Genomic DNA, 71,777 nt, shown 5'->3' with positions numbered 1-71,777 from the left:
TACCTGCTTTGGCGTTCCACTACATTTATGGAACAGGTCCAATTTTATTAAGATTGGAAGTTTATGGGGAGAAGTTTTGGAAGGAGAAGAAGGTATTCCTCAGTCTTTTGACTGCGGTAAGCTCAGGATCTTAACCAAATGCATGGAGCCTATTAATAAGGTCATCCATTTGGAGACTAATCAGTTTTCTTACCCAGTGCGAGTCTTGGAAGAGCAGTTAGTTGTGGCAAAAAATTTCAAGTAGTACTGCAGATGTTCGACACCTCAAGAAGTGGAGGAACATCACAGCTCTAATGAGGTTAGAGGTTCTGAGGAGATATTTGACTTCAACAGAGCTGCTGAGCCATCTCAGAACCATGTTGATGAGTTAACTCGGCACTTAGGAGGTGAGTCAGCTATGGGGATTGCTCAAACCAAGATGGAGGCCAGAGGAAAGAAGCCACGTGGGGATGTTAGTGTAGCAACGGCGGACAAAGGGGAACTTTCGAAAAGTGATACAGCAGTGGCAGAGACCTGCAGCAGGATGGGTAAGGAGCTCGAGATAGTAGCCTGCAAAGCAATGGTAGCTGTTAACTCAGCATTTAATGGCATAAGGGTTGCTGCTCAGGGACATGATGGGCAAGTCTACACGCCTGGCTTTATGAGAAGTTTGAGTGGTGCAAGTCTTAAGGGGCCTGGGATAAGTTTAGAAGTGGTTCTGGGCCATCATAAGTTGAATTATGAATTGGTTGAACCGTTTAAAGGGCCCAATGGGCCAGTGTTATATGATGCCCATATAAAAGACATGGCAATGGATGTTGGGCCTGTCACCAGAGAGTCCAGTGTTTCTGAGACTCAGACTCAGGTTGCTAATCAAACTCCCAAGTCTGCAGTCTTGAAAGGCAAAGGTAAGGAGCAGGCAAAAGGTAAACGGAAGACCAGCTACATTCGACCACAAAAGAGACTCTTAGGTCTGGAAAAGAGAGCCAGTCTAAAGGGTGCCTCAACAAGCAAATCAGCCCCTAAAAGATCCCTGTTTAGAGCATCTGTTGCTGAAGCTTCACTGTTAGCTTTAACTGAGAAAGGAGGGGAAGGTAGTCAGCGTCTATTGGATGAGGCGCAAGCATGTTTGCAGATGGGTAAGTTGCTGGGTGTGGATATGCTGGGAAAGGAAAAGGAGGTTCTCAATAAAATTGTGGAGCTTGAAGTCAAAGATATATGCAGGATGGATAGGGGTAATGGTGCAGTAGACTAACATGTATCCATTGAAGGAGTTTTTTCGGAGTTTGTTATGTTCTCATGAAGATGCTTTCTTGGAATATTAGAGGAACTGGTAGGCAGGAAAAGAGGGGGAAAATAAGAAATATTCTGAAGGAAAGAAATGTGGATGTATTTTTTTCAAGAAACTAAAAAATCTGTAGTAGCTGAAAAGGATGTGAGAGCAATGTGGGCTAGGAACAAAATGGAGTACACTGCTGTGGACTCCGACGGCCTAGCTGGAGGTCTTCTTTGCATATGGGATCCGGAGGTTTTTCAACTTAAGGACTGCTGTTGCACTAGAAGATTCATCCTCCTCTCTGGTACTCTCTTTAATTCTTTTGACTGTGTATTACTAAATATTTATGCTCCTAATGAGGTGGGAAATAGGGCCAAACTGTGGGATTGCTTATTAAAGCTAAAAAGGGAGTTTCCTAATCCTTGGTGTTTATGTGGAGATTTCAATGAGATAAAAAGTGTAGGTGAAAGGAAGGGTTGCTTTAGAAGAGATAAAGGCATGAGAGAGTTCAATGAATTTATCGAACAATGTGAAGTAATTGATATACCATTACTTGGCAGAAAATATACCTGGTGTAACTCAATAGCAGGGGATAAGTGGAGTAGAATTGATAGGGTGTTAGTGGATCCCAAATGGTTGGAGGTGTTCAATTTAAAGCTTTGGGGTCTTCCTAGGCTCATATCTGATCATTGTCCTCTGTTGCTGATGGAGGATGATAGAGACTGGGGTCCTAAGCCTTTCAGAATCACCAATGCTTGGAGTTTACACCCATGCTTTCCAGCCTTTGTGGAGAAGACCTGGAAAGAGGCTGCAGTTGAAGGTTGGGTTGGCTTTGTCCTTCTGAAAAAACTTAAAATCCTGAAGTTAGAGTTAAAGGCTTGGCATAAAGAGGTTTTTGGTAGTGTGACTGTGAAGTTGAAGGAAGCTGAAGAGGAACTGCACTTTCTGGACTTAGCTGCTGAATCCAGAGATTTGGATGAGGCAGAAAGAGCAAGAAGTAGATTACTCAGAGATCAGGTGTGGAGGCTTAGCAAAATGGTTGAATGGTTGTGGTTGCAAAAATCAAGACTCAATTGGAATTTGAAAGGAGATAGAAATACTAGATTTTTTCATGTAATTGCCAAGGGTAGGCAAAGTAGAAATGCGATCTCTTCCATGTCTGTTGGGGCTACCGTGTTGGAAGATCCTACTCAGATTAGGAAAGAAGTCTTTGACCACTTTAGCAAGCAGTACACAGAGGATTGGAGAGTTAGGCCTAAGCTAAGTGGCCATTTTAAATCTATCCAAGATTGCCCTAGCTTTGATGGGCTGGAAGCAAAATTTTCGGAGGAAGAAATTAGGGCTGCTGTGAAGGATTGTGATGGTAACAAGGCCCCCGGACCAGATGGCTTTAACTTGGCTTATTTTCAAAAATTTTGGTTATTGATGAAAGCTGATTTACTGAAGTTTTTTTAAGGAATTTCATAGGCATGGAAGGTTGGTGTTGGGTCTTAATAGCTCATTTATTTCACTAATCCCAAAGGTTGAAAATCCAGTGGGGCTAGGTGACTATAGACCTATCAGCCTAGTGGGTTCAGTATACAAAGTCCTTGCAAAAGTTTTGTCTAGTAGGCTAAAAAGAGTGCTTTCTCATATCATCAGCGATACCCAATCAGCCTTCACAGGTGGAAGAAACATCCTGGATGGTGTGCTAATTGCAAATGAGGTGGTTAATGGCTGGAGAAAAACCAAAAAGAGAGGTCTGATTATTAAGCTTGATTTTGAAAAGGCTTTTGACTCGGTTAATTGGTGCTTCTTATCATCCATGCTCTTTAATTTTGGGTTTGGTGCAAAATGGATTAGTTGGTTAAAAGAATGTGTTACTACAGCAAAACTCTCAGTGTTGGTTAATGGTTCACCAACTGAGGAATTTTGCCCTCAGAAGGGCCTAAGGCAAGGTGACCCCCTGTCCCCTTTTCTGTTTAATGTAGCAGTTGAGGGTCTTAATATTCTTATGTCAAGAGCACAGCAGTTGGGCTTGATTAAAGGAGTGACGATTGGTTCTAATGGGGTGCAGTTAACACATTTACAATTTGCAGATGATTCCATATTATTCTGTGAAGCTAAGGAGATGGAGGTGTGCAATATTAAGAGGGTCTTAAGGTGTTTTGAACTGATTTCAGGGCTGAAAATAAATTATCATAAGAGTCAGGTGTGCGGTATTAATGTTCCTGAAGAATCCTTATCTAGTTTTGCCTTCAAGCTGCATTGTAAATCTAAGGCACTTCCTCTTAAGTATTTGGGTTTGCCTTTAGGGGCCAATCCAAATAAGAAGGCAACTTGGAAACCAGTTCTTGATAAAATCAAAATCAGATTAGCATGTTGGAAAAGAAAGCTGCTATCATTTTCAGGAAGGCTCACTCTTATTAAGTCTGTAACCTCTGCCTTGCCTACGTATTATCTATCTCTTTTTAAAATGCCAGTGGGAGTTGCAAGAGAATTTGAGAAGCTTCAAGCTGCTTTTCTCTGGGGTGGGGCGGGGTCTAGAAAACCAATCCACCTGGTTAAATGGGATGATTTAGCAAAGAACATGAATCAAGGGGGCTTGGGCATCAGAAGAATAAGGCTGGTTAATGATTGCTTGTTATTAAAATGGTGGTGGAGACTTGCCAAAGAGAAAGATGCTTTGTGGAGACAAATCATTTGTAGCAAATATAAACTAGATGTTAAAAGCTGGTGTCCCTCTCCTATTTCAAACAATAGTTATTCTGGTGTGTGGAAAGGTATCATTTCCTTAGCAGAGAGGAGCGGTAATCTGATGTTGTTTTATCATAACAATTTTCTTGTTCAAGTAGGGGATGGGAAAGAATTCTCTTCTGGAAGGATAGATGGTGCTCCAATAGTTGCTTGAAAGATGAATTCCCTACTCTTTACAGATTAGTGATGGAGAAGGATGTAACTTTGTGTATAATGCACGATAGGAGGGTTGTAGTAGGGGATTGGAGCCTTCTTTTTAGAAGAAGGCTGTATGACTGGGAAGAGAGGGAAGTCAGTAGACTCAAGGAGCTTTTGATTTCTGGCTCAAATTGTTGTGATAATCTGGAGGACAAACCAGTCTGGTTGGCTGAAGGCTCTGGTATGTTTTCTGTCTCATCTGTCGATCGGAGTGAAGTTGTCTCCCTTGGCCCCTTCCTTATTACTAGCAAGTTAGTTTGGAACCATCTCGCTCCTCCAAAAGTCCAATTTTTTTGCTGGTTAGCATGGAAAAACAGAGTAAAGACAGCAGACTTTCTTCAGAAAATTGGAGTCCTTCAAGCCTCTTCACCAGCTCTTTGTGCTTTCTGCAAAACTGTGGCTGAGTCTAACTGCTATGTGCTGTTGCACTGCCATTTTTCCTGGAGGGTTTGGTCTGCAATATTGAATTGGTGGGAGGTGCAAGGAGCCCTTCCCGGATCTGTGGAAGCTGTTCTTCACTGGTGGGAAGGTGTGAAGCTTAGCAAGAAAGAAAAATTGCTTTGGAAAGTCATTCCCTCAGCTGTGTTTTGGTCTCTGTGGAAGCTGCGAAATGAGTGTATTTTTCAGGCTGCTAAACCTCACTTGGAGGACCTGTGTGAGTTGGTTAAAATCAGAGTTGCACTGTGGTTGAACCAGAGATTCAAGGCCTTTAACTTCACTGTCCAGGACTTCCTGTCCAATTTAAGACAAATCAGGTACTGTTTAGGGAGTAAATCTGTCCTATGTGGCTAATTTAGATATCAGTTTGCTTCTGGTTTTTCTTGGAGTACTTCCCTTGGTGTTTTTGTTCTGGTGGAGTTCTTCTTCTAGTCTGGTGTGATCTGCTCAATTCTCTTCGGGGCTGTTATGGACTGCTGTTTTGGCCTGCTGTTTTTAGCTTGAGCTTCTTCTCAACTTTGGGTCAGGTTGGGGTTGGTTCTGGTGTGTTCTGCGGAATCTCTTGCTGTTGCCCCTGGATGTGTTTGCTGGTCCTGTTTTGCATTTTGATTCTTCTGCTTTGTTCTTTTTTTTCTGTTTCGGTTTGGTTCCTCTCCAAACCCCCTTTCCTCTCCTTTTTTGATGTACTCTCATCTTGTATGGTTTGGTCATCAATAAAGGTTTCTTTGACTGCTTCAAAAAAAAAATGTTAACACAAACAAAACAACATATTAAAAAAAATATTCGTAAAATTTTTAAGTCAATTTTTTATCCATGAATCAACATTACAAATTAGGAAAATGTTTGAGACTCTCAAAAATCTTTTATAATTTAACTTATAATGATGTAATCTGACAGGTGTTAGTTTTTGATTGGTCATACATTCAATTATATGGAACCCAACCCACCATCTTTGCTATATCATTGTGGATATATTTGTAAGTGCAAAATATAGACCTCTAGCATTGTTGTACAAATTATACACATATATACAACAATACATAAATGTAATGTATATATCATGGCAGATAAGCATACACCAGGTCCTAAATTGTACCTGGATTTTACCCTCTAGTTATTTAAGAACAATTTACGGCTATGGCTGAGGCATACACAATGCTAGAAAATCACAAGAAAGTAAAATAAATTTTATCCTTAAATATATGTATAGGGATTAAATGATGTGTAGAAATAAAATTACACTTATATTCCACACATTTAACACCCTTTTAGGAGTGCATACCATATGCACCCTATCACAAATTGGCATAACTTTATCATAAAATTTCGTAATATTAACTACAAAATGTGCAACATTGCCACAAATTAACATAACAAAATATCTAAAATTTTGTAGTTGATGTTGCAAAAGTTTGTGACTTAGTTATGATATTTTTTGTTACATTAATTTGTGATAATATTACTCATTTTATTATGATTAATATTGTAAAATTTTATAATAAAATTACACTAATTTATAATAAAGTGCATACTACCATAAACTTTCGCATTTAGCAGAGCCAGGGCTATAAATGACACTCGTTAATGAGACTTCATCTTCTCTCTCCCTCCCTCTCATTTGCATTTGTATCACTAGTACTACTTTACGTTATATGTATGGAATGTGTTAGACAAAAAGGAACAATACTGAAATATGTGTGAACTGTGTTAGACAAAAAGGAACAACATTAAAAATAAAGTGGTACTTTACTTTCCCTGATAAAGATGAGCATCCCTCCCATGTAAGCAAAGGATGAAGTGAATGGGGATAACTCACTTGTCTTTTCTATTTCCCGATAAAGAATCATTTCTTTATTTTCGTTTTCATATAAAAAAATTCACCAATAGTTATGCTCAATATGCTTCTTGCCCAATACAAAAGAAGAAAAAAAAAAAAATAGAAAGATATTATTCTCTCTATATCAAAGTGTATGATATCATAAACATAAACAAATGGGTAGACTTTATTTTATTCCATATGGTATTCGTCCAAAGAATTATGTGAAAACATGTGTTTTCGGATAAAAAATAAATAAAATGGTTTAATTGCATACTAGATGCATTATGCACTTATAAATTCAATTTTTGAGTAGGTATGACTTTTGATCAATGTTTTATGCATGTGGATTCTGGAATTTTTTCTCGACAGTCTTTATACTTGTGGACTCTAGAATTTTTTTCTGATAGATTGAGTTGATATTGGTCACTACTACAAAAGTGGAAAGGGCTTTCTTTCTCATAGATTGAGTTGATGTTAGTCACTACTACAAAAATGGTAAGGGACCATGGTTTTTGGTTGTGATATTTTATTTCCAATCCGTCACTCCTCTCTTTTTTTGGCACATGAACCGTGATTTATTTGGTCGTAGCCTCCTCAAAATTTTTATAGTTGTGATATTTTCTTTCCAATCCCTCACTCCTCTCTTTCTTTGTCACATGAACTGTGATCTATTTGGTCGTACCCTCCTCAAAATTTTTAAGTAAGTATGAATTCTAAATAATATATGTTAGCCATTAGTGTTATGCTTATACATTATGGAGTTTCTTTCTGATAGATTGGGACAATGTAGTTGCACATTTGTAAGCTCTCTTAATATCCCAACAAGCGGTACCAGAGCTGATGATTGACGATTTATGGGCAAATTTAACTTTCCTAGTTAAACCAACGTTGGACTTGCTTAGAGACTCTCGTTTGAGCACAAAAAATTATGAATAACTCTCAATATAGTAAGGAAAATTCAATTGCACGTGGTTGACGAGTCCATAACATAGTGGCTTTCGAATTTATATTTGTGTAACCTATCCAATTTTTTTTTTTTTTATTAGCAAAAGGAAACAACTTTATTGATATCAGCAATTGGATTACATCAATAAAGCAAGGGCGAAGAGCAACGAGCATCATAGTGCTACTTTTCATTCCAACTAGGTTAGCACAAAGAGCAACACCCTATCATTTGCTAGCTCTGGCCAAAGGGTTGGTGAGAGACCAACACCACAGAAGAAAACAAAACAAATAAAACAAACAGGTCACAAAGACCAACCAGCAATACACGTATAACTTCCCCAGTTGCAACCCATATGATCAGCAGGACCATCTAGTACAACACTCCCCCTCGCAAGACTAGTCTGATACAAAAACCAACAGAAAACAACAACCAATCAAGCGCTTCAACAATGCACAACTCGGTAGTATCAGGACTTAAACGCATATCTGATCTGTTGCAAGTTACAAATGAAATCCTAGATTGAATATGGACACCCCTTTGATTGAGTTTTAACCCATATTGCAATTCTTACCACGATCAATTCATAGAACTCTTCCAAAAAAATCTACTTCCCACTAAACCTACTCAATAAGATCTATCAAGCAAGATTATAACTGAATATAAAATTACATAAAATGAACAAAAAAATATTAACACCATATGTCTAAATTTATAAATTTGTAAAATTTCTTTTTAGAAGTGTGAAATTTCACAGTTTCTAGAGTCAAGAAAGTGTGAAATTTAGCCCCCCCCCTTTTTTTTTTTTGATTAGCAAAAGAAAGTTTTATTAATTCATCAAACTGTGGGAAAATAGCAAAAGGAGATACAACAACAAAACAAAAGATGCAAATAGGGGAGTGGGAGGTATCAAAGCTTTGGGATGAATTCCAACTAAGTTGGCACCAAACAAAAAGCAAAATAATATGCGACCCAAAGCATGAATAGAAAATGCGTAGAAGGCAAGACACCAATCTAATCCCTTGAGAAAGAACTAAAGCAAAATTGAAAAGAAACAGTACAGAGAGAAATGATCTCTATTGAATATCTGATAACTAAAAAGAAGAAGAAGTTGTTAAACTTCATACTATTTTTCAATAAAAAAAATTGTGAGATTTCATAATTTTAAAAGTAATTTTTCTGTTCAAAATTCAATTTTTTTTTAGAATTTCAATTTCTAGTATTGTGAGATTTCACACTTTGAAATGTAAACCACCCCCCTCCCCCCCCCCAAAAAAAAAAAAAAAAAAAACTCAATTTCTTCATTTCATGTTTTAAAATTTGTTAAAAGTCTATGATTTCTAGACTCAAAAAAATGTAAAATCTATTTTTTCTTTTTCTTTTTACATAATTTTAGTGAGCTCTATTGAATGTAAAATTATGCTAAAGGAAAAAGGAAAAAAGAAAAAGAAAGCAAAAGTTAACATTTTTTTAGTTCAAAAGTGTGAAATTTCACAATATTAAAAACTTGCTGAAATTTCACACTTACTGCAACAGGAATTTCATCATGTTAAAGGGTATTATTCTCCCCAATTTTACTTGTACAATTTTTAATATTTATGTTCCTAACATTGTGGTTAAATAGGAAAAGGATTTGATATTCAATAATTTTCATGAAAGCTTGTTTTGCTTCTCTCTGGTATTAAGAGTAGATTTCACGCACCATTCGTTTGGGCGGAAAATATTTTCTAATGGAAAACTTTTCTAGAAAATACTTTTCAGAGAAAATATTTTTCTATGTTTGATGGTGGTGGAATTGTAACGCCCTCAAAATAACAACATTAACCCATCAGATAAAACATGCATTTACATACAAACCAACCACATTCTTTTATTCATTAGAGTTCCATATACATATGTATTACATGTTAACATCAAAACAAAATGCCCTACGGGCTTACAGCTTTCCAAGTTAACACTTGGTTACAACAAAAGGGTACTAACTCGTTTACACATTAAGCCCTTGGCTTGAAGTTACATGTAATACATCAAAAGTTAAGCGACAAAAATATGTCCGCCTCTAGCCTCCCAGCTATGTCCTTGGAGGTGGCATGCTTTCTACACCTGAAAATGATATTCCCATATAGGGTGAGCCACAGCCCAGTAGAAATACACTAAACCAACCATGAACAATGACTAAAATATTAGCAATTGATAGATGGCCAACACTGATACAATCACATAAATCACATATTTATGTCTTACGACTTATGAGTCCAAGTCTCCGTTCATTTTCCCTTTTTCAACAGATAAGCATGCTAGCTCTATCATCATTTCCACAGATATGTATAAAAACTATATCCCACATTCAGATAAGCATATAAGCTGTATCCACACATCACAAAGATAAGCATATAAGCTCTATCTCACTTCTAGACAAGCATAAGAGCTGTATCTACGGAGTTCATCCCCTATCTTCTCCCAACACTATCCGGTTTAGAGGTACATCCCCTATCTTCCCCTAAACCGCGGAGTACATCCCCTATCTCCTCCTCTACACATAACGTATATAAACACATTGGTTCTATATACAATTACCCAATACATACAGTTAATGTATTCTATCAACCGTCAAGTTCCATGAGACATTTCATTGATTAGTTTCCGTTTGCCTAATCATCATGCATTGTCTACAACAATCACGACTATCCTCCACCGATAGCCCAAAGCAGTTATTTCTAAAACAGAAAATAAATGCACAATGGATATTCAATCAACATTTCATTTCTCACAATTAATTATCTCAATTAATTAAACAATGTAATTAGGTCAATTCCCATAATTAACATTTCAACCCTTAGGTTCCATTTTCATCAATGATTCATCATTTATATCATTTCTCTATTCCAAACATTCATCTAGGTTTATTATGAATAAAACCCCAACTTTTGTAAAATTACACAAAAGCCCCAAACTTTCACCAAATTACCAAACCAACCCCAACATCTCAAAATACCAAAATTTAAAGACAAAATTCATAGAGAGGAGTAGGATATCCCTACCTCGAAGTTTGGGCCAAAAAGGAGATGAAGACTCGAAGACCAACGTGCTCCAAATCCAAACTTTTTCAGATTAAAACAAAGCTCTCAATGTCCTCTATCTTTTTAACAAAAGCCCTAGGCTAGATTCACACTCTAGGGAGATCAAATCTTAGAGAAAATATAAGTGTAGAGAGAGAGGGTCTCGGATTTAGGTTTTGGATCAAAAGAAAGTGAAAAAGTGATGTTTAAAATCGCTACTGTCCGCTGATATAAAACACGCTCGCTCGAGCGATGCCTTGGTCGCTCGAGCGACCAGACACAGAAACTCTCGCTCGAGCCAAGAAACTCTTGCTCGAGCCACAAACTCAAAAGTGCGCTCGAGTGAAGGAATGCTCGCTCGAGCCAACAACTCGAACCCTCAGGTCTGCAACCACAAGCACGCTCGAGCGACAGACCGCTTGCTCGAGCGAAGAACAAACCAGACCGCTCGAGCCAAGAAACACAACTCTCAGGTCCAGAACCAGACGCAACACTCGCTCGAGCGAAGCCACCCTGGCTCGACCCACCAGACACAAACCTCACTCTCGCTCGAGCGACAAAATCCTCGCTCGAGCGAAGGTCCAAAAATCTGGGCAGCAACACTAGGCTCCCAAACACAACCAACCTGTAACAAACCTGCCCAACACATCCTATAACTCAATAGACAAAGAAAAGAGGATGCAAACAAGATAATAAACAACTACCAACATCCACGGACACATGTTCGGATCACTGTACAACAAGGGTAAACCCGGGATCGCTATAGGAATGAAGGTAGTGGCATGGTGGTGGGGCGATGGCGGCGGTGATGGTGGTGTCGTGATGGAGGTGAGGGTAGTGGTGGTGGTGTGATAATGTTGGTAAAATTTTAGTCTAAAAAACGTTTTTCGCTTTTTAAAAGTGGAAAACATTTTCCGTCTAGATAAACTTGCTTTTCATTGACCATGAAAAATGTTTTTCGTTGACTTTCATTTTCTATTGTACCAAACAACAGAAAATACGAAAAATATTTTCTATCCAAACAAAAATAAGATTAGAAATTTGGTGAAAAACAAGGGTGTTCTACTAGGGATAGAGGAATGGCAAACTTCGATAAATGTGTGATGAAATGTTACTAAGAGTAGATTTTCCCTGTATATATTGGGATGTTTTGATTACTTGTTGGAATGAGGCATAAAGGGAGGTAAGCATGACTTTAATCTTGGGGACAAGAAATACAATTTTAATTTTTATCAATACAAATTGTAAAATACATCACAATATTATTTCATTAGATATTTTTATTCAAAGTATATAATTAAAAAATATAATCAAAATAAACTAGGATATGTGACCAAACTACTTGTTAAAAAATCATCTTACATTTTAGTTTTATCAACAATTGGCACAACTTAAAAATTGTTAACAACTTTCAAAATTATAGATGTTTAAAGATGTCAATTTCATATTTTCGAACTAAAATTTCAAATGCAATTGTTGAAGGAGAGTGAAGAAGAAGAATAATAAGAAAAAAGAGAGATCCGGAATAGAGAAACAAGAAAAAGAGAAAGAAATGAAGCAGGAGAATAAGTTTTGAAACGCATATAGAGAAGAGGAAAAAGAATTCAACAATAGAGATCGAGTTGATAGAGAATCAAAAATACAAGAAAAGGAAAAATCAAACCAAAAGAAAAAAAAGGAAATTGAGAAAGAACCAAAATAAAGAATCAGAAGAATATATGTGTTCGTGTGCATACACAATGAGAATGGGAAAAAAATACACTTTATGACTAGAGAGTAATTATTGAAACTTAAACGGTTAAGAGGGATGAGTATTAAATTTCTCAAAAATATCTAGGGGATGAACCTACATAATTTTAAAAAATTCATAGCTACTATTACTATATTTAAGTAGAGTTCAAAATTTTGGGGTAAAAATTGCCCCTGCCAGCCTCATCCCCTTTAATCCATCCATGAGTGTGGGACTTTGTAGAGTTGACACGACCCATATATGTGTTTCAAAATCCTCAATTTTTTCTTGTTTCCCTCTTACAGATTTATGCTGCCATCTAGGGATGAAAATTTTTTCCCGGCACGGGTTTTCAAGTTGGGTAGGGAGGGGATTTGCTCCACCACCACCACATTCTTGTTTCGATTACATTTATTAAATATATTTATATGTATATAACATATATATAATTTATATTTTTTTCAATATAATAAAATTAAAATACTAAAATATTACACTTAATATTCATTTTTTACTCATTTATTTTTCATATTAAATCTTTAACTCTTATACAATATATTATATTATTTATAATTTTTATTAATATTTCCATTTTAAAAATTATAAAATTAACTCATCCTCGTTGCCTTCATTTGTCCGCGGGTGGGGCCTAGAAATCCATTTTTGATGCCACCCGGCTTGAGATCACCTGTCTCAATTTGCTGTACCAGTCTTCTGTCGCATTATTTAGATGACGCCGCGTCATCTTGCATAGAACTAAAACTTTAGGCTTGCACCATAGGATTGACTCTTGAGAAGAGAAATTACCTTATGTTGTGTTTGGTTGAAAATTTTGGAAAAAGAAATGAAAAACGCAAGTAAAATGTGAATAAAATATACATGAATTTCATCTAATTTCACACTCCTTTTCTCTTTTTTCTTTCCAAATTCCTCTCCAAAACTTCCAAGCAAACACAACATAACCACGGCTGACGACACAGTGGTGCAGAAGAGGAAGCAATAAATAACCACGGATCTGGTAGACATGCAATAAACTGTGTAATGCTTGGAACAAATATAAAGGATCAGTTAAGTTATGTTAAGAATCTCAAATAAATTATTAAATTTTGTATTAAATCTCTTACATGGGTGTGGATATATGATTTGTGTGAGTTCCACAACTATATAAAAGACTTGCTAAAAAATTTGATAATCCATTTGGGATGCATAACATTTTCCATAAAGGATTGCAGGGCTGTTGAAAAGCCTTGGCACCTAACCTCATGTTTTTTCAATGCTCTGTTTTTTCTTTTTCGTTTTTACTAGATCTTAGCAATCTAGTTCCATAAAATAAAATTTTCTACAACTGTAAGGTTACGTCTCTATTTAAAGAAAATACCATTGGTACAAATAAATGATTTAAAGGAAGTGAAATTAATTATATTGAATCTTCAAAGTGGCGATAGGTCAAAAGATTTTTTGAGCAACAATTGGAGATGAGTAATCTACAGGTATATAATGGGGAACCAAGAAGAGAGAGAAAAAAACTAGAAAAAGTGATTTCATATAATAGAATAATAATGAAGTGTGATAAACATTTTAAAAATTGTTTAGATCCTTCATTTTATGGAAGTTATTTGTCACTTTTTTAGATTTTGTTATATCACTATACTGAATTAATTCGATTTTTTTTTTTTTTTTGATTTTGCAATAAAGATTTTTTCTTCAAGATTAAAAAAAAAAAAATTTAAAATATGGATGGCTCTTTGTGATTGTAGAAATTGTAAAACTTCGTTTTCAGAATTTTTCATTTAATAAAGTTAACAGAAAGAATAAAATTCATAATTGTGCTTTTATACAATAAGAAAAATTACCAAAACTATTAATTGAAATATATTACTGATATCATTAAAATCTATTAATTGATTTAATGATTGATTAATAAAATGAGTTATTTGTTATGCAACGAAAAATTTTAAAGGATAAGATATGATTTCAAAATTATAAAAAAAAGTATTCAAAATAAATCTCAAAGAGTATATTTATAATTTATAATAACAAAATAAAATAGAATGAGTCTTCAAATGAAAGTTGTTCATGTTAGATAATGTCTCAATGGGACCACATAATTAAATGTGGTGTTATCATTTATAAGAAGCCTACAATTTAAGTGATTCAATTTAGTTAATAGGCTTAAGGGTATATGTGTTATGGACCTAATGTGTAGATACTAGTTGTATAATTTCTATTTCTATGAGGGGCAGAAATAGAAATTAAAACATATTGGTTAAAGTTGGTTTTCATTACCTTTCAGTTTTAAAACCAATAATGATTAATTTATTGGTTTTCATTACCTTTCAGTTATGAAAACCAATTACAACCTTTAAGAGGTTATGGTCCCTATTCCTTCCCAAGGTGAAAGATAAGAACACTGTTTTGTTTTTCAAAATCCTCTCAAGGAGAAACATAAGGCACCAAAGGGGAAAGGATTAGAAGGCAATAACATAGTCAATATCAAGGTTTTATTGACAATCAGACGCTTCCGTTTAACCGTTCATCGATGGATTCAGGTATGTCGTTTTAGTCTTGTTTTCTTGATGATATACATGGTAGATGATCCGAAACATGAAGTTTCATGTTCTGAAATTTATGTTTACAAGTGGTATCAGAGCCAACATATCATGTGTCTTATCAGAATTGATATGCTTTATTCATTCTATTTAGTTTCCTGGAATCAGATTCTGAATTTTCTTATGGATGTAAATTCTGTTTTTTCCTGTTTTGTTCTGTGAAAATGGCAATCTATTTTCTGGCATTGTAAAATGATTCGGTGGGCAGTTTTTTTTGGACCCGTCAATTCTATTTATATATGTATATATATAATTGGAATTGCTTCAGATTATATAACATATACGGGGTCACAAATTTAGAAATCTTTAAATTTAATGTAATTTCATACAACGTCTACAGAAATTTAATTTTCTAACATTCTCAATATAAGTCAATTCAAACAAGATGTCTCAAAAGTGATCTCTCTTGTCTAGATTGTTTTATATGGAATGTTTTGAAATTCATGTCTGTGTATCTCATGCGGGTATTTATCGGTCCAAAGACATGATTAAGACTTGGCAGAATTACACACACATTTTGTGGTGATAAACATGTGCCAATTGTCAAGGAAACCTAATGTGAATAATAAATCCATCAAAAGATAGATTTGTTATTTGACATAACTTATTGTCAATGTTTGATCATTACAACAAGAATACCACTTACAGTTAATATCACTACCCAAAGGCTTGGTATTAATGTTGTGCTAGGTATCTTGAGATGTTGTCATTAAATTAATTTATTTAGAGATTATCTGTTTGGTAACTTAATGTGAGCATTCCTTTTATTTTCTTGTCTATTCAGCTTTAATGTCGACTACTTCAATCTCTGCCAACATGAACAATGTTCCAATGTTAAATGGAACAAACTTTAAGGACTGGAAAGAGAACATATTGATTGTTCTCGGCTGCATGGACATAGACTTGGCATTAAGGATGCCAAAACCGAATGCTCTCACTGCACAAAGTACTCCTGAGGAAACTGTGTACTTTGAAAAGTGGGATCGTTCTAACAGGCTAAGTCTTATGATCATGAAGCGTGGGATTCCAGAAGTTTTTCGGGGTGCAATAACAGAGGATGTTACCGTTGCCGGTGAATTTCTTTCAGAAATTCAAAAGCGTTTTGCTAAAAACGATAAGGCTGAAACAAGCACGCTTTTAGCAAGCTTGATTTCAATAAAGTATAAAGGCAAGGGTAATGTTCGCGAGTACATCATGGAAATGTCTCATCTGGCTTCAAAACTTAAGGCACTAAAGCTCGACTTATCTGATGATTTGCTCGTGCATTTAGTTCTCATCTCTTTTCCTGCACAATTTAACCAATTTAAGGTCAGTTATAACTGCCAGAAGGAGAAATGGACTCTCAATGAGCTCATTTCATTTTGTGTGCAAGAGGAAGAGAGATTGAAGCAAGAAAGGACTGAAAGTGCTCATCTGGCAAGCACCTCCAAGCATACGGGCAAAAGAACGCATAAGGGAAAGGAAGTTGCTATTCCTCAGGGTCCGGAACCAAAGAAATAGAAAGTGCAGGATGGTTGTTTCTTTTGTGGCAAGCCCGGACACAGAAAGAAGGATTGTGCCAAATACGTCGCCTGGCGTGTAAAGAAAGGTACATTTCATGTTTTGGTCTGTTCTGAAATAAATTTAGCTTCAGTACCAAGAAACACTTGGTGGGTAGATTCTGGTGCTACTACTCACATATGTGTTTCTATGCAGGGTTGCCTGAACTACCGAAAGCCAACTGATGCTGAAAGATACATCTTTGTGGGTGATGGCAAGTCGATAGAAGTGCAGGCAATAGCGCACTTTAGATTATTACTGAAAACTGGTTATTATTTGGATTTATTAGACACTTTTGTTATACCGTCCTTTAGACGGAATTTAATTTCTGTTTCTGTATTGGACAAATTGGGATATTATTGTTCTTTTGGAAATATGAAGTTTAGTATGTCTATTAATTCCAATGTTGTTGGTACTGGTTTACTTAATGTGTTTGATAATCTATATTTGCTCGAAACTATTGCATCTTATAATGCAACCTTGCACGTGGAATCACGAGGTACAAAGCGTAAATTAACTAAGGAAAATTCAGCCTCATTATGGCACAAACGCCTAGGTCACATCTCTAAATCTAGAGTTAAGCGCCTTGTGTCTGATGGAATTTTGGACTCTCTTGATTTTTCAGATTTTGATGTCTGTGTTGAGTGTATCAAGGGAAAACAGACCAAAATAAAGAAATATGGTGCCCATAGGACTACAGATGTCTTAGAATTAATTCATACGGACATTTGTGGCCCATTCCCTATGGCGTCTTGGAATGGTCAACATTATTTTATCACATTCATAGATGACTATTCCAGATATGGGTCTCTATTTCTTATCCATGAGAAATCACAGTCTTTGGACGTATTCAAAAAATTTAAGGCCGAAGTTGAGTTACAACTCAACAAACGGATTAAAAGTGTCAGGTCTGACCGTGGTGGTGAATACTATGGCAAATATGATGGATCAGGTGAACAACGTCCAGGACCGTTTGCAAAATACCTGGAGGAATGTGGAATCGTCCCACAATACACCATGCCAGGATCACCTAGCATGAATGGTGTATCTGAGAGACGAAACCGGACTCTTAAGGATATGGTAAGAAGTATGATCAGTCATTCTACTTTACCAGAGTCCCTCTGGGGTGAGGCTCTAAAGACAGCAACTTATATCTTACATCGGGTGCCAACTAAAGCAGCTGCAAAAACACCTTATGAGCTTTGGGTTGGGCGAAAGCCTAGTCTAAAACATTTGCATGTGTGGGGGTGTCCTGCTGAGGCGAGGCCTTATAAACCTCATGAACGAAAATTGGACTCTAAAACCATTAGCAGCTACTTTATTGGCTATGCCGAACGATCACGGGGTTACAAGTTTTATGATCCCACAAATAGGTCAATATTTGAGACGGGAATTGCAACATTTTTTGAGGATGTTGAGTTTGGGGGGAGAAATCCAGTTAGAGATATTGTCTTTGAGGAGGAAGCAGGAGTAATCCCACTTCCTACTACTACTTTTGACCAATCACAGGTTCCTATACCTGTCATTGCTCGAGAACCTGACAATGTTGTTCAAGATAATATAGTTCAAACCCCCATTCAAGATGAGGTAATTGTTCCTGAGGAACAAACTCTACAACCTCAACCTCAAGAATCTGTGCCATTAAGGCGATCCACCAGAGAAAGGAGATTTACATTTTCAGATGATTATATTGTATATCTCCAGGAACATGAGGTAGAAAATGGAATGTCGAAAGATGATCCAATCAACTTTTGTCAAGCCATGGAAAGTTCCAACTCTCATAAGTGGATAGAAGCCATGAATGAAGAATATAAGTCTATGCAAGACAATAAAGTTTGGGAACTTGTCTCATTACCAGTTGGTGCGAAGCCCGTAGGTTGTAAATGGATATTTAAAACCAAAAGGGATTCAAATGGTAATGTGGAGAGGTATAAGGCACGTCTTGTAGCCAAAGGCTTTACTCAAAAAGAAGGAATTGACTTTAAAGAAACTTTCTCTCCAGTTTCTTCGAAAGATTCTTTTAGGACAATTATGGCGCTTGTTGCATATTTTGATCTTGAGTTGCATCAGATGGATGTCAAAACAGCTTTTCTTAATGGTGACATTAAAGAAACAATTTATATGGTGCAGCCAGAAAACTTTGTGTCAGGAGACCCAAAGAATATGGTTTGCAAATTGACTAAATCCATCTATGGACTCAAACAAGCTTCTCGTCAGTGGTACTTCAAATTTCAGTGGTACTTCAAATTTCATCAAGTTCTCACTTCGTATGGTTTTGAAACTAACGTTGTTGATGAATGTGTGTATCACAAGTTCAGTGGAAGTAAACACATATTTTTGATTTTATATGTTGACGACATATTGCTTGCCACAAACGATATAAACTTATTGCATGACACCAAGAGATTTCTATCTAAGAATTTTGAAATGAAAGATCTTGGTGATGCTTCCTTTGTATTAGGAATCGAAATACTCCGAGATCGTTCTCGGGGTATTCTGGGATTATCACAAAGGAGCTATATCGAAAAAATACTCATTAGATTTGGCATGCAAAATTGTAAATCAGGTGAAACCCCGGTTGCTAAGGGAGACAAGTTTAGTCTCAGCCAATGCCCGAAGAACAGTCTTGAAATTTAAGAAATGCAGAAGATTCCTTATGCCTCGGCTGTAAGGAGTCTAATGTATGCTCAAGTATGTACGCGTCCGGATATTGCGTTTATAGTTGGCATGTTAGGCAGATATTTAAGTAATCCTGGCATGGATCATTGGAAAGCAGTCAAGCGTGTTATGCGATATTTACAGAGAACAAAGGAATATATGCTCACATATAGGAGATCGGATAAGTTAGAGGTCATTGGATATTCCGACTCCGATTTTGCTGGATGCCAAGACAGTAGGAAATCCACATCAGGCTATATTTATCTGTTAGCTGGTGGAGCAATTTCTTGGAGGTCTGCAAAGCAGACGCTCATAGCTTCATCCACCATGGCTGCAGAATTTGTAGCATGTTATGAGGCATCAAACCAAGGGATATGGCTGCGGAATTTTGTCACTGGGTTGCGTATTTTGGAAGGCACTAAAAGACCACTTAAGATATATTGTGACAATAAGTCTGCAGTTTTATATTCCAATAACAACAGGAGCTCGACAAAATCAAAGCATATTGATATCAAGTTCCTAGTTGTAAAAGAAAGAGTGCAGAGTGGACAGATTTCCATAGAGCACATTGGGACAAACTCCATGATAGCGGATCCACTTACGAAGGGACTACCACCCAAGGTCTTTCATGAGCACACTGCTCAGATGGGTGTTGTTCTATTTGAGAACATTCTGGTTTAGTGGGAGTTTGTATTTATATTACTGCTTTATGTCAGTCTTGAGTTTTATCTATGTAATTAGATTAATTTCTGCAGAAATGAAGTATTCAGTTTATTACGCTCTGTTACGTATTGTGAAGTATTGATCTCAATAAAGTTAAGTAAGACCAGTTGGAAATAGGCATGTATGGATCACATCACATGTAATTTCCATGCTACGCATCCATGATTGATCTATGTCATTTAGCTGTATTAGTATACGTGACCATTGGTGGGTCGAGTTACGATTGATGTAACGAAGACCGCTTTGATCCTATATTAATATAGTTAATGGACAAGATTGTTTGGTTACCCTCAAGTTATGATAACAAATTTCTGAGCTCACTAAAGTTAAGCACATTTTTCAGGATACATATGTGGTCCAGTGGGAGATTGTTAGATAATGTCTCAATGGGACCACATAATTAAATGTGGTGTTATCATTTATAAGAAGCCTACAATTTAAGTGATTCAATTTAGTTAATAGGCTTAAGGGTATATGTGTTATGGACCTAATGTGTAGATACTAGTTGTATAATTTCTATTTCTATGAGGGGCAGAAATAGAAATTAAAACATATTGGTTAAAGTTGGTTTTCATTACCTTTTAGTTTTAAAACCAATAATGATTAATTTATTGGTTTTCATTACCTTTCAGTTATGAAAACCAATTACAACCTTTAAAAGGTTATGGTCCCTATTCCTTCCCAAGGTGAAAGATAAGAACACTGTTTTGTTTTTCAAAATCCTCTCAAGGAGAAACATAAGGCACCAAAGGGGAAAGGATTAGAAGGCAATAACATAGTCAATATCAAGGTTTTATTGACAATCAGACGCTTCCGTTTAACCGTTCATCGATGGATTCAGGTATGTCGTTTTAGTCTTGTTTTCTTGATGATATACATGGTAGATGATCCGAAACATGAAGTTTCATGTTCTGAAATTTATGTTTACAGTTCAAACAATCTCTCATACTCACAATCAAAGCATATATGATATGCTACAAGCAAGTAAAGTATCTTTCAAACTTTTACTCTTTTGCACTGTTTTTAATTTATTTATTATCTTATTCATCTAACAGTGAAACAAATCTTCATCTAAGCTCTCAGTATCCACTCCTATAAATTAATGACACTTGTTCATTCTCTCTCTCACTCTCTCTCTCTCTTTCTCTCTCTCAAGTCATTACGTGTGAAAGTTTTTAGTGATTTTCAAGGACAAAACTCTTGGTACTCTCCACGTCAGCAACTACTTCTGAAGAGCACTCGTTGATTGCATTCACATAACTGGTAAGTTGAAAAGCTATTTTCTCTCAATTTCCTTACCCTTCAATAAAATAGAATTGAGCATTATTATAACATTATTGTTGGAATAGTAGTTTTTGTTTCCTTACCTTTCCACAATGTTGCACTCATTTTCTATTGTTGTTGCATCACACTGTTTTTTTATTTTGGTTAGATCCTCTCCAACTGGGTGGTGTATAATAAGCATATGATTGCGCTCATATTTTGGTGTCAACATTGTTGGGATTATTTTGTATAACTATGCTACTTTTTGCACCCACTTCTCATATCTCTATTGATGTAATTCCTCTTTGTTTGTTGGTTTATATCAATAAAGTTTTCCCTTATTTTGTTGATAATAATAAAACTAAAAATAAAAATAAAAAACTTCAAGGAATTAGTTTTTTTTTTTTTTATAAATAAAATTTAAATCAATTAGAATTTTGGCCAACTTCTTTTTTATTTATGTTCTATTATCACTCTAATTTTTGTGTGTTAACGTCATATTTAGGATTATTGTTGATTTTGTTATGTGCATCGAATCCAGTAATAGAATAGAAATTACTGTTTTTAGATACTTACAGAGGAAGAGATAGAGATACTGTTTTCCATGCACCCAGTAATAGAATAGGAAATTACTCTTTTACATACCGAGGAAGAGATAGAGAGACTCTTTTCTATGCTTATTATGTCCTTGCTTAATAACATAAAGTAATATCTATGTTTTTTTCATGCGAACTACTAGAAAAGTAGCTCTATCATAATTTTTTTTTTTTTATCTTAACAATAATCTTATTCTTTTTAATTATTTGTTTACGAACCCATCATACGTTCCCAATTTCAAAGTTATAATGTTAAATAATACACACAAAAAAAAATATAATGCCATGTTCCTACGACCATTTTGATTGAATAATAAATATTTATAAAAATACTATATATATTTTTTATTTTTGTCAAAATATACCACCGTTTGAAATTACAGCTTTTTATAAATAAAAAGTTTGGGCCAAACATAGTCATTTTAGTTTTCCGGTAAATGCTTTTAGATTTCATAAAAACTATTACATTTTGAAATTTATATTTTGTTCTTCTTTTCCTTAAGTAATTACTTACATGCTTTTATTCCATTGCATCACATGTTTTAGTGTTCTTTTAGGAAGTAATATCCATATTTGAACAAATTAGCTCAATACAATGTCTATTTAATATGAAATTAATTTGGTTTATTTGCATTCATTTTTAAGAAGACAAATGCTATATGTATATATTAGCAAACGAAACTTTACTGATAATCTAAAAAGAAAATAGGATGCAATCAATAAAGATGGAGGGTGCAAAGAATATCATAGCGAGTTAGACAATCCCAACTAGAAAATTCAAATTGGACGATTAAAGTCCAATAATAGCTCAAACTTGGGAAGCAATAAATAAGTATGTACAACTTTCATAATAAGGGAGAAATATATACCAGAAACGATTTAAACTATTTTTTATAAGAGTTAAACCTATAACCTTACACCATAAAATGGTGTTACACAGCTATTAGACTAATATACTTGGTTTGGCCATCAAGTTAAAAGTGATAGTTTCCTTATATCAAATAGAATTTTAAATTGTACAATGACTTCTAGCTTCCTTTTGAAAAGTTTAAGGATTAGTTTGGTTGTATGAATTGCCTTATTTTGTGAATATTTTACTTTGAATTAAAATTATTTAAACATATCTAATTTAAATTTTCATAAAGAAATTAAATATTTTAGATCGAGTTGCTTCACTTTCACATCTAAAAATGTCAATTATTCAAATTTTAAAAGGTAAGTTACACTGTTGATCCTTCTAATTTGAGTGAATTATCACTTTGGTCCTTGTAGTATTCAATTGAACAATTTGAAATTGTATATTTTTAATTTTGTTGCAATGTCATCCCTCTGTCACTTTTAAATTTTGAATGGAAAAAAAATCGTATGCAAAACTAAAAGAACCAAAGTGAAATTTAATTTCTTTTGAATTTCACTTTGATCCGACTAATTTTGCATATAGCCTTTTTCCGTTAAAATGTTAACGACATATGATTGGGACAACATTGTAACGAAATTGAAAATTTCAAGTTTAAAATTTTCAAATTACAGCTACAGAGATTAAAATAACACTTCACTTAAATTATGAGGACATAGTGGTATAATTTACCAATTTTTAAATGAGCTAAGTCCAGAGTAGACATTTTTCACTAATGCCAACCTCAGATGCAATACCATTGTAAGCCTTTTTTTTTAAATGTATGAAATCCAATGAAGAGTTTTCACATTTTTATGAGACACGGAGTCATGATTGCTTACTGTTCCATTTTTGTTTAGTGTTGCTATTAACACTTAAATATGCATCGAACGCAAAAGATGTACAGGCAATTTGGATCGGGTGATTTGGGAAGAAAATAAAATAAATGTATTTTTCTTAGTTTATATCACTTGTTTAGATAAGTATTGAGTAAAATGGAAAAAAATGGAGAGCATCTTCTCTCCTAACCCCCATTTTGAATCTCTTCGAAAATAGAGAGATTAGAAGAGAAAAGAAATAACAAAATATTATTCTGTTATAATACCAAAACTATTCTTTTAGATATAGAAGAAATAAAAAAACTAACATCTATAAAAGGTTAATTTAATAACAGAACATAATATCATTTCATTTCAATTCTTTTATATAGCTTAACTAAATAAGATAGGAGACCAATCAATATCTTTTCTCTTCTTTTTTTCTCCTATTCATTCAAACAAATATGAGAGAAATCATAATATTTTATTTACTCTCTTAACTTACATAATCATCTCTTTTCTCTTCTCTCTTCTCTCCTCGGTTACCAGACATAGTGTAATTGTGGGGGCTCTCTCTTGCATTTGGTTCCCATGTTAGTAAGATTGTAAGTGTGCTTAATTTTTTCCTTGTTATTTTTCATCTACATGTGCATCACAGAAGAGAGAATCATGCCGTGCATCAAGATCTGTAAGATAGTCAAAAGGAATACTCTTGAAACCTTGAGGAAAATCTGGGGTGTTTGGGACTTGAGGGTTCTAGCTATATGTATCCTCTTTACTCAATTATACCTTCATATTTTCAGACAACGCCGTAGAAAGAGTACAACAGGGCTGATGAATACTGTGGGTGTTTGGTTATTATACTTGCTCGCTGATTTGCTGGCAACAATTGCTCTTGGAAAGGACTCCAAGCTCAATGCTGACGCCTCTGATATTAACTCAATAAATCTGTTGAGAGGTTTATGGGCATCAATAATCTTTTTCTTTCTTGGAGGTCCAGATACCCTAACTATCCTACGCTTGGAAGAAACCAGCATGTGGTTGAAACAACTTGTAGGACTACTTACACAAGGTGTAAGAACAAACCTAGACACAAATTGATTCATGAATTCCGCGAATGAGTGCTTGAAAGGGGTACTACTCACAATACTTTCAAATTGATTGAGATTGAGTTGGGATTGATGTATGACATCCTCTTCAGCAAGGTGGGCACGGTTTTTACATTCTATGGAAGCATTCTTAGATTGATTAGTTTCTCTTGCATAGCTTTTGTTCTGGTGGTATTTTGCTTCTTTAAAAAGCCTCGTGAGCTTTTAGAAGGTGATATTCTGATTACCATATGTTTGCTTGTTGGAGCCCTTGTTTTAGAGATAGCTGGAGTTCTTGTGCAACTTTGTTCAGATTGGGCAATTGTTTGGGCATTTAAGTATTACCCGAGTAAGCTGGTCATGCCAGTTTTTGATCTACACAAATTTGTGTTCTTTAAAAGCAAACGGTGGTCTGAGCTTATGGGACAATTTAGTTTACTATACTATTGCACCAAAAATAATTGTAAAATGTTCTATAATATTGTAGAAACTGTGTGTGGACAGGGAAATCATGTTGACGAAGTTCAGCCTGCCGTTGAGTCCAATCCAACCTAGTTTGAAAGAACTAATCATCAATCAGCTTCGCAAAAAGCTGAAGAGGAATGTTCCCGAAGTTGAAACTTCTGAGGCTTCAAATAGAAAAATAGGTGAGTGGACCCTTACAAATTATGGACATTTGGATGCATTTGAGTGGATTATTGAGCTAGAATTTGATGAAAGCATTGTCATATGGCACATTGCCATAGACGTTTGCTATCATTTAGAATTAGAAAATCCTAAGTTGGTCACAGATGAAGTGGAAACAACTAAAATATTGTCATATTTCATGATACATTTGCTTCTTATAATTATTTATCTCATAACAATTGGTCCAAATATGTGTTTATAAAAGTAAAAATGGAGTAAGATCAACTAGCACAAAACCGGGTGTAACCAAGTACCCAAACTATAGGCCCCAAAATTTTATTTTGATTTAAGTTAGGTCTTGGTTCAAGTACTTTCCTAAATTACAGTGTTATGGTTTAGTGTTTGAAATCCAACGAGTTTTAACATTTTTATGCAGGGTTGTGGGGTAAATTAGAAACACACCCCTTGAGGTTTACTTAAATTACGAATTACTCCCTATGGCTCTGAAAATTACATTATGTCCCCTAAGATTTTTAATTTCATAACAAAAAGGTCCCTTTATTAATAAATCAAGTTAATTAATAATTTTTAATGATGTTAAAATTTTATTTCAATTAATAATTCAAATAATTTTATGATTGTATAGAAAAACAGTTAGAAATTTTATTTTTTCAGTTAATTCTGTTAAATAAAAAATTCTAATAAGGAGGTATTTGTAATTTTCCAAACTATTGGGGGCTATTCTCATTTTAAGCAAACCTCAAGCAATGTATTTGTAATTTATCCTTTTATTAATCTAACTCAAAATTTTGACTCTATTTTTTTTTTCTTTTTTTATCAGTAAAGATAAGTTTTTATTGATATAGAGTGGTGTTTTGGGAAGATGATAGAAAGCTGGTTTTTTGAGCTTTTCTTTAATGTTTTATATGAGAGGTGACGCGACCCAAAATTGGTAAAAAGATGGCTTTTAGCTTTTTTGGTCTCTTCCCAAAACACCCCAGAATCAAGGATAAACCTTATATCGAGCATCAATAAAGGAAGAGACAGAAGAAAAGGAATCGTACTATAAGAATCATAGCAAAGAACTTTAATCCCAACTAGGTTACACGGCAGCCTCGTTTGGGAACATCACTTTTTAGCCTAAAAATCAAAAAGTCATTAAAAAAGCAAAAAAGCTATCAAACTATACAAAAAAAAGACCAAGATTCTATTTTTTCTCTACTTTTTGCACATCTTTTCGTAAATAATAAAAAAAGTCATTCTAAATATACTAATTTTTTTTATCAGATATTTTAACCAAAAAATTAATAAAGTTATTAAATAGCAAGTTGCCAAAACAGGCTATCCAACAGAAATGGTTAAAGAGTAACCAACCAAAACAACCAAATCACACATCCCCAACATACTCAAAACAGGGGTGATACAAATGAATAAGGCCCAACCAGATACAAGGCACTAACCACCATTAATGGACGTAAGTCTGAAAACCAAATCATTGACAGCGAAGTTGAAATTCGTAACTTTATATTTTGCCCAAAGAGCCAGCCTCACTTTAATTAGCCCCTGCAAATCCTCCCTAGAAACAGTAGAGCCTTGGAACTTGCATTCATTCCTTGCCTTCCACAATGACCACATTATGGCACATGGAAATGTATGCCAAAGCTTGTCTTCCACCCTTTTGAACTTGAATCCTTTCCAGCAGCTCCTCAATGGAACTTGGAACAACCCAATGCACTCCCCCCACCATGATAGAAAATTAGCCCAGATTTTCCACACAAACTGACAATGAAGTATTACATGTAACACAGTTTCTTCATGAGCCTCACAGAATAAACAAAGAGAACTGGCATTAGCATCAAGAGCACCAACACTTTGTCAGAAAGATGTCTTCAGTCGACCTCCCCAAACCAACCAACCAACGTGACAGTCTATTAAAATATCTAATGCAACTCTCTTCCTCTCTCTTTCATATATTATCTAATTATTAGTCAATCGTCTCTTTACATATCTCTAGATCTAAAAAATAGACTTTTATATCATTTTTATGCATAATCCCAAGATCTTTTTGGGTCATAACAAAAAAAAAAAAAAAATCACTTTGGTTTGTATGCAAAAGCTAACCATACTTTGATTTGATAGATCCCACCACCGATTCAAGCCATAACCAACACCTCTTCGTGCTATAACCAACATCACTTTATGACATAACTTGCATATAATACATGTCATTATAACAAATTAAGATTTTAAAGACAAAAATTTAGGGACCAAATCATTTTTTAGGTACAAAATAGTTTAGTAACCAAAAATGCCGTTGTACTTGTAGCAATAAAATTGGATATTTAATGATGAATTACTATCATTTTGAAATCAAATTTTTATCTAAAAAAATAAACCTTTTATGTAACCAAACCAATTGTCCCCAAGAGTGAATTTATTATCGACATTTTCAAAATTTTGTCAATAAAGTCATTTTTAAAAAATTTTAAGATGATATTTTAGTGACTATTCTCATGATAACAAGAACTAGTCTCATTTTTTTTTTTTTTTTTAAATAAAATTTTCATTTTACGAGATATAATTTTTTAAAAAACTCTTATATGTTATGTTATAGTGGACCTTTTATACTTGGCCTTTTATGAAATATTATGGAAAAGCTAACAATTGATTTAAAGATGTCTTGAATATGATTAGATATTAAGTGCAACACTGACACCACAAGATATTGGTCATATTGCATTCTTTTTATTTATTTGTACGGGGGCGAAATATCCTCCGCTTTCTGTACTCCTTGTACTCTAAGCTTCTCTTGACGACGTCTACCTGGCAACACAGAAACGATGAGCTGCCCAGCGGTGGTGTGCCGGATAGACCCTCCGACGATCAAGTCAGTCCACTTGGGGAAGAAGAAGACTGTTAGCGAGAGAGTATTCTCTTTGGGGAAGAAGTTACATACCTCTAACGTTCACCTTCCTCCACTATTTCTATGCTGGCCATGCAGCCCCGAGATCGTGCGCGCACCACCTCCGTTGTCCTTCCCTGGACAGGTGGCAGTGCTTGTCTCTCACCACCTTACGCGTGTAAAGATTTTGTCCTCCAACCAGTACATGCGGAACTGCCAAACGGTATTGGTGCGTGCGTGGAGCAGATGTCCTCCCCCTCACGCCATTGGCCCAGGTGGCACACTTAACCGGAGTACCACGACCAGCTGGTTCCCTGTGGAGAATTGCCTCCTTGAACACATAACCGAGCTAATGAACGCCGACCTGCCCCTTGGCAAAGGGGCCAAAGTGTTATGCTCATGGCCGAGCTATTTATGATCGGTCCCAACTGACTGAACGGCCATGAAGCACGCTGGACTTCCACCGTTCTTCATTCTTGATCACATGAAGCCCATCCATCTCGGCCGATCGGTTAGGCGCATGCCGACGCTAATCGCACCTCAAGTCCAGTCCGGGCTGCTCTTAGCTTGGTCATCAGACACTGCTGCGCTCTCGGCCGCGTTATAGCTCGGCCAGGCATTAGTTCGTGTCTGGCCGGTTGACCTCTCCGGCCGTGCAAGTCAGGCCGTTGGGCCGAGCAAGAGAGGAGTCTCCTCGGCGGCGTGCGGTTCGTCATGATCGGCGTTATCGTAGCTCGGTCGTACTAACGCGCAAATCTCCCCTCTCAATTGCCCCTTAACCCCATCCGACCTAGTCGTGATTGGGGTTACCATCGTAACCGAGCTAACAGATGAGTTGCGCCATCACCAAGCTGAGCATGATTGGGGGCATATCTATCGCCGAGCTGTCCCGTTTGGTCGGCCATTTCCTCCGCAGTCTCATCAAAGGTCGTACAGCCATACTAACAGCCGCGTTTCTAGTGCCACGTGGCTTCATGCCATTGGGTCGTGCAGCCAGCTGTTCTGCACGAGCAGAATTCAAACGTCGCAGCCGTTTGGGGTCCCTTCCCCCCTCTTTTGTATTCCAATGAAGGGCCTAAAACCCTTCACTTTTCACCTTCTCTTCCACACAAACCCTAAACCTCTCAAACCTTCGAACCCCCAAGATCACTGCCATTACTGTCTCTACGCTACATCCTCCATTTTAGATCCTTTCGAAGGCCGCAATCGAGCTCTCGAGGTTGCGTTCACCCTCGCATCTGTCCCCCTGGTAAGTTACACTACCCTCCCTTGCATTTTCTGTTTTTATTTCTCGAAATTTTTTATACATGTTCTTCATTTCCGTGCCACTGTGCTTCGTGTTTTTTTGTTTGTGACCCCCAGTGCCCCCTTTCTTTGCTTAGAACCTGCACACCCTAGGGCAAATGGGAACTTTGAGAATGGAAGGGGCCTCTGAGCCCCCTGTTCCTCCTTGGTTCAAACGAGTTCGCCCCACTTCTGGGATGAACAGTTTAAATCTGGGTAGAACCGAGCTAAACGCTCATTTAGATCCATAGGTAGAGCTATAGTCGAGCAAAAACTGGTTTGTAGTTTCTTTCCGAGGTCGCAACCGAGCTGAATACTCTAATTAGATAGGTAAATAGGAACGCACCAAGCTGTAACTTGAGGTCTCCACTTCAAAGCCTAACCGAGCTGAATACTCCATTAGATCTGCAAATAGGAATGAGCCGAGCTAGGAAATCAACCAAGTAGTCTAGCCGAGATAGGGGTCAGGCCGGTAAAACACCAAAAATCCTTCACTGAGCTATTTCCAATAGGAGCCATGGAATTTATGCCGCGCTAACCCTTGGCCTCATTTTTTAACAATGCAGAACAAACTATGACCGATCAGTTCAGTCAAGAACCGTCACTGGTGGAGCTCGAAGACCGAGCAATTACACCAAACATTTTTGTCCGAGGTACAAGTTACTTCACCAAATAAAACCGAGATAGATGGGCAAGTACCGATTCATGGTGAGCTCGCCCGGTGCGATGGCCGAGTTTCGTAGGGAGTACAACATCCCAGATGACGTCGTCTTAGAGCTCGCCAAAAAGGGAGACACCCCTTGGGGGGATCTAGACCGGTGCCCCTTTACCGTCGTATCAATAGTAGAGGGAGGGCTCTGCTTCCCGGTTCAACCCTTAATCTGCGAATTTTTGAGGCAGACAAGGCTTTGCCCGACCCAAGTTTCAAATAACACTTACAAAATAATAAACGGGGTCGCCGAGCTGAACCGAAGGCTCGGTCTCAATCTTGGTCTGGCCGAAATTTTCCATCAGTATAGTCTAAGTAGAAACAAGAGTGGGCTTTGCTGGTACCTCAAAGTCAAGAAGGGCCGAGCAAAGCTAATAGAGGGCAACCCGGACAAGGAGACCAACGACGACGACTTCTTGTGGGTGTCCGGTCGCTATGAGGACACCGAGGCACCCATACCGGGATGGTATATTAGAAAGGATTTTTGCAGTGCCGGTGAGTCACTCGGCTGACCGCGTTATTTTCTTTATGCATCAATTACTTTCCATGCCGATCTAACACTTGTCTTCTTTTTGCAGATAAGCACCTAGCAGCAGACTACTACCAGGCCAACCAAGAGGCCATCAGAGCCCTGCTGTGCCATCCTGCCGAGGAGAGGGAGGCTTCGAAACTGCTCGGCTTCGAACAGACTGACCACTACACTGCACCGCGCAAGAGCCGGGTTACCGATTTTCTGCGTGCGCCAACCCCAGAACCGGATCCAAACCTACCACCGATCAGGCTTGTTCCACTCACCGCCGAGTAAGAAATGACGAAAATCAGGGCTATCAAGTCCACGATCACCGGGGAAGAAGACGAGTCCCAAAAACCAGAGGCAACCGGGGGGACATCCTCAACACCCACCAGGCAACAAGAAGGGGCAGTACTGGCGCTTGCCAGCGAGCAACCGGCTGGTCGGTCCAAGAAGCGGCCGAGGAAAGAGCAAACCGGGCTGCATCTGGCGGATGAAGACTCTACCGATCGCGTCTCCACCGAGCTCGGGGACCAGACCGAGCAACCACAGACCGGCAAATCCAAGGGCCCAGCCACCCCCCCGGTCTGGGCGCCCGAGTTCAAATACCAGGGCCGAGCAGTTTCTGCTGAGGACTCCGTCTATGCGGACAAGGACTACTCGCTTGGTTTCAATTTGACCAAGGGGTTGATCTTGCCCGCTGATATGAAAAAACACGACGAGCTTTCCGACCTCAAGGTCCTCCGCTCGGCGGCGAAATCCATAGTGCTGGTAAGTTCTCCATTCTTTACGTCAAACTGTTTGCTCGGTTTTTGCTCGGTTTCTCGAATACTCACGATCTCTTGCTTGTTTTCAGGCCGCGCAAAAGAACTATTTAGCCCACGACCGAATGATCAAAGTGCGGCAGAGCCTGCGGGATGCAATAGCTGAGAACAAGGCCCAAAAGGCCGAGATAGCGAAGCTTAAGGCCGCGCAGGAAGCGGTTGAGGCCGAACGAGATAACCTGAGCCAAAAGGTCGACCGAGCTGAAGTGGACAAACAGCGGGCCGTGAAGTCAACCAAAGCCCGGTATCTCGCCGAGCTGAGGAAGCTGCGCGATGCCCATAAAGAGGAGAAGGATAAAGCGGTTAGCGACGCCGAAGACAAGGGCTATGCTCAAGGCGAACGAACGTATGAACGGCAGGTGCAGGCGACCAAGGACATCTTTTTCCAGTGCGGTTGGAAAGCCGCCGTGGAGAAAGTTGGCCTTGGTCAGGATGCTAACATGTTCCTACATCCGCCTGCAGCCTTCATACCGCACTATATGCAGGCCTATGCGAGCGCCGCGCAGAAGAGGCTCATAGAAGAGGCCAAAAAGGAAGTCGCAGAAGAAGCCGCCGCCGCGCAACAAACCGAGCAAACTTCTCCTGAAGCATCTCAGGATGCTGAAGATCAAGTAGCCGATCGAGAGGTTGTCGCGGTGGAGGACGCGGATGATGGGTTGGAAGAAGGCTTGCCCGAGCATAGCCCGGAGGTGGCCGAGCAGACTCTAGAGGTCGCCGAGAAGACGGTTGATCTGGAGTTGGACTGAAATGCTTCCTATTTCCTGCTTTATTTTCATCTCTTGTCTTTCTTTGTTTAATGTAACCGGGCTAGGGCCCCACAATTGTAACGTAATTTCGTTAATCAATGAAATTTGAACTTTTTGCCCGTTTAACTTCTATTGCTTTTTGGCTTCAACGTGCAAAACTTCCATAAACGCGTTCAAACTTCAACTAGCAGCTCAGCTCCTTTGGAATTTCAAATGCACCTTTTAAAATGCCGAGCAAAATATGCTCGGCTCAAAATTAAGGGCTCATGAATGCGGCCGAGCAAAATCAGCTCGGCCTTAACAGGTTTTCAAACTTTATAAAATTCCAGTACTTTAATGTGACCGAGCAAAAACCAGCTCGCCCTTTCAGTTGGGTGGATCGCCAACATTTCTTTTCCGCCGAGCAAAGTCAGCTCGGCTTTTTATCGGTTAGATAAAACTCCAACATTGCGAATCCTGCCGAGCAAACTCCGCTCGTTTTCCATATTGGACAAGACACCAATATGCCAACCGAGCCGAGCAACATCAGCTCGGCCCTTACATTGGGCAAAACACCAATGTTTCAGTTAAGTCGGTCATAACGCCAACATTTCAACCAGGCAAGCAAAACCAGCTTGGCCCTAATGCGAATTGGTCCATACGCCAATTATATCGTTGGACAATGCACCAACTGTTTGTGCGGTCTGCTTCCATTCCTGCGAGTGAAAATCAGTCCGGTCCCATTCAGGTCGGTCTCTTTGCCCCTGGCATCCATAATTGCCTTGCGTCCTTGCGAATTCATTGTACAAAGATGTAATACCAAACAACAAGAGGGTTATTTTTCATTACAAAAGCATTGCTATCTTTTACATTAAGTGCCAAAAGGCTAAAGGTCTAGAAAAGCTAAACAACACAAGCAAATTACATCTTAAAAGTAAAAGACCTTAAGGTTGGCCGTATTCCATGGTCTGGGGACAGCCTTGCCATCTAAATCTTCCAGATGGTATGCCCCTTTACCAGCAAGACCAATCACCTTGTATGGTCCTTCCCAATTTGCACCGAGCTTTCCTTCGCCAGGGACCACTGTGTTGCCAAGCACCTTTCTTAATACCCAGTCCCCAATCTTGAATAGCCTGGGGTGCACGACCTTGTTGTACTTTTTGGAGAGTTCTTGTTGATAGGCCGCTATGTGGATCAATGCTCGCTCCCTCCTTTCTTCAGTAAGGTCCAACTCCAATGCCACTGCTTCATTATTCAAATCTGGCTGGAAACTTTCAGAGCGGATGGTTGGCATGCCAATTTCCAACGGGATGACAGCCTCCATGCCATAGGCCAAAGCAAATGGTGTTTCCCCGGTTGACCGCCTTGGTGTAGTGCGGTATGCCCAGAGCACATTAGGGAGTTCTTCAGCCCACTTGCCCTTAGCCTTCTCAAGCCGCTTCTTCAGCCCCTCCAGGATGGTCTTGTTTGAGGCCTCTTCTTGACCATTCGACTGAGGATAGGCCGGCGTCGAATTGTAGAACTCGATCTTCAAGTCTTCGCAAAATCCGCAAAAGAGTTTACCATCAAATTGAGTGCCATTATCCGAGATGAGGGCCTTGGGTATACCGAAATGGGTGATGACGTTTTGCCATACAAACTTCTTCACGTCCTTTTCCCTTATGGTCGCTAGTGGCACGGCCTCAACCCACTTGGTGAAATAGTCGGTGGCGGCGATGAAGAACTTGCGATTGCCCGGTGCAGCTGGGAGTGGCCCAACAATATCCAACCCCCAAAGCGCGAACGGCCAAGGACTTGTGAGAGGGAGCAAATCTCTAGCCGGCTGGTGGATCTGGTGGGCGAACTTCTGACACTTCTCGCACTTGCGAACATATTTTTGCGCATCTGCCTGCATGCGCGGCCACTAATAACCCTGAGAAATTGCTCGGTAAGCCAAGGATCTGCCCCCAATATGGCTGCCATAGATGCCCTCGTGTATCTCATAGAGGAAAGCCTCCACCTTGGTAGGGTGGACACATTTCAAATACGGCCCGGTGAAAGATTTCTTGTACAAGGCCCCGGACGGGGAGAGCCAAAACCGTTCTGACTTTGCCCGGATCTTGTGTGCCGCCTTCTTTTCTTCTGGTAGAATTCCATCTTTCAGGAAGGCGATGATAGGATCCATCCAAGAAGGGCCCAAGTCGGTGCAAAGTACCTCGGCCACTTCCGGTTCTTCTATACTTGGCCGCGGTAAAAATTCTATCATCAAGGGGTTGGGAAAAAATGTCTGAGTAGAAGCGAGCCCGACCAACTCATCAGCCGTGTTGTTTCCTTCGCGGTTGATCTGCTCTACCCTTATGGCATCAAACTTCTTGATCTCTGCATGCACCAGCGCCTGATACTTGGCCATTCTTTCATCCCTGGCCTCGTACTCCCCTGAGACTTGATTGACCACTAGCTTGGAATCGTTGAACACCATCAGGGCCGACGCTTTCATTCTTAGTGCGCTTCTTAGCCCGGCAAGGAGGGCTTCGTATTCCGCCTTGTTGTCGGACGCCGAGAAACCGAGCGTAATTGCTTGTTCAATGATCATTCCGTCCGGTGAAGTCAACACGATACCCAGCCTGGCCCCATGCCTGTTGGATGCCCCATCGACCAAGAGTTTCTACATCTCGCCGACAAACAGCCTCCAGCAATCAGAAGGGTTTCGGGAACTCCTCAAATCCACGTCTCGGGTTGGCTCATTCTGGTCTCTTTCCTCGTCATGGTTGACTTCCTCCTTCATCGAGTTATTCGCCTTCGCTGGTTCGGTCGCTTTTTTCCCTTCCTCCTCTTGTGCACCAACACTTGATTTTGTTGCCAGAACCATGGGTTGTGCTAAATCCACACCAACTAAATCAATTGGGCAGACTGGATGCATCCCAGGGGCAAATTCTGCCACAAAGTCAGCAAGTGCTTGTGCCTTGATCACGGTGCGCGGTCGGAACTTGATGTTATATTGCCCTAATTCCACGGCCCATTTCAAAATCCTCCCAGTGAAGTCTCCCTTTTCAAAAAGCACTTTGAGCGGGAACTCGGTTAACACAACTATTGTATGGGCATGAAAATAGTGTGCCAGCTTTCTTGACGCCATCATTAAGGCCAACGCCAATTTTTTCAAGGGAAGATATCTCGTTTCGGCTGGGAGCAGAGTCTTGCTTACATAGAAGATCGGTAGGTGCTGGATGCCTTCAGCACGAACCAATACCGCGCTGACTGCGTATTGAGAGACAGCCAAGTAGAGGTACAACTCTTCGCCTGGCTGAGGTGTGACCAAAATAGGGGCTGAGGAGAGATATGCTTTCAGGTCTGCTAGTGCGCGGTCGCACTCGTCATCCCAGAAGAACTTGGACTTCAAAGTTTTAAAGAAGGGCCTGCAACGATCAGAAGACCGGCTGATAAATCTGTTCAACGCAGCTGTCATCCCGGCAAGATGTTACACGTCCTTCGTGGAGTTTGGACGCTCCAGGTCTTGTATAGCCTTGATCTATGATGGGTCAACTTCAATCCCTCGATTTGTGACCAGGAAACCCAAAAACTTTCCGGTGCCGACTCCGAAGGCGCATTTGGAAGCATTCAAACGAAGCTTGTGGCGTTTAAGTATAGCAAACATCTCTGCTAGGTCGGAGAGGTGCTGAGCTTTCTCCTTATTTTTCACCACCATATCGTCGATGTAGGCCTCCATGGTGCGGCCCAGCATTGGGGCGAACATCTTTGTCACCATCCGTTGAAAAGTCGCCCCGGCGTTCTTTAGTCTGAACGGCATGACTTTGTAGCAATATAAGTCTCTAGGGGTTGTGAACGACGTGATCTCTCTGTCCGATTTATACATGGCTATCTGGTGGTAACCGCGATATGCGTCCAGGAAGCTAAACCTCTGATGGCCAGCGGTTAAGTCCACCAGCTGGTCAATTCGTGGGAGGGGAAAGCTATCCTTGGGGCAAGCTCGGTTAACGGTCTTGTAGTCAACGCAGACTCGCCACTTGCCGTTCTTCTTTGGAACAACCACCGTGTTGGATATCCACCGAGGGTATTGCACCTCCTCTATGGCCCCAACTTCCAACAAATTCTTCACTTCTTCTGCCACCACTTCAGCATGGTGCAAGGCTGAGCGGCGCGTCCTTTGAATGACTGGCCGTGCATTGGGGAAGACATTCAACTGACGACAAATGAAGCTCGGGTCGATGCCAGGCATGTTGTAAGGCGTTCAGGCAAAGGCCTCCAAATTGGAAACCAAGAAGTTGACATAATCCATCCGCTCGGCGCTAGACAAAGATGATCCCAAGAGGAAGAATTTAGTTGGATCGTTCTCGTCAATGCGCACTCCACCAAATCTTCGACCGATTTTTCCTCGGCCTTTCTTCCTACGTCTTCAAGGACCTCTTTACCCTCGGGCCCCTCAATCATTTGAACGAACCCTTTGGTCGCTCGGCTGCCATTTACCGCAACGAAGCATTGTTTCGCCATCACCTGGTCCCCCCAAACTTCCTCTATTTGTCCGCTTGGTACCGGAAAGTGCATGACTTGGTGGAAGGTCGAAGCAACTGCTTGCATGGCGTGCAGCCAACCCCTGCCTAAGATCAAGTTGTAAGTCGATGGAACTTTGAGCACCCAGAACTCTACTTGCTTTACGACCGATCCCGCTTTGACCAGCAAAATAATCTTTCCGATTGGCCATTCTAGCTGTGAGTTGAAGCCGACCAAAGGGGACGTTGCGGGGGCCAAGTCCTTGTCTTCCAACTTCATTTGTTTAAACGCGTCATAATACATAATTTCTACCGAACTCCCCTGGTCGATCAAGATTCTCTTGATGTCAAAGTCTTTGACGCGAAGAGTGACTACTAAAGCATCATTGTGTGGCATCTGAACTCTTTCCAAGTCCTTGGTTGAGAATGAAAAGATGTCCCTCTCTTCGGTCTTTCCCTTCTTCACAGCGGGCTGAACAGAGAGCACTTCCCTCATGTGCTCGGCCTTCTTGATCATCCCTCTCAGCTCGCAGACCCTAGCCGGTTCAATGATGCCGTGGATGACGTTGATTACACCTTGCGGGGGCACTTCTAGGGCGGCCAGGCCGTTTGGCTCGGCTTGGTTTGCTGGCGTGGCCTTGATGCCCCCATCTATGTATTGGCCAAGATGCCCCGCTGCCACCAACTCCTCTAAGTGTTGTTTGAGCGGCAAGCAATCCTCTGTTCGGTGCCCCCGCTCTTCATGAAAGGTGCAGCGATATTTTGAATTGAAGCCCCTCTGCGCACTCCCCAACTTGGCCGGCCAACGGACGAAGGGTTCACCTCGAATCTCGCTCAAAATGCGGTAGATGGGGATTTTAAATACCGTGGTGATTCCAGTCCGTGCCTTTAATTTTCTTTTGGTATCCTCCGTTGCATCGCGGGGAGGGTCAACCCGGTCGTTTCGGCGACCCTTGTTTTTGTCATCACGGTTTGAACCATGGCGCTGATCTTTTGACCGGTTGTTTGGGCGGTTATCCTCCTGCCCAACCGAGTGAACTTTTCCCGCCACCCTTCTGTCTGCCGCGACCAGATTAGCCTTCTCGGTCGCGGAGGCGGCATCATCCTCTACACGAATGTGCTCATTGATCCGCTGCATCAATGACTCCATGGTGGTGGGTTGATGCATCGTGAGTGAATCTCACAGCCTATGTCCGACTGGGAGGCCCCGTTTGTATTGAGTGATCGCCAGATTGGTGGGGCAGTCGAGGATCTCATTGTAAGTTTCCCAGTATTTCGCATTGTATACCTTCAACGAACATCCAGACTCCATCTTGACGCCCAGGAGATGGTCGACCTCCTTCGGCGTTCATGTGTTGGTTTTGAATCTGGTGACGAAGGCTTCTGCTAGTTGCTGCCACCCCTCAATACTCCCCTCCGGGAGCCTTTCGAACCATTTCAAACCCAGCTCTCCCAAGCTTGCTGGGAATATGAGGCACATCAAGGCGTCGTTGAGCCGGTGTCCAGCCATTACTTGCCAAAAATGGCTCACATGCATGTACGGATCCGTCTTGCCGTCGTACAAAGTGAACTTTGGCTGGTGGAATCCGGCGGGAGTGGCGTACTCTCAATCTCTGGAGACAGCGGCGTGGCTGTAAGTCGCGCCAACTCTTTGTCCACCAGCGCAGGGGCCATCACTTTGGGGGCTGGCATCGCCACTTCCTCACTACAACGAACTGGAGCGCTCAACCTCTGCAATGCTGGCACTCTCCGAGCCTCCCGATGGCGCGCCCTCTCCTCCAATACATCCCTCAAGTCCCTGGAACGTGTGGAGAAAGAGGATCCCGACGTCGGCGTCGGGTGTGAGGGGCGGTAGGTGCTGTCGCGAGAGAGGGACCTGTCCTCTCTTTGGTCAAAATCTCCAACCCTATAGTTCCTGGTGATGGAGAGAGAGTGAGTCCTCCCCTGGCGGCGACTGCTACTACGAGGGGACGGGGTGCGCTCACTGAGGTTGCCCTCTCTAGCAACACCCTTCCCTTTAAGCTGGCGTTTCAGCAGCTCCATCTCTGCCGTCATCTTGCGAATAAGGGCGTCTTGGTCCTTGAGTTTGTGCTCCAAGCGCTGCGCATGGGACTCCCCTCGGCGTCGGCAGCTCTCCGGACTCTGCGAGCGATCAGTACTCCTTCCGCGTTTGTCTCGCGCACCTCGCGAAGGAGTCTCTAGACCCTCCGACAATCAAGTCAGTCCACTTGGGGAAGAAGAAGACTGTTAGTGAGAGAGTATTCTCTTTGGGGAAGAAGTTGCATACCTCTAACGTTCACCTTCCTCCACTATTTCTAGGCTGGCCATGCAGCCCCGAGATCGTGCGCGCACCACCTCCGTTGTCCTTCCCTGGACAGGTGGCAGTGCTTGCCTCTCACCACCTTACGTGTGTAAAGATTTTGTCCTCTAACCAGTACATGCGGAACTGCCAAACGGTATTGGTGCGTGCGTGGAGCAGATGTCCTCCCCCTCACGCCATTGGCCTAGGTGGCACACTTAACCGGAGTACCACGACCAGCTGGTTCCCTGTGGAGAATTGCCTCCTTGAACACATAACCGAGCTAATGAACGCCGACCTGCCCCTTGGCAAAGGGGCCAAAGTGTTATGCTCATGGCCGGGCTATTTATGATCGGTCCCAACTGACTGAACGGCCATGAAGCCCGCTGGACTTCCACCGTTCTTCATTCTTGATCACATGAAGCCCATCCATCTCGGCCGATCGATTAGGCGCATGCCGACGCTAATCGCACCTCAAGTCCAGTCCGGGCTGCTCTTAGCTTGGTCATCAGACACTGCTGCGCACTCGGCCGCGTTATAGCTCGGCCAGGCATTAGTTCGTGTCTGGCCGGTCGACCTCTCCGGCCGTGCAAGTCAGGCCGCTGGGCCGAGCAAGAGAGGAGTCTCCTCGGCGGCGTGCGGTTCGTCATGATCGGCGTTATCGTAGCTCGGCCATACTAACGCACAAATCTCCCCTCTCATTATCTATTTTTCTTATCCATCTTTGTAGCATAGAAGATAGAACCATGCCATGCATCAGGACCTGTATGTTTGGCCCAGTGAATGGCCTTGAAGGCATGAGAAAAGGATGGGAAAAATGGGACTTGAGGATTCTAGTTCTATACATCCTTTTTACTCAGTTATACCTTCATGTGTTTGGGCGTCATCGTAGAAAGGGTACGACACAGCTGATGATCAACGTGAATGTCTGGTTTTTCTACTTGTTCTCTGATTTACTGGCACAAATTGCACTCGGAAAGCTATCCAAGGTCAAAGGTGACGACGATGATATCAGTCCAATTAGTCTATTGAGGGGTTTATGGGCCCCAATAATTTTGTTTTATCTTGGAGGTCCAGATACCATGACCATCTTACGCTTGGAAGAAAATCAAATGTGGTCGAGGCACGCTATAGGACTATTGACACAAGGTCTAAGAACAAGTTACCTCCTAATTCTAACTTGGAATTCTACCATGAGGTTCTCTCTTTTGGCCTTGCTGATGCTCTTTCCTGGACTTATCAGGTATGGAGAGAGAGTGTGGGTAATCAAGTCAATATCCGAGAAAAAGTATGTGGGTTTTGTTCGAATTGATGAAAACACAATTCGCAAAATCAGTAGTGCACAACCTAACTCGGAAGCGGAGCTAGTGCTCCAAGCTTATTCTTATTTCCAGACCTTAAATCCTCTTATTTCCAATTCTCAGCGTGATAGGTCCGAATTGACAAAAAAATTTCGTGAATTGCTGAATAAAGATGGTGCTGCTCACAAAACTTTCAAGTTGATTGAGATTGAGTTGGGGTTGATGTACGACATGCTCTTCAGTAAGGTAGGCACAATTTTTACAGTATGTAGAAGCATTCTCAGACTCATTTGCATCGCTTGCATTGTCACTGTGTCAGTGGGCTTTTTCATAGTTAAAAAGCCTGATGGGCATTTGAAAGGTGATCTTCCGATTACCATAATTTTGCTAGTTGGAGCCCTTTGTTTAGAAATAGGTGGAGCTCTTGTGCAACTTGGTTCAGATTGGGCAATTGTTTGGGCATGCAAGCATTACCCGAGTAAGTTGGTCACTCCGGTTTTTCATCTTCACGAATTTGTGATTTCTAAAAATAAAAGATGGTCTGAGGTTATGGGACAATCTAGGTTAAACTTTTGCAACAAAGATAAACCGACAAAGTCCCACCTACCACTGCATAGAGTCGATCTTAGTATCAAAGAACTTATCATCTGTCAGCTTGGTAAGATATCACAGAATGATTTGGAAGGTGAAACTCCACAGGCTTATGCCATTAAAAGAGGTGAGTGGACCCTTGAAAAATATGGATTGGATGCTAATTGGAGTATCGTGCTAGAATTTGGCAAAAGTATTGTCGTTTGGCACGTTGCTACAGACATTTGCTATGATTCAGAGCCAAAAAGTTCAAAGTCAGTCCCAAATATAGTGGAGACAACCAAAATATTGTCATATTACATGATGCATCTTCTGCTTTTTTGTCCTACTTTACCGTTCTGTAACAACAGTGAAAATGTGGATAAATTTTTTGAAGAAGCACAGTTTAATGGAGAAAAACTTGCCCGTAGTTTGGACGAGAAGGGGAACAACAAATGGGAGATCATGAGTAATATGTGGGTAGAGATGTTGTGCTATGCTGCGAGCTGCTGCTCGGTGGAACAACATGTTCAAGAGCTTAGGCGTGGTGGACAGTTTCTCACTAATGTCTGGCTTCTACTTAAGCACTGGGGTGCAACAAAAATGTTAGAGAAAAATGCATCTCAACAATTGAATGACAAAGAAGACAGAGAGTCAGAATTAGCGGATATTGTTGAAGGATGTTGCTGCTGATACTTTTCAAGCCTTGAATGAGTGTCAAATTTCTGGGAGATGAGCTCATGCAAGTTTGAGTCAAACCATTTAGAAATTCTAGTTTCTTGTGTTTTGCAGATGTTGTTGTTCGATGTAGCTTTTGTTGCGTCCCCCTAAAGCTTCTAGCATTTGGCTTTGAGTTTTTTCTTGCTTTTAATTTTTGTGGTTTTGTTATGGTGTTAGTTTGCTTTAGTTGTAATGGCAAGGCTTCACTTGAATTGTATTTCTTTTTTGTACTGTTTCATATAATGAATTGATGGTTGCTTAATCCATGTAATAATTTTAAGATTTCGTGTGAGAGTTTGAATTACTTGATCCATGTAACAAATTTGTAAACTTGTAATATATAATTCAACGGTTGCTTTTTAAGTTTATTTTCTTTTAGTAGCTACCAAATGGTGGAAATTTTCCACCTGTGACTTATACATGTGTAAAAAATATATACTTAATATATAAAAGGGCATCTGAGTGATAATAGGATATGATATTAGGTTAGATAATTGATCATTATAGTGAAAATGATACGAGTAATGAAATTATTTGGTAAGAAGGACAATTATTGTTTTGAATGATTATTTATTTATTCATTTCTGGACCTGTAAATATGGCCTAACAACGATGATATCAGTCCAATGAATCTATTGAGGGGTTTATGGGCACCAATAATCTTGTTTTATCTTGGAGGTCCAGATACCATGACCGTCTTACGCTTGGAAGAAAATCAAATGTGGTTGAGGCACACTACAGGACTATTTACACAAGGTCTAAGAACAAGTTACATCCTAATTCTAACTTGGCCTTCTATCTTGAGGTTCTCTCTTTTGGCCTTATTAATGCTCTTTCCTGGACTTCTCAAGTATGGAGAGAGAGTGTGGGCAATCAAGTCAATATCCAAGAAAAAGTTATGTGGATCTTGTTCGAATTGATGAAAACACAATTGGCAAAATAAGTAGGTGCACAACCTAATGCGGAGCTAGTGCTCCAAGCCTATTCTTATTTCAACCTTAAATCCTCATATTTCCAATTATGAGTGTGATAGGTCCGAAGTGAACAAATCACTGCTGGAAAATAAACTTTTAGCAACATTTTTAACAATGCCACTATAGCCTTAAGAAACGCCGCAATAGGTTTTTTTGATATTTAAAGTTTTCATTGCAGATATGGTCGCCGCAATATCTTAGCAACGCTTCAAAAACATCGCTAAAAACATTAGGCGGCGTTTTTAAAAATGTCACAAAATCTTCAATAACCACTACGTAATGATATCATTTAGTGGCATTTTTCCAAACGCCACCTTTCTTCATTTTCATACTTGCCTCGCATATGATGTCATGATGGCATCATTTAGTGACTTTTGTTTTCCAAAAAAACACCATTTTTTTTTTTTGTTTTAATAACACAGCCCAATTAATTGAGAATTTAACTAGGAGCAGAGATTGAAAATTTAACTAGAGAGATAAAGAATTAACTAAGAATTTATATAAAAGAACACATATTAGCTCAAATTTGAACTTGCACATGACTGAAATGAAAACTCTCAGGTGAGAAAAGTAAAAAAAAAAAAAGAAGAAACAAACAAAAGGAAATGGCAAGCTGATGGTATAAGTTCAGATGGGGAAGGGACCGGAGAGAAGTTTACAGGGACAACTGATTGGCAAATGATCTGTGATTTGGGATAAGAGTTCCCTGAAACCGATGATCTCTCAAACAACCACTGCAGTCTTTTTTCAAATGGGACAGTTATTCTTCGCACGAGCTATTGTTTGATGCAATTGAAGTGAAACTCATGCCCACAATTCAGCTTACCAAGCTCCTTTCCATCAACATAATCCTCCTGCAATTTGATTCAATAAATGGAAGCATCTGGTTTAATAGGGAGCTTTAACTTGAGAAAAAATAGACCCCATGAATTGGCAACTCCCTTCCTCCCAACTGCCAGAACTGGGTGTGGGGAGAGATGGTGAGTTGAATGGAGTTTGGTAATAAATACACTTAAAACGTATAATATTTGTGGGGAAAAAAAAATCTTCAAAAATTTCACTAAATACCAAAAATGCAAACCTATAAAAATTCAATACATTTACGTATTATTGTGTATTTATTGATTTTTAAAATACTTTTTCACAAGTATTTTAGTTTTTAGGTGTATCTAGGTTAGGTGCATCTAGAAAGTAAAAAATTTGCTTAAAATATTAAAAAAATTCACTATAAACAAAAAAATAAAAAACTCAATTCTTAGAAAATCAATCAAAACCAGACAAAGTGATTAATTTTTTTTACACGAATCTAAAAAAAATTCACTAAAGACAAAAAAAAATTTGAATATTAGGTGACTTTTTTAGCTGATCCCAAATAGATAAGTTGCAAGACAGAGAATTTAAGTGTCCCTTACCTGACAAATACAACACGGTTCCTCTTCCACTGGAGGTCCTAATTTCATTAACAGATAACAATGCCGCCTCACAGCTGCCAAAATAGCTTCCTCACTCAATCCAGTGCTCACATTTCCAATTTGATCCTCCAGGGCCAACAACTCCTAATCCAAAGTCAATCATTTATGAGTCAAACTTCAATAATGGCAAGGACAAAAAAAGAGTCATGTAAATGATTATTTCAATTTATTAGTGTTACCTCATAAGACATATCGTCTACATCAAGACGCATATTTTCATGCACATCAGGCTCCTCATAAAACAAAGGTTGTTCATGAACAATAATCCCATCCTGGCACACCACCATGAGTGCAAGTTGTAAAAAAATTACTGCTAACTAATAACTATATGGAGAACATGAACACGAAAACTCCAAGTTTCCGTCCATTTCCAAAAGCAAACACAAACTTGATAATCAAAGCATAAAATAAACCAAGCAAAAGATCTAACCTCAACACAATGTAGGACTTGCAAGGCACGCCGAATCTGCTTATGGCAAAAAGAAAGATATTTAGAGATTTGATTGGGTAAAGAGAAAAAATGTTAGAAGGGAAAAGCAAAACATTAAGAAAGAATATGAAGATTAATTAATGGTATACACACTGCTACATCTTCAAAGGTACACAAGTTAAAGTAGCCGAGCTCAAATAAGTGCAAAATAAAACATGGACACGGGGGAAGAGAAAGCAAAATTCAAGAGGACCCACATTCCCAAAACCTGCTTTTAAAAATAAAAAATAAAAACACGCGCGCGCTCTCTCTGGGTTTTCATGTATTTTTGAACATAGGTCCTCTGATTAACCAAAACAATTAGAAAACATAGTTTACTAGTTCTATTGAGCATGGTTACATTGGATATGCCTAAACCAAAACCATGACTATGTATCCATAAAACCATGACTATTTATCCATAAAAGAAGGGAATCAAAGAAGACTCACTAGAGTGGAAATCAGGTGTCTGAATGAAACTTACAGATTTGAAAGAAACCTGGCAGTGTCAGAAAGCATAACAGCACAAAGGCAGCCCGGGTTCTGCCCTAATTTCTTCACCTGCTGGCAGATGTTGTTGGGGATATCAGATTTCTCATCCTGTGCTGCCATTGCACAAGGGGCCAATTTCAAAGCCTCCATTTCTGGAGTGACTTCCCACATGCCCTGACCCCATTTGCCCTTTCAAGCCTGCCAACGGCAATGACCACGAGGTCTTTTAATCATTTTGAATAATTTGAGAATTCAGAGAAAATTGCAGAATTATTGTTAATATTCGAGATCAGTTTATATAAAAGGCATTCTTCTCAAATGAGCATGAACTATGACAAAGTTTGTAGATAATCAACAGACGAAGAAATGAAGAAACAAAAATATGACATTCAGTCTTTTTCAGATGCTACAATGGAGGATTCTAAGGGATTGAAGTGCATAAGTCATCATTAAGATAAAACTCAAGCAAAAACAAGTAAATAAATGACTATAATACACCCACAATACATGGTTTCAATCTCTCATATTGGTTTCCTATAACTAAAATTGCAAAATAAACAGAAATCAAACAAAATTCAATATGTAATTCACTACACACATCCACAATCCACGAAAAACAAAATAAATACCAATTAAAGTAGATCTTAATTAGCACGATCTATCCCAACTCAAGTATAAGATTCTTGAAACTAAAAATTTTACAATCACAATTAAAATAAATTGGAAAATCAAAGAAACACAATAAATTAAATCACTAATGTGTCCACAATTCAAGAGAAAGGGAAATAAGGAATGAGTTTACACATACTCTGTCACTTTTTAGAGGCAATGCAGCTTTGCATTTCTTGGGCTTAGTTGGGGTCACAACAACACCACTTTCCACAACACCCTCTTGGAGTTGTTCAGTTTTTTCTGCAAGCTCTGCTTCAGCAACCAAAGCCGCCACAACAACTGGGGAATTGGGTGAAGAAACATCAATTCAATTGTTGGATTTTCTGTGGTTCTATTTTGATACTAAACAAATGTAGATACCACTGCAACAGACCTGAAATATTTGAAAGCACCAGGTCCAAGATTAAATTAAAATTCTTTTTATCACTTATTAAATACAAAGGTTGTTGCTAAATTTAGAATTCAGAAATCATTCCAAGAAAACCGATACAGGTCTTTCACCAAACCCACAAGATTCAAAACATATGAAATAATAATCAAACTAAAAATTAAATTTGGTTAACAAGATACAAGGTGTCATGCTAGTCCCTCTGAATCCCACTTTATCAAAATAACAAGTATTAATTCATCAAAGAAGATTCCAACAAACCTGAGTCCAATGTCTGTACGTAGAAAACAGGAAAAACACCATCACAACTATAATTAAGCTGTATAAAATAACTGTAGTGGCACCGATACGACTTGGACCCTTCTTCTTCTTGCTTTGTTGTAGCAGAGCTTGAGGTTTAATCCTTGCCATGATGTGTCAACCTCAACTCCCAAGGACTACAAAATCCCAGGATCCAGCACTCAATTCCAAATCTCTATAACCAAACACCATTTAAAGGAATTCCATAACATATAAATCAAACAGCCAGGTTTTGGATCCAATCTGAACTTTCAAAGAACTTCATAGGTATCTTTGAATAAGACACACACACAATAACCAGAATTCAAGAGGATCAAAATACATAGATAAGTGAGAAAAATAAAAACTTGAGATTTTTTTTGAAGCTTGATCTACAACCTCATACTAACAATCGATTAGACAGCTATGAAGTAACAAAGAAAATTACATAGAAAAGTAAACAAAAACACTGCTTGGTTACTGAGAAAAAATTGAAGTTTCAAATGTTAAAGATCTCAACATAATTCAATCGGCTCAGTACTTGACACACAATAATGAACAAAATCAAATCCTAGGACCAAGATTTGGATCGAACAATAGAGATTTACGTAGATCTGAACAAAAACTTACACAGAGAGATCTTAAATATACACTACTAAGCATTTGAGGATGTTAATATGTGCATAGGGACTAAAACTTACAGATCTGAACGAAAGCAATCAATCGATCAAATCCAGAGAGAGAGAGTGTTTGATATCGATCAATAGACTAAAAATCAATCGATCAATCGATCGATCGATCTGTGTTCTCTTTAACATAAATTAGTATTGTTGAATGTATAGATGAGAAGAAGAAGAATAAGAAGAAGAAGAAGAAATAGAAGTAGAGAAAGCTGCTGTATAATATTGATTCAAAAAGCATAGGGTTTCCCCCTTACACATAACTACTTATACTAATAAGAATAATACATAAAGACCAAACTATCCCTAACACTTAACACTCCCCTTCAAGTTGGTGCAAAGATGTTTCTCATGCCCAACTTGCAACAAATAGGATGAAAGACTTTACTACTAAGACCCTTAGTAAAAACATCCGCCAGTTGATCTTCAGACTTAACAAAAAGCATACATATCAAACCCTTAATCAATTTCTCCTTAATGAAATGTCTGTCAATCTCAATATGCTTAGTCCGATCATGTTGAACAAGATTGTGTGCTATACTAATAGCAGCCTTGTTGTCGCAATACAAAGTCATGGGACCACTCCAATCAAGCCCTATATCACTCAACAAAGATTGAAGCCACATTAGTTCACATGTTCCATGTGCCATAGCCCTGTATTCAGCTTCAGCACTACATCTAGAAACAACCGCTTGCTTCTTACTACGCCATGTGACTAAATTTCCCCCTACAAAAGCACAATAACCGAAGATAGAGCGTCAGTCATCTATAGAGCCTGTCCAATCTGCATCTATGAACGCTTCCAACCGCAAGTGACCATGATTAGAGAACAAAATTCATTTTCCAGGGGCAAATTTAAGGTACCTCAAAATACGATAGACTGCATCCAAATGAGTTGCACGAGGATCATGCATAAACTGACTCACTATCCCAACTGCATAGGCAATATCTGGACAAGTATGAGAGAGATATATCAGTCTTCCCACAAGTCTTTGGTACCTTTCCTTCTCCACAGGCTCACCAATTCCACTACAAAGATGATGTTTAGTCTCAATTGGTGAATCAGCTGGTCTACAGCCCAACATGCCCGTTTCCTCAAGAAGATCTAGAATGTACTTCCTTTGAGAAATAAAGATGCCTTTATCAGATCAAGCAACTTCAATCCCAAGAAAGTATCGCAATGGACCAAGTTCTTTTATCTCAAACTTCTTGGCTAACTGCATCTTGAGATGGGTCACCTCCTCCTCATCATTACCTGTCACAACTATGTCATCCACATATACAATAAGCACTATTACCTTATGTACATTGCGTTTGACAAACAAGGTGTGATCCGCATTGCTTTGCTGATACCCAAATCCTAGCATTGCCTTGAGAAATCTACCAAACCAGGTTCTAGGAGATTGTTTCAAACCGTACAAAGCCTTCTTTAATCTACAAACCTTTCCAACTGTAGACTGAGATGAGAATCCTGGAGGTACATCCATATATACCTCCTCCTCCAAATCCCCATGAAGAAAAGCATTCTTCAGATCTAATTGTTGTAGAGGCCATCCCAAATTAGCCGCACATGACAGAATAGCCCAAATGGAATTCATCTTTGCTACCGGGGCAAAAGTTTCTTGATAATCTACTCCATATGTTTGGGTAAATCCCTTGGCCACTAGTCTTGCTTTGTACTGTTCAATCGTCCCATCTGCATTGTGCTTAATGGTGAACACCCACTCACATCCGACTGGTTTTTTCCCATTCGGAAGAGACATCAACTCTCATGTGTTATTTTTACTCAAAGCTTGCATCTCTTCTACCATAGCTACCTTCCACTTAAGATCATTGATGGCTTCTTTCCAACCCTGCGGAATACACATAGAAGAAAGGGACGAAACAAAAGCACGATATGGAGAAGGCAACGAATCATATGACACGAATTTAGAAATAGGGTGCTGAGTACAAGCTCTAACCCCCTTTCTGAGAGCAATAGGAAGACTCAAATCATCCGTAACAGGACCATCAATAACAGGTGAAGAAATGAGATGAGGATCATTACCTGAAGAGTTAGTGGACACTGGGTGTGGAACTGGCATAGGAGATGATGATTGACTTGGTGGCACAAGAGAAGCCGGCTCTTTCTGACGCCGTGAATAAGTCTTAAGATCAGCTTTGTCCAAACGACCACCGATATCCGACTCCTCATCAACAGAACTTCTAGGCTCCCCCTCACCACAAATAATAGCCCGCTGAGTAGGAAGGAAAAAAGACAACTCATGTTGATATGATGCCGTCTCATCCGCAATCTCATCGATGCCACGCTCCCCTTGAGGGGATGGCGGAGGACCAGAAAAGAATGACTCGAATTCACGGAAGGTGACATCCATACTAACATACAGCTTATGAGAGTGAGGGTCAGAGCATTTGTAGCCTTTCTGAGTAGCAGAATAACCAAGAAAGGCACACCGGACAGCCTTAGGATCAAGCTTCCCACGAGTACGAGGGTGAAGATGAACAAAACAGACACAACCAAAAACCCAAGGCGGAAGGGAAGAAGTTGGATAAGTCACAGGAAGAAGCTCAAGAGGAAGTTGGAAGTGAGGGACACAAGATGGCATACGGTTAATAAGGTAAGTCGCGGTAAGAACTGCATCCCCCCAAAAGGACTTAGGAACGTTCATGGTAAACAAGAGAGAGCGAGCAACCTCAAGGAGATGGCCATTCTTACGTTCAGCAACTCCATTCTGTTCAGGAGTGCCAACACAACTAGTCTGATAAAGAATGCCATGCTCGTCCAGGTATGCCCAGAAAGCGCCACCAACATACTCAGTCCCATTATCACTCCTAAGAATTTTGATAGTAGCATTGAAAAAATTGGATACCATTTTATGAAAACTTTTGAAGTAAGAGAAAACCTCAATTTTTGTACGAAGTAAATAAAGCCAAGTCACACGGGAATAACAATCAATAAATGTGACAAACCAACGATAACCAGAGGTAGAAACAACAGGGAAAGGATCCCACACATCGGTATGAATAAGCATAAAAGGAAAAGTACTTCTTTTATTAATTAAAGGATAACAAGTACGTTTATGCTTAGCAAGCTCACAAGCATCACAAACAAAGTTATTCCTAGGACAATCACGAACTAATGGACCCTTACCACCACCTGGAGGCTGAAAAGGCGGAGTATCACGTGACTTGGGGCCGACAACCATCGCTGACCGATCCGGAACAGGAGCACGCACCATAGCACTACGACGACTCTCCTCCTACTGAACCAGGGCATAAGCCTCACGCAATGTAGGAAACGGAGCGCAACCTAACACCTGAACCCATATCTGATCATACTCCAAATTCAAACCAGCAAGAAAATCATACACCCGCTCCTTCTCCACAGCCTGCTGAAACATAGTGGCATCTTTAGAGCAAACTGGCTGGAAACTCTAGTAAAAATCTAGCTCTTGCCACAAACCACTCAACTCAGCATAGTAGACTGCTAGAGAGCGATCCTTCTGATCCAAACCCCTAATCTTCTTACGCAATTCATAGGCCTGTGCATCATTCCCTTGTTGAGAATACATCTAAGAGGCTGCTATCCAGATCTTGTGAGCAATATCCATCAAGAGAAAAGTCCGACTAATGATAGGCTCCATAGAATTGATGAGCCAAGTCATAACTAAAGCATTCTCAGAAATTCATTGAGCAGATAAAGCACTATCCTCAGTAGGTGGCTCGGTACTCCCAGTATTATAGCCAGTCAAACGCCGGGCAACAATGGCAAGACTACAGGAGCGGGACCAAATCAAGTAATTAAAACCATTAAGTTTGACCGGACTAATCTGGAGAGAAGGACGATCACCAAGAGTAAGACCACGACTCAGTCCACTCTCCTCCTTACCCTTAGAGTCCTGACCCAAGTTGTCAGCCATGAGATGAGAAAAGATGGTGCAAAAAACACAAGCTGGATATCAAACAAGTCCAGAAATCACCCAACCAGCACACCAAAAACACCTTCTAAGGCTAAAACAGTCCAAGAGAAGTCCAAAATAGAGCAACCAGATCAACTACAAGCCAGAAAATCGAAGCAGAGCATCTGAACAGCGATAAAAAAACCAAGATAGGGCCAAAATACATCAAACCAAGGACAATAAACCCTCTAGGGTTCCAGTCGGCTCCCAAGGATAGGAGAATAAGGGACAAAACCAGAAAAAATATGATCAAACAGTGATTTTCGAAAAATCACCCAATTTTGATGAAAAATCAAAAAAATTAGAAAACTCAATCAATAATGACCAAACAATCAAAATGAGATTATAGGGTGATTACCCATTAATTTTGGAGCATATTGTATTTTTTTTTTTTTTTTTTTTTTTTTTTTTTTTTTTTTTTTTTTAGCTTTGCTTTGCTATAACAGATGTACCAAGAACAGTATGATGCCTAAGGAACAATCTTCAAGGAAGAAGATAGTGCTCTGATACCATGTTGAATGTATAGATGAGAAGAAGAAGAAGAAATAGAACGAGAGAAAGCTGTTGTATAATATTGATTCAAAAAGCATAGAGTTTCCCCCTTACACATAACTACTTATACTAATAAGAATAATACATAAAGACCAAACTACCCCTAACACTTAACAAGTATATATATATCACACAAATCTGAGATCTTAGATACAGATTTGTGTTCGTATATAAACAAAATCAAAAAATCAGAGAATGAGACTCACAAAATTAATCTTCAAATCGGACTGATCAAGAGCTTTGAGCCAAGATGGAGAGAGTCGGATAGAGAGATCGTAAATCAGAGCCTACGATGCTCGATCTAGTGAACTTTCACCATAAGAAAGAGGAGTGATGAAGAGACAGAACCCTAGATCTATCTCAGGACTGACTGAGAAAAATGAAAAACGCGTGGGCCTTGAAAGGGAAAATATGTTGGTACAAGTAGCACGCGTTTTTCAAAATGAGTTGCTTGTAAAGTATTTTTGAAAACTTTTGAAACAACGTTTTTTGAAAAAACGCCATAGCAAAAACGTTGTTATAACCTAATTTTCTTGTAGTGAATTGACAAAAAAAAATTCGTGAATTGATGAAGATAATGCTGCTCACAATACTTTCAAGTTGATTGAGATTGAGTTGGGGTTGATGTATGACATGCTCTTCAGTAAGGTAGGCACAATTTTTACAGTATGGAAGCATTCTCAGACTCATTTGCATCTCTTGCATTGTCACTGTGTTGGTGGGCTTTTTCTTAGTTAAAAAGCCCGATGGGCATTTGAAAGGTGATCTTCCGATAACCATAATTTTGCTAGTTGGAGCCATTTGTTTAGAAATAGGTGGAGCTCTTGTACAACTTGGTTCAGATTGGGCAATTTTTTGGGCATGTAGGCATTACCCAAGTAAGTTGGTCACTCCGGTTTTTCATCTTCACAAATTTGTGATCTCTAAAAGCAAAGATGGTCTGAGGTTATGGGACAATCTGGGTTAAACTTTTGCAACAAATATACAACAACAAAGTTCAGCCTACCATCGCATAGAGTCAACCTTAGTATCAAAGAACTTATCATCTGTCAGCTGAAAGATTTGGAAGTTGAAACTCCACAGGCTTATACCATTAAAAGAGGTGAGTGGACCCTTGAAAAATATGGATTGGATGCTATTTGGAGTATCAAGCTAGAATTTGGCAAAAGTATTGCCGTTTGGCACGTTGCTACAGACATTTGCTATCGTTTAGAACCAGAAAGTTCAAAGTCAGTCCCAAACAAAGTGGAAACAACCAAAATATTGTCATATTACATGATGCATCTTCTGCTTTTTTGTCCTACTTTATCTTTCTGTAACAACAATGAAAATTTTACTCAAGCTTATCCTAATGTGGAGAAATTTTTTGAAGAAGCCCAGTTTAATGGAGAAAAACTTGCCACTAGTTTAATGGAGAAGCAAGACAAATGGGAGATCATGAGTAATATATGGGTAGAGATGTTGTGCTATGCTGCGAGCTGCTGCTCGGTGAATCACCATGTTCAAGAGCTTAGGCATGGTGGACAGTTTCTCACACGTCTGGCTTCTACTTAAGCACTCAGGTGCAACAAAAATGTTGGAGAAAAATGCATCTCAACAATTGAATGACAAAGAAGACATAAAGTCAGAATTAATGGATGCTGTTGAAGATACAGGATGTTGCTTCTGATACCTTTCAAGCCTTGAATAAGTGTCAAATTTCTGGGAGATGAGCTCATGCAAGTTTGAGTCAAACCATTTAGAAATTCTAGTTTCTTGTGTTTTGTAGATGTTGTTTGATGTAGCTTTTGTTGCGTCCCCTAAAGCTTCTAGTGTTTGGCTTTGAGTTTTTTCTTGCTTTTAATTTCTGTGGTTTTGTTGTAATGGCAAGGCTTCACTTGAATTGTAGTTCTTTGTTGTACTGTTTCATTTAACGAATTGATGGTTGCTTGATCCATGTGATAATTTTAAGGTTTCGTAGGAGAGCTTGAATTACTTGATCCATGTAACAATTTTGTAAACTTGTAATATATAATTTAATGGTTCCTTTTTAAGTTTATTTTCTTTTAGTGCCTACAAAAAAATATATACTTAATATATAAAAGGGTATCTAAGTGATAATAGGATATGATATTAGGTTAGACAATTGATCATTATAGTGAAAATGATATGATTGATGAAATTATTTGGTGAGAAGGACAATTATTGTTTTGAAGGATTACGGCACCAAAAAAAGGTTTTTACGGCGCCAAATGCACGCCATGGATACGATTCTATGACGCACAAGGTACATCATAACTAGTCATGGAAAGTCATTCACTTTTAACGGCATGCCATAGCATGCCATTAAAACTTTTAACAACACATCTTATACGTCATGTTTAATTTTTCCAAAAATTGTCTGTACATTACAAATCATCCAAAAACTATGTTTCTAAACATCAAAAATTGTTCTCAACTTCAAAACCATCCAAAAAGTTCTAAAGATATTAGAAAATTCATAGTAGCTTGTATTCCGTCTTCAAAAGCTTCCCTTCTTAGAGCAACCAAACTTGAAACAACATCAGTAGAAAGAGCATATATTAGATCATAAGCATGGATAAACTACTCCCTCCCAAGAAAATAAGATAGTGGCTCATACCTGCATGAATTAAACTGATTTGATTACTTCCTAATAACCATTATAAAGTTAGCACTTAGCACTAATTTTTGCCTAGGATAGCTCTAATTCCAACTTCTATAAAATACTCCCTCCCAAGAGAGATTACGAGACTGCCACTGAAAACTAACAGTTATGGTTTTGAACAAATTTATTTAATGAGATGGAACATGCCCAATAGGTGTTCAAGTTTTCTACACTTCCAAATCTAAAAAGATTCAATACATCTAAGAGAACTGTATGATAAAATAAGGCATGTTCTATTTCATACCATATGGAATAGGAGAACGTATTGTAGAGGTGGTAATCACTTACATTTGCTTCAGCAGCAGGATTGACATTCCCCAATGCAAAGAAAGATCCACCAAGAATAACTACTCTCTTGACCTTGCTTGCAAAGGATGAGTCCCTTTTCATTGCCTGATCAAACAAACGCATGCTTCTTGAGTGTAAAGGTTACACACCCGAAAAATTTGAAGATGTCATTATTTGTGAGAGTGAACAAAAAGGAAAGATATTAAAACTTACTAAAGCAAAATTTATCAATGGTCCCAGCACAAGTATGGATACTTCACCAGGATACTTAGAAACCATATCCACCAAAAACTCCGATGCCTTCTTCTCAATTTTCTAGGATTTTGGAGGAGGTAAGGAAATGTTCCCTAATCCATCAGAACCATGAACGAAGTCTGCAACACGTGGTCTTCCACCCTAGTAAAGCACAACACAATTTTGAATCTCCACCTAACTAATGCATTGAAATGTGGGTAGCCCACTATTACCTCCTAACTATACCAATTATAGTTGCATCAAACAACACTGCAGTGCATCCTTTACTGTTCAAAATCAACAAACAATTGCAGAAGTGGAGAATACCAGACGTAAGGTAACCTAAAAAAAAATAGGCCAGATGTAGTATGTGTAATGATAATCACCAATCCATACTGTACCTGGCCTGCCCTTATCGGGCCATCACTGTCTAATGTTAACTATTCCGTTTGAAGTATGCCTAATGTGTAGATTAGATGTTTGAAGGGAACAGCTAGTGTGGAATAAGCCAATGCATGCATCTGTTCAGATAGTAGCAGGTATAATGCACTTGTGGCAACAAGCCTTTCTCAACTCCTAGAATCCAGAGTAGCAATCTGTCTTCGCAGTATTCTCTATACTCCAAAAACACTAAGTGTGACACTAAAAATATTGGTTTGAAGAAGGAAGTGGTTTTCCCAATTCCAACCCCAATGGTTAGCTCAACAGGTAAGGCTTTGGGAGACACCCAAGGCCTAAGGTCCCCTATTCAAGTCTTGGGGCCACCTACAATAGGGCATAAGCCCTATGACTTAACTGAAGTGCATGGTCCGTGGAGATTATGGTGACAGAGGGAGGTTTACGGTAGATTAGAGGTTCCATCAAAGTTTGCTAAACCATGGGTTCCTCCCCATCCAAAATAAATAAATAAATAAATTTTCCAATGCCCATTCTAAAGTTGCTTTCTCAACCAACTCACTATCTGAAACAAAAACTCAACATAGTTACAAGTTAGAGCCTCATCTTTCATACGAACGTTCAAATGCCTAAGAAAAGGGAGCTTGTGATAGGTACACAATTACCCTTGAGTAAAACCTTCGTAATCTCAAAGGTCAAGAAAGTGATTGTAGATTTAGTAGAATGGTGTTAAAGGATTCATTAAACTAATCCCCAATAGTTTATAGTCTTCATTCAGTTGAATCTGAGTTGTGTAAAAATCTAAAACACATATGATGGCACAATAAAATGTAAAGAATTGAAATGATAATTCATGTTGGTCACCTACCCATCAGAATCCTTCTTTCTCTTGGAGGGAAGCACCTATCACGCTTTCACCAAGATTAGCAATCTAGGAAGCTACAACACAAATCACAGCCTCGGGTCCATTTATCTGTTTTCCAATTATTTTTTCAAGAGAAGGAAAAATACAGATCTGGTCAGATATCTTATGAAGATATAAACATAAAAGTGCCTGTTGAAAGATTCTAATAACACAAAGCTTAAAAAAAACAGACAAGCAGAATGAAAGTTCCGACCATCTTGATGCTGTTTTAAGTTTTGTTCATAAAGGAGACAAGCAAAGTGAAAAAAGAGAAAAAGATTGAAAGAATGTGGAGGGAATGAGAGTCGAATATTTAGAATTGTAAAAACAAAGAGAATTTATTATACCTCACCCATCAGATAACCAACGAAAGAAAGGAGAATTGATGCTAAAAGTCCAGCAACGGTTCCCTCAACACTAACAGCTCCTTCGGTTCCCCTTGGAACTATCTTAAATGTCGTGACTCGTGACTAGATACCTGCATTAAAAGCAGCAATTTTAAAGCATGCACACCATATATATTTATTTCATTGAACATTTTGTAGGAGGTCATTAATGCTTGGATACCGTGACGGAATTGACAAAGAAAACTTGAAAGGTTTGTACAATATTAAAATAATGTTTTTTCCTGGGATACACAGATAGATTTTAACTGAGAAACTCACAGAACCAGAATATAATCTGGAGAATGCATCTACTGTAAAACAAGAATCATGTCGATGACTTCAAAATTCAAAACACACATTTTCTACTAACTTGAGGTGCAAATAGCATACTTTTAGGATAGATAAATCTCTTAAGATGCTACTCATGCTTCCTAGCACAAATCTCAACCATTTAAAGCATTTGACACAAATCACCCTCCTCAACTGGACCAAAAATCAATCCCAGGAGTAGAATTTGTGGGTTCCATTCAACATACCAATTGCAATAATTTTAGCTTCCATTATTCGAGATAGAATCCAGTGTATGTAATACTAACATATAACTGGCAGTAGTCTCATCAAAATCTCAACCATTGATCAAAACTCAACACAACTTTTAAGTTATCATGTGGCAGGATGGGAACCTAAGATAGCATGATAGATCACCTAATAACAAATTTTATGCACAATAATAACAACAAAGGTTTTACAACCATACCAACTTATAAAATTTACTGTCATAAATGAGAATCCTAAAAAACCTAGGAAACCACAAGTTAAAAGATGCACCACTTACGTTGTTTTTCCATATGCTTTTCCTATTTCACTTGAGACAGTATCACTCAATTTAGTACAGAAACTGCAGATAGCTTGTGATTTAATTCCATTTAATCTAATTAACACAAGCTTGTTAGAAACTACATAGTCACGTCATCGCATTCAAACCACCAGTAGAGAGGCTGTTTGTCTTTGAGCAGCAGCTTCTTCATCATCATAGGCACCTGAATTACCAACACCAAAATAAAATAAGAGCCACTAAGTGACCATATTCCTAGAAATAATTACGAAAAAAAAAAAAAAAGGAACTATATTAATTGGAACATACCAAGATAGACTGCATCATTTCATTAGGATTCCACAAAACCAGCACCAACAATGCAACAAGCAGAAAGAAATCAATAAAATTGCTATAAAGATATGTCTATGAAGAAATATATATATATACATAATATGAGGAGAGAAGTGATATTGAACCTTGTCTTCCTTTCTTGTTTTGTGATTCATTCCAGCAATTCTTGTCCCACAAATGAGCTTCATACCTTCCTGTCCATGATGCCTTGAGCAATCACAATAACAGTAGCCATTTAAGTAAAGCAAAAGAAGACCATTAATGGGACTGAAACTACAGTATTAAATTTGAACCAAATAGGAAATCAATTTCTAGTAATTACCAAAATAACCAGGGGGGAAAGAAGCTGGTTATCCTTGAAGGAAGACACATGCATAAATTTGCTATCCTTATTCTTCAATCTCAGAATAAATTTCGTAATCATCCATCTGGAAAAACTACCAATTGGAAAAACTACCAATTGAGAGGCAGATTGTTTGAAAGAGAGAGAGAGAGAGAGAGATGGAGATTGCAAGATACCTGATGTGGTTTCAACTTTGGCAAAAGTAGCGGCCCTGATAGCAGAAGCACGGAGGTGAAGACGATGCAGGTGGCTCACTGGTGGTCACGGTGGCGCAATGGCAACAGTGAAAAGCTGTGGGGTGGAGAAGAAACAGAGCATTACAGAGTAAAGTGACGAAGAGAGACACTACAGAGATACTAGTATATGGAAGGGTATGGTTTTTTTTAGATTGATATTAGGGCTCAAGAGTTGGGGTTTTGATTTTTTTTTTTTTTATTTAATTTTTTTTTTAGTGTTTGGCGTGTAAAATTTTTATTTTGGTGTTTTTTGTTTTGTTTTTTTTCTTCTGATCGTACCTTTCATGATAGTAATTGCGCGTTGTGAAAAATATAATATTTTAACAGTTGGCTTTCTGTGTGTCAGAAAAAGTGAAATTTTTAACGGCTACCTATTTGCGCGCCGTAAAATGTTCAATATTTTTAAAAGTTAGTGTGCGCGTGTCGTGTATAGTAGATGTATTAACGGCATGTCATATACACGTCATAGAAAGTTCATTATGTACAGCTAACATTGCAAGTTGTAAAAAAATCATCGTTTAATGCATTCACAACCTACGCAATAGACATGTTGTAGTTGGAAAATTATTTACAACATGCAAAAAAAGGAAGTCATAAAAGTGAGAAACTATGACTTATATTTATTGTATGTCATTGATATAAAACCGTAAAAACCCATTTTTATTGCCACTATATCATTGTTGGACCACCTACTTTAAAAAATTCACCAAAAAGTGGCAAGTAGTGGCCAATACCAGCAACTGATCGTGGTGGTGATATGAATAAATAGACAAATTAAGTTGACAGATAGGTACATAAGGACAAATAGAGAGATGATAGAAAGATAGGTGAATAGTGAATAAATTGACTGATAGGTAAAGGTAATATAATATTTTTAATTATTATCTTTTTAAAATTATAACTCCCGTCCTCTGGTAAATTACCAACATGTGTTAATATTTGGGCTTAATTCCCATTAAATCATATTAATTCATCGCTAAAAGTCAGTCTTATCATAATGGTCGCTAAAAAAAGACTTTTGTGATGATTTTTGAATTTGTCGTTAAAAATTGACAATTAGTAACATTTTTCTGTGAAAATTTTTTAAACTATCGCTAAAATTTAGAATTAGTGAATTTTTTTGACGAATTTTTTAAATTGTCACTGAAAACTAGCAATTAGTAACGTTTGTTATTAGTATTTGAAGAAAAACGTTGCTAATTATCAAATGACCTATTGGGCAATAAATCAATCTATTGAAACCTACACATAAGTCCTATATAAAAGTGTTTTGAGATATGTAAAAATATATTGAGATTCATTCCCTCACTTGTCTGAAAGAGGAATTCCCACTTCTACATAGGTTGGTAGTTAATAAAGGAGAGTCCTTAAATTCAATGCTGACAAGGAATGAGGTTGTAGGAGAGTGGGTGTTTCAGTTCAAAAAGGAGCTATATGATTGGGAAATGGTGGAGGTTACTAGAATGTTAGCCCTTTTAGAGGCAACTCCTGCAATCAAGTCAGAGACAGAAGATAAACTGGTTTGGACTACCTCAAAAATAGGTATTTTTACAATTTTATTTATGTATAATTTTCTGACAGCTGGGTTTGGCACACCTCTTTCATCTAGTAAATTGGTATGGGTGAAGTACATTCCCCCCTCTCCCCCCATAGAATCCAATTTTTTGGTTGGCTAGCATGGAAAGGCAGACTAAAGACAGTAGATTTTCTCCTACGAATGGTGTAATGCCCTCAAAATAAACCCATAATCATCCAACAATAGCATGCTTAAACGTAAGAGAATAACGCATAAATATATTCCATCAGAGTAGTCCTTACAAAATGTATTACATGTTGACATCAAAAGTAAATACCCTATGGGCTTACAACTTTCCAAGTCAATACTTGGTTACAAAAAGAGAGTACTAACTCTATACAAAGAAAGCCCTTGGCTTGATATACATGTAATACAACAAAACAACAAAAGAATCCAACAGCCTCAAGCCTCCTAAGCTACGTCCTTGGAGGTGGCATGCTACCTGTACCTAAAAATAATGTCCCATATAGGGTGAGCCACAGCCCAGTAGAAATATATTAAACCAACTATAAACAATGACTAAAATGATAGCATTCGATAGATGGTTCACACTTATACTCCAACTCATGTCATATCACATTTTCCGTTTCTTACTCAACTTTAAGTTTGAAAACAAGGCTCAGAACCTGGCCAAGCAATTTAATGAGGTTACATCCCATTACTAAAATACTTTCGCAATTCATGATGGATACACATTTTGGTGCTGTATCAATAACACATAAAACCACTTCCATACTTCACAAATGGTACACATTTTAGTGCTGTATCCATATAACAAAAACACTTCCATACTTCACATATGATACACATCGTAGTGCTGTATCAATGGAAAATAACTTCCGGCTTAGAGATCCATCCCCTATCTTCCCCTAAACCGTGGAGTACATCCCCTATCTCCTCCCACACAACATAGTGCATATAAACAATTATCATACACACGATCAATCAATAAATAAGGTTAATGTATTATTCCAACCGTCATATTCGATGACACATTCCATTGATTAGTTTTAGTTTGCCTAATCATCATGCATTGTCTACAACAATCAAGACTATCCTCCACCGATAGCCCAAAGCAGTTATCTCTAAACAGGAAATAAATGCATCAAATGGATAACATATCAATATTTGTCTAGGTGAGCGATAAATTAATCCAACTCCACCCTTTAATCCCATACCTTTCCAATTTGAATATTTCCTATTCAATTTCTCATTTCCCAAAATTAATTATACAAATTAATTTATCAACAATTAGGGCTTTTTCCATAATTACAACACCGACCCTAAGGTTCCATTTTCATCAATAATTCAACACCGAGTCCATTTTTCAATGTATTGCATACATAAAGGTTTATATGTTTGAAACCCCATCTTTTGAAAAATTACACAATGACCCCAAACTTTCACAAAATTACCCAACGACCCCCAACATATCAAAATGTCAAAATTCAAAGACAAAGCTCATAAGATGGAGTAGGATATCCCTACCTCGAAGTTAGAGCTCAAATGGAGAAGAAGAAATACAAAGTGCTCCAACTCAACAATTTCTCGGATCAAAACGTAGCCATTGACGATCAATACACTTTTTGCAAAGACAACAAGGTAGTGGGACACTTAGCTAGATCAAACCCTAGAGAGAAGGGAGATTCTAGAGAGAGGAGCTCTCAAAATCGATTTTGGAAAAGTAAGAGAGAGAGAGGAAGTGTAAAAAGTGATTCAAAAATGCCCAGCTGCCAACTGATATACGTATGACCCGCTCGAGCGGAGAATAGAACGCTCGAGCGTCAAGCACAAAATCTAGACACGCTCGAGCGCAAGAAGGCCCGCTCGAGCTCCAAGACACAAGAATAAAAATCATCTGCTCGAGCACAAAAACCAGTCCGCTCGAGCGTAGATTTTCCCCTCCCAGAACTTTGACAGACAAAGCACTACCTGCTTGAGCGCCAATATACCCGCTCGAGCGCGACCTGCTCGAGCGTGAAAAACACACCTGCAGAAGTTTTGCAGAGGCACAAAATACTGGGAGTGTGTAAACCTCGCGCGAGCGCAAGAAGGCCAGCTCGAGCGGACAACCAAAAACCAAACTCTGCTCGAGCGCAGAATAACCCGCTCGAGCGTAACATCAAAAACCTAGGCAACTACACTTTAGACCAAAACTCAACCTACCTGTTCGAAATACGCCCAACACATCCTAAAACTCAAACATATGGAATTAAATGATGATAACAAGGTGTACAACTACTAACTCCACAGAACCAAAGTCCGGAGTACAACAAATACAGAAAGAGAAAACCGGGATCGCTATAACCTTCTCCCCTTAAAGAATTTCGTCCCCCAAATTAAATACCAGTTTTTCAAAAAAAACAAGATCTTCTCAATTCCCAACATTATTACAATGCGAAATTTAACAACTCGACCCATTACCGGTCATCTCATCTCTTTTCAAGAGGCAATTTACAACATTTTCCACAACATGCATTATAGTTATGCATTCCTTGAAATTTCACAAATTTCAATACCACATTCCACAATTCTATATCATATTCAATATTCATGATATATTTCCATTTCTACAATACATTCAACATATACAATGTTACATTAAACTTCCATTTTAAGGCAAGTTCCAAAACATAATTCCATAAACCAAAACATATACCATGTTTTACAACTTAAGACATATATAATGCTCTTAAAGTTCAACAATATTACAAAATCTCAATACATGATTATACATCAACAAACAAGTCCGGATAATTCTCACGGACATCTGCCTCACGTTCCGAAGTGGCTTCCTCCACTCCATGATGTTTCCACAAAACCTTTACCAAGGGAATGGTCTTGCCTCGCAAGACTTGATCCCGCCTATCCAAGACTCAAACCGGTCTCTCCTCATACGAGGCATCCTCATCTACCTCTAAGTCGGTCCAATCCAACACGTGTGAGGGATCCGGCTTGTACTTCCGAAGCATACTAACGTGAAATACATCATGAACCCCAGACAACTGCGGTGGCAAAGCCAAACGGTAAGCAACCTCCCCAATCCTCTCAAGGATCTCAAAGGGACCAATAAACCGAGGGGATAACTTCTCACTCTTCCCAAACCTCATTAGACCTCGCCTAGGTGATATTTTCAGAAAAACATGATCACTAGTCTCAAAAGCCAAAGGCCTCCTCCTACGGTTGACATAACTCTTTTGGCGACTCTGGGCTGTAACAAGCCTCCTACAGATAAGCTCAACTTTCTCCGTCGTTTCCCTCACCAACTCCGGGCCCAACAAAGGTGCATCACCCACCTCGGCCCAACAAACTGGAGACCTACACGGTCAGCCATACAAGGCCTCAAACGGTGCCATACCGATACTCAACTGAAAGCTGTTGTTGTAGGCAAACTCCACCAAGGGCAAGTGTCTCTCCCACGTCCCACTAAAGTCAAGGACACAACCTTGAAACATATCCTCAAAGATCTGAATAGTACGCTCGGACTGCTTGTCAGTCTAAGGGTGATAAGCCGTACTAAAGGTCAACTTAGTGCCCAAGGCACTCTGCAAACTCTGCCACAACCTAGTAGTAAAACGAGGGTCTCTATCTAAGACAATCGCCACTGGGACCCCGTGCAACCTCACTATGTCCCCGAATATACAAGTCGGGGAGATGATCTACCGAATCTCTCACGCGCATAGGGATAAAGAGCGCCGACTTAGTCAACCGGTCTACAACCACCCAAATAGCATCACTACCCCGCTGAGTCCTCGGAAGACCTACAACAAAGTCCATAGTGACATGCTCCCACTTCCACTTCCACTCGGCAATAGGCAAGGGTTGTAACAAACCCGCTGGCCTCTGATACTCGGCCTTCACTTGCTGACAAGTAAGGCACTTAGAAACGAAAATTGCCACATCCTTCTTCATACCCCGCCACCAAAACTGGCGACCCAAATCACGATACATCTTAGTGCCTCCTGGATGCACCGCAAGGCGTGAATGGTGAAACTCTCGAAGTACCTCCTCTCGACAAGACTCCGGCACAAACAAACGATCTCGGTATCTCACACTCAGGTCGGGATACACCGTCAAACCCTTCTCAACCTTCCCACTGGAGATCTTCTCTCGAAGGGATCCTACCTCAAGGTCACCTCTTTGTGCCTCTAACACTCAAGTCACAAGTATAGACTGCGCAACAACAGAAAACAAGGCCGCAGCCTCAACGGATTCGCCCAGAAGTAAATCAAACTCGCCAAGTGCACCCAACATCTCCCACTCCCGGATGGCTATACAAGCTACATCACTAATGGATTTCCTGCTAAGGGCATTGGCCACTACATTGGCCTTTCCCGGGTGATAGTGCAACTTAAAGTCTTAGTCCTCAATGAACTCCATCCACCTTCTCTGCCTCAAATTCAAGTCCCTCTGTGTAAACAGGTACTTCAAACTCTTATGGTCCGAGAACACCTCGAACCTCTCATCATAAAGGTAGTGCCTCCAAATCTTCAAGGCAAATATCACTGTTGCTAACTCAAGGTCATGTGTAGGGTAATTCTTCTCGTGTATTTTCAATTGACGTGAGCCATAGGCAACCACTTTCCCCTCTTGCATCAACACGCAACCCAAACCCTCTCGTGAGGTATCATAATAAACTGCATAACCCAAACCTCTCTCCAAAATAATCAAAACCGGAGCGGTGGTTAATCTAACTTTCAACTCTTTGAACGACTTTTCACAAGTCTCACTCCATACAAACTTGACCCCTTTCCGCGTCAATCTAGTCAACGGCGAAGCTAGCCTGGAGAAATCTTTCACAAACCTGCGGTAATACCTAGCTAATCCCAAAAAACTGCGGATCTCAAAAACACTCTTAGGCTGTGCCCAATCTTGCACTGCCTCTACCTTGGATGTATCAACAGACACCCCTTCTCCAGATACCGCATGGCCTAAGAACTTGACTTCCCCTAGCTAGAACTCACACTTTCCATTCTTGGCATACAGCCTATGGGCTCTAAGCAATTCAAGCACCACTCTAAAGTATTTCTCGTGCTCCTCTTCAGAAGGCGAATAAATCAGAATGTCGTCCACGAAGACGACCACAAAGTGATCTAAGAATTCCCGGAAGATCCAGTTCATCAAGTCCATAAAGACCGCCGGTGCATTGGTGAGCCCAAATGGCATCACCAGAAACTCATAGTGGCCATACCGCGTACGGAATGCTATCTTTGGAATATCCTCCTCCCTGACCCTCAATTGGTGGTAACCCGATCTCAAGTCTATCTTAGAGAAACAACGGGAACCCTTCAACTGGTCAAACAAATCATCTATACGGGGCATAGGGTACTTATTCTTGACCGTAGCCCGATTCAATTTCCGGTAGTCGATACAAAGTCTCAAGGCACCATCTTTCTTTTTAGCAAAGAGGGCCGGTGCTCCCTACGGCGAAACACTAGGGCGAATAAAGCCCTTATCCAGCAACTCCTGGAGCTGAATCTTCAACTCACTCAACTCGGCTGGGGCAAAACGATAAGGTGCCATAGAAATCGGCGCCGTGCCGGGCACTAAATCAATAGAGAACTCTATCTCTCGGTGAGGTGGCAAACTAATGAGATCCTCGGAAAAAACATCCAAATACTCACAAATCACCCTCGGCAATACAACCTGGGTCTCATCACACTCACCTCTCATAAGGCTAGCAAGATGACCACTAAGCTCACTCCGCTCTCGCGGATCATATACCGGTGGCAACACACTACCAACCCGATCCCCCAAGAAATGGAAACACTTCCCGCTCGGGGTACATACTGTGACCCTCTGGCGGTAGCAATCAATAACAGCCCGGTATGACGATAGCCAATTCATACCCAAAATAACATCAAAACCCTTCATGGACATAACTACAAAAGGAAATGGAAGCCTGCGATCGGCGACCTCTATATCACAATCTCTACATCCTTGTTTCAAAATCAATTCACCCCCAACAGGTGATACAACACATATAGGACATGCTAACTGTGCCAACTCCAATTCCAAAACAGATACAAATTCAGCAGATACAAAGGAATGAGATGCACCCGTATTAATCAGCACACTAGCAATCGAGTTGCAAAACAGAAAAGTACCTCTCACAACAGATGGAGCCGGTACTAGGTCATGCGCGGTAACAACATACACGCACCCTATAGGCCCTTGATCCACCTGCTCATCCCTCAAAGCATACGACTACTGCACATACTGGGATGACGAGGCTCCCGGATTGGCCCTTGAAGCCTGCACAGACTGAGCTGGCTGAAAACCCTGCGTCTGCCTAGAACTAGACGCTCCCGAAGTGGCACTCAATTGTGGGCAAAACCTCTTCAGGTGCCCAGGCTGACCACACTGATAGCAAGACAAAGACTGGCCTCTGCCCTGACTCTGGCCCTGAGGTCGAGCCGAAGAAGAAGCAGCTCGCTGACCTCCTCCCCTCTATGGGCAAACCGAAGCTTTGTGGCCCAGCTGACCACACTTGTAACAAGTAAAATCTCCCTGATTGCCTCTCCCCGAGCCTGCACTCGGCACTGGAAAGGTCGATCTAGCAACACCACCCTGAGATTGCTGAGGGTTAGAACCCCTATGTCTCCTACCATCACCCTGACCATCCTGACTCCTCTTGGAGCCTTTCTGCCTTTCCTCCTCTTCCTGCATCATGATCTCCATATGGGCTAAAGCATCAACCAGGCGCCCATAATCTCGGGTCATAGAACCCCCAACTCTCATCTTGAGGCCGCGCCTCAACTTCTTCTCAAACTCGATGCAACGGCGTTCCTCAGACGCCATAAGTTCAGGTGCAAACCTGGACAAACTGGTAAAAGCAGCCTCAAACTCGGCCACAGACAAACTCAGCTGCTTGAGCTGGCAAAACTGTTCTCTTAACTTCTCCCTGACTGCTGGAGACAAATACTTCTCCTGGAAAGCCTCTACAAAAGCTTCCCACGTGCCACCAATACGGCCCCTCATGTATTTCCACCACTAACCCGCACCCCCTTTAAGTTGGAAGGATGCCAAGGTCACTTTCAATGCTCCGTCCTCGATGCCAAGCATCTCGAACGTCTTACTCATTTGCTCTAACCACTCGTCAGCCTTCAGTGGCTCCTTCAGATCCCCAATAAACTCGTCTGGATTAGACCGGAAGAACTTCCTCTTCAAGAAGGAAAGCCCTGCATCAACAACCGGGGCCTGCACTTGAGCCTGCACTGGATTCTCAGCTCTGAGAATACCCATAGACACCCTCAAAGCATCGACTATCCCACGGGCTAAAGCGCCCATAGCCTCCTGACCTGCTGGCTCGGCCACATTGGCCTGGCCAACCCCCTCCTGCTGCGTCGGATTATCATCCGGTAAAGGCATCTCCTGCCTACCATACCTACCACGTCTACCTCCTCGTCCTCGTCCTGACATCCTAATAAAGGTAACGAAGAACGTTAGCACATTCACAAATGCGCCGAAGCTATAACACTCACGTCCTAATACATGGACAATTTTAATTCACTCCACGTAAGCACATAAACACATAAGCACTTACGAATTTCATTTTCGGATAATAATAGTCCCGAGGCGTTACTAGAGTTCCGATTAGAAACAGCATTGATCAAGTGCTTTTCCAACAAGACTCACAGAAACCCAAGGATCCAATCAACATCCTAGAAACTAAATCCCATACCCAAGTAGTCACATAAACATGTTATCAAATAGACACATACTGTCACACATAAGTCTCTAACAAGCGAGACAAACCCATTGTGATACTAATCACTTTTCACGTACCCAAAGTATTCAAACCTAGTACGCTCTGATATCAAGTTGTAACGCCCTCAAAATAAACCCATAATCATCCAACAATAGCATGCTTAAACGTAAGAGAATAAGGCATAAATATATTTCATCAGAGTAGTCCTTACAAAATGTATTACATGTTGACATCAAAAGTAAATGCCCTATGGGCTTACAACTTTCCAAGTCAACACTTGGTTACAAAAAGAGAGTACTAACTCTATACAAAGAAAGCCCTTGGCTTGATATACATGTAATACAACAAAACAACAAAAGAATCCAATAGCCTCAAGCCTCCTAAGCTACGTCCTTGGAGGTGGCATGCTACCTGTACCTAAAAATAATGTCCCATATAGGGTGAGTCACAGCCTAGTAGAAATATATTAAACCAACTATAAACAATGACTAAAATGATAGCATTCGATAGATGGTTCACACTTATACTCCAACTCATGTCATATCACATTTTCCGTTTCTTACTCAACTTTAAGTTTGAAAACAAGGCTCAGAACCTGACCGAGCAATTTAATGAGGTTACATCTCATTACTAAAATACTTTCGCAATTCATGATGGATACACATTTTGGTGCTGTATCAATAACACATAAAACCACTTCTATACTTCACAAATGGTACACATTTTAGTGCTGTATCTATATAACAAAAACACTTCCATACTTCATATATGATATACATTGTAGTGCTGTATCAATGGAAAACAACTTCCGGTTTAGAGGTCCATCCCCTATCTTCCCCTAAACCGTGGAGTACATCCCCTATCTCCTCACACACAACATAGTGCATATAAACAATTATCATACACACAATCAATCAATACATAAGGTTAATGTATTATTCCAACCGTCATATTCGATGGCACATTCCATTGATTAGTTTTAGTTTGCCTAATCATCATGCATTGTCTACAACAATCAAGACTACCTTCCACCGATAGCCCAAAGCAGTTATCTCTAAACAGGAAATAAATGCATCAAATGGATAACATATCAACATTTGTCTAGGTGAGCGATAAATTAATTCAACTCCACCCTTTAATCCCATACCTTTCCAATTTGAATATTTCCTATTCAATTTCTCATTTCCCAAAATTAATTATACAAATTAATTTATCAACAATTAGGGTTTTTTCCCATAATTATAACACCAACCCTAAGGTTCTATTTTCATCAATAATTCAACACCGAGTCCATTTTCCAATGTATTGCATACATAAAGGTTTATATGTTTGAAACCCCATCTTTTGAAAAATTACACAATGACCCCAAACTTTCACAAAATTACCCAATGACCCCAACATATCAAAATGCCAAAATTCAAAGACAAAGCTCATAAGATGGAGTAGGATATCCCTACCTCGAAGTTAGAGCTCAAATGGAGAAGATGAAGAAATACAAAGTGCTTCAACTCAACAATTTCTCGGATCAAAACGTAGCCCTCGACGATCAACACACTTTTTGCAAAGACAACAAGGTAGTTGGACACTCTAGCTAAATCAAACACTAGAGAGAAGGGAGATTCTAGAGAGAGGAGCTCTCAAAATCGATTTTGGAAAAGTAAGAGAGAGAGAGGAAGTGTAAAAAGTGATTAAAAAATGCCCAGCTGCCAACTGATATACGTATGACCTGCTCGAGTGGAGAATAGAACGCTCGAGCGTCAAGCACAAAAATCTGGACACGCTCAAGCGCAAGAAAGCCCGCTCGAGCTCCAAGACACAAGAATAAAAATCATTCGCTCGAGCGTGAAAACTAGTCCGCTCGAGCGTAGATTTTCCCCTCCCAGAACTTTGACAGACAAGCACTACCCGCTCGAGCGCCAATATACCTGCTCGAGCGCGACCTACTCGAGCATAAAGAAACCCGCTCGAGCGTGAAAAACACACATGCAGAAGTTTTGCAGAGGCACGAAATATTAGGAGTGTGTAAACCTCGCTCGAGCGCAAGAAGGCCTGCTCGAGCGGACAACCAAAAACCAAACTCTGCTCGAGCGCAGAATGACCCGCTCGAGCGTAACACCAAAAACCTGGACAACTACACTTGAGACCAAAACTCAACCTACCTGTTCGAAATACGCCCAACACATCCTGAAACCCAAACATATGGAATTAAAGAATGATAACAAGGTATACAACCACTAACTCCACGGAACCAAAGTCCAGAGTACAACAAATACAGAAAGGGAAAACTGGGATCGCTAGAAATGGTGTTCTTAATGCTAATGAATCAACCCTTTGTATTTTTTTCCAAAGCTGAGGGTGAGTCACTTAATCATGTGTTATTGTATTGCTCAGTTGCTTAGAGAGTTCAGTCAGAGTTTTTTTTTTTTTTTTTTTTTTTCCCTGAAGGTTTTGGTCAGAGATGTTAAAGTGGTAGGATGTGCAACATGCATTACCAAACTCAGTGGAGACCCTCCTTAACTGGTGGGTAGGGAAAAGCCTCAGCAATAATGAGAGAATGATGTGAAAAACATTACCTATTACTATGTTGTGGTCTCTATGAGAACATCAAAATAAGTGCATTTTCAGGGCTATTAACCCAAATGTGGCAGGTTTATGTGATCCGATAAAAGTTAAGATTGCACTTTGGTTCTAAGTAGTGTTTAAGGAACATTACTTCACGATTCATGATTTTCTTTTCAACATGAGGCAAATCAGAAATTGTATAAATAAAGGTAGGAGGCTTGTGGTTTGAGGTAACAAGTCTTTGCCAGTGTTGACTATTGGGTGTTGTCTACTATCCTATGTGATGCCTGGGTATATAACCCACCTCGTTTTCCTTTAATTGTGATTATCTTGCTCGTGTTAAGAGTGTCGGGATTTAATCTGAGATCTTGTCGACCTTTTGAGTTCATTGTTCTTGAAACTTCCCTCGGATCCTCGTCTTTATTTCATTCTAGAGTTGAGTTCTGCTTGTTTCGGAAAGCATGAAATTGAATCAGGGGTGTCTCGGGTTCAGCTAGTGCAATTTCTAGGTGGAGGCAAGACCACACATGTAGGGCTTGGACCACACGTGCGGAAGTGAGACTGCACGTGCTAGAGATGAGGTCGCACATGTGGTGAGGTGAGGTCGTCGATGGTTCAACACTGCTTTAGATGCACAGGCGGAGGGTAGGTGCGGAAAGTGAACCGCACGTGCGGGAGAGAGTGACGCACGTACGGAAGGTATGCGCCACACATGCGGAAATGGTACCGCATGTGCAGGAATGCGATGTGTCCGAAAATTTTCTCTTTTTCTTTTCTTCGGCTGAGCACCCACCTCATTTTTCTCTCATCTCTCTCTCTCTAAAACATATTTCTCCTCATTCTCTCTACATTACTCTCACCAAAACACATTAATCCTTTGATTTCTCCAAATCCATTAGAGCTTTGACCCTGGTTCCTTCATTAAAGTTGGAGAACTCCTCAAGGGCTACGTTTTGTGCGGTGGATATCAGATTTCAACACAGTCAAATTTGGGGGTTTTCTTCTCTCTTCTTCTCCAAAGCTTGAGGTAGGGATTCTCTTAAATTTATATATACATTTTTGCAAATTTATGTTGATTGTGGAACTTCTTCTTGTAGTAATGAAACTTGATTTTTGGCTCATGAGTTCTTAATGATTTTAAAAATGGGTTTTCTCAATGTTTTTAAAAAAACTCTTGAGGATATGAACTATATTGTTAAGAAGGAATGTTGTCTTGGAAAAGTCCTTTCAAAAATGAGGAAAAAAACCTAGTTTTGTGAAAACCCTAGAGATTGTGGATTTTTTTGGGAAAATGGTAAGTGAAATCTATGCTTGTCCAGTATTATGATGAATATATGATTGAGAAATTCCTATAATTGTGTATGAGGAGGAAATTCCATGGAAGAACGAGAAATGGTTGATATTGAAGCTAGTTGTATAGCTTATTTTTGGTTGGTCTTGAAATGACCAAGTGGAAAAATAGATATTAACATGTGGAGAAAGCATATAATGTGGTATTATTATTTATCTCTCGGTAGATTTATTTGTGAAATTATCTTGAGAAGAAGTATGGAGATTTTTATCACAATGGTAGGTTATGTGGTGGAAATTGAAAATGGAAACATATTATAATGCATTGATACATGTTGCATTGGCGTTCCATTTCATTTGGTTGTTATGACTATCGAATTGAAATTTGAAAACTATTGCATTGAGAAAGAAATTATTTTGTGAAACAAGAACATATTGAATTGTAGTTTGGTATTGGTTAAGTTGGCCGAGTGTCCATGGTGAAAGACCGAAAACACGTGTGGAGAAGATACCACGTGTCTTTTGGTGAGAGACCGGTAAAGTGGAGATTGATAGTGCTTGTTATGCATACTTGCAGACACCAACCTAGAGATTACCTAAGTCGTATTTATCACCCCTTTGAAAATTACATTGAATTTGTTAGATCATTGTGTCGTCAAATTGGCATTATGCACAAGATTTTCCAAAAAGGCAAAAGTATGTATTTTGAGCATGACATGGCATTTGCATTCATCTCATAAGATTATGTAAAAATGTATA

The 71,777-nt window shown here is 39.4% G+C and overlaps 6 protein-coding genes and 1 long non-coding RNA gene across 15 annotated transcripts; 3 read left to right on the top strand and 4 right to left on the bottom strand.

The window, feature by feature from the left end:
- Positions 1–4,177: 4,177 nt before the first annotated feature.
- Positions 4,178–5,531, top strand: LOC145819262 (uncharacterized). The gene is made up of 2 exons (XM_082913230.1): positions 4,178–4,944; positions 5,525–5,531. The coding sequence occupies exons 1-2, from the start codon at positions 4,178–4,180 to the stop codon at positions 5,529–5,531; spliced, it is 774 nt and encodes a 257-aa protein (XP_082769356.1).
- Positions 5,532–20,842: 15,311 nt separating this feature from the next.
- LOC145819752 (uncharacterized) lies at positions 20,843–24,631 on the top strand. Its single transcript, XR_014360526.1, has 2 exons — positions 20,843–20,969; positions 23,937–24,631. It is a non-coding gene; the product is annotated as an uncharacterized LOC145819752 (long non-coding RNA).
- Positions 24,632–32,876: 8,245 nt separating this feature from the next.
- Positions 32,877–33,272, bottom strand: LOC145819261 (uncharacterized). The gene has a single exon (XM_082913229.1). It carries the CDS (start codon positions 33,270–33,272, stop codon positions 32,877–32,879), a length of 396 nt encoding a protein of 131 aa, XP_082769355.1.
- A 579-nt stretch (positions 33,273–33,851) lies between these two features.
- LOC145819260 (uncharacterized) lies at positions 33,852–34,424 on the bottom strand. Its single transcript, XM_082913228.1, has one exon. It carries the CDS (start codon positions 34,422–34,424, stop codon positions 33,852–33,854), a length of 573 nt encoding a protein of 190 aa, XP_082769354.1.
- Positions 34,425–36,121: 1,697 nt separating this feature from the next.
- LOC145819259 (uncharacterized) lies at positions 36,122–37,600 on the bottom strand. Its single transcript, XM_082913227.1, has one exon. It carries the CDS (start codon positions 37,598–37,600, stop codon positions 36,122–36,124), a length of 1,479 nt encoding a protein of 492 aa, XP_082769353.1.
- Positions 37,601–37,954: 354 nt separating this feature from the next.
- Positions 37,955–41,295, top strand: LOC145819258 (uncharacterized). Its single transcript, XM_082913226.1, has 2 exons — positions 37,955–38,283; positions 39,462–41,295. Exons 1-2 carry the CDS (start codon positions 37,955–37,957, stop codon positions 41,293–41,295), a joined length of 2,163 nt encoding a protein of 720 aa, XP_082769352.1.
- Positions 41,296–42,773: 1,478 nt separating this feature from the next.
- On the bottom strand, positions 42,774–58,053 carry LOC114304684 (putative E3 ubiquitin-protein ligase HIP1). 9 transcript variants are annotated; one of them, XR_014351367.1, is made up of 14 exons: positions 57,820–58,053; positions 57,623–57,737; positions 57,426–57,507; positions 56,094–56,224; positions 55,711–55,815; positions 54,426–54,608; positions 54,213–54,317; positions 46,051–46,264; positions 45,538–45,774; positions 44,722–44,927; positions 44,199–44,234; positions 43,948–44,040; positions 43,709–43,852; positions 42,774–43,150 (listed from the first exon to the last, which is right to left on the bottom strand). XR_014351367.1 is itself a non-coding variant. In XM_082906961.1 (8 exons), the coding sequence occupies exons 6-8, from the start codon at positions 43,978–43,980 to the stop codon at positions 43,073–43,075; spliced, it is 255 nt and encodes an 84-aa protein (XP_082763087.1). In that variant the 5' UTR covers positions 43,981–44,040; positions 44,199–44,234; positions 44,722–44,927; positions 45,538–45,774; positions 46,051–46,226; positions 54,213–54,351; the 3' UTR covers positions 42,774–43,072. The 9 variants fall into 9 exon arrangements, 3 of the variants coding, with proteins under 3 accessions (XP_082763087.1, XP_082763100.1, XP_082763093.1); XR_014351369.1 differs by lacking the exons at positions 46,051–46,264; positions 54,213–54,317; positions 54,426–54,608 and adding exons at positions 56,314–56,374; positions 57,117–57,172; XR_014351348.1 differs by lacking the exons at positions 42,774–43,150; positions 43,709–43,852; positions 43,948–44,040; ... (2 more) ...; positions 45,538–45,774; positions 46,051–46,264 and adding exons at positions 53,529–53,879; positions 56,314–56,374; positions 57,117–57,172.
- Positions 58,054–71,777: the final 13,724 nt, after the last annotated feature.

This window comes from Camellia sinensis, chromosome 2 (genome assembly GCF_055761805.1).
Source record: "Camellia sinensis isolate YWXY chromosome 2, ASM5576180v1, whole genome shotgun sequence".
NCBI classification, from domain to species: domain Eukaryota; kingdom Viridiplantae; phylum Streptophyta; class Magnoliopsida; order Ericales; family Theaceae; genus Camellia; species Camellia sinensis.
The sequence above is the reverse complement of the archived record's forward strand: the minus strand, read 5'-3'. Positions and strand labels throughout refer to the sequence as shown.

Bases quoted from the DNA above. Each gene is read 5' to 3' on its own strand.
- LOC145819262 (XM_082913230.1), top strand. From the start codon at position 4,178: ATGGAGAAGGATGTAACTTTGTGTATAATGCACGATAGGAGGGTTGTA.
- LOC145819261 (XM_082913229.1), bottom strand. From the start codon at position 33,272: ATGGAGGCTGTCATCCCGTTGGAAATTGGCATGCCAACCATCCGCTCT.
- LOC145819260 (XM_082913228.1), bottom strand. From the start codon at position 34,424: ATGAAAGCGTCGGCCCTGATGGTGTTCAACGATTCCAAGCTAGTGGTC.
- LOC145819259 (XM_082913227.1), bottom strand. From the start codon at position 37,600: ATGCATCAACCCACCACCATGGAGTCATTGATGCAGCGGATCAATGAG.
- LOC145819258 (XM_082913226.1), top strand. From the start codon at position 37,955: ATGGCTCACATGCATGTACGGATCCGTCTTGCCGTCGTACAAAGTGAA. The intron at 38,284-39,461 runs GTAGGTGCTGTC...CCATCTTTGTAG, and splicing joins GGCGTCGGGTGTGAGGGGCG to CATAGAAGATAGAACCATGC.
- LOC114304684 (XM_082906961.1), bottom strand. From the start codon at position 43,980: ATGCGTCTTGATGTAGACGATATGTCTTATGAG. The intron at 43,853-43,947 runs GTAACACTAATA...ACTTTGGATTAG, and splicing joins TAGACGATATGTCTTATGAG to GAGTTGTTGGCCCTGGAGGA. The intron at 43,151-43,708 runs GTAAGGGACACT...ATCAAATTGCAG, and splicing joins AACCGTGTTGTATTTGTCAG to GAGGATTATGTTGATGGAAA.